General features: G+C 43.9%; 2 protein-coding genes across 9 annotated transcripts in view; one reads left to right on the forward strand and one right to left on the reverse strand.

Moving 5' to 3' along the window:
• The window catches only part of LOC124034504 (cAMP-specific 3',5'-cyclic phosphodiesterase 4D-like), a 337,787-nt gene extending 336,349 nt beyond the window's left edge, over positions 1–1,438 (forward strand). For 4 of the 6 annotated variants that reach the window (XM_046347784.1, XM_046347781.1, XM_046347783.1 and 1 more), the window contains one exon: positions 1–1,437. This exon is cut by the window's left edge and continues 410 nt beyond it. In XM_046347784.1, the coding sequence (XP_046203740.1) occupies positions 1–70 (70 nt within the window). In that variant the 3' untranslated portion in view covers positions 71–1,437. The other 2 variants (XM_046347779.1, XM_046347780.1) reach the window with 1 other exon arrangement.
• Positions 1,439–14,505: 13,067 nt separating this feature from the next.
• LOC124033381 (leucine zipper putative tumor suppressor 1-like) lies at positions 14,506–40,466 on the reverse strand. 3 transcript variants are annotated; one of them, XM_046345406.1, is made up of 5 exons: positions 39,978–40,466; positions 23,683–24,155; positions 17,639–18,481; positions 17,215–17,409; positions 14,506–16,995 (listed from the first exon to the last, which is right to left on the reverse strand). In XM_046345406.1, the coding sequence occupies exons 2-5, from the start codon at positions 24,031–24,033 to the stop codon at positions 16,498–16,500; spliced, it is 1,887 nt and encodes a 628-aa protein (XP_046201362.1). In that variant the 5' UTR covers positions 24,034–24,155; positions 39,978–40,466; the 3' UTR covers positions 14,506–16,497. The 3 variants fall into 3 exon arrangements, with proteins under 3 accessions (XP_046201362.1, XP_046201363.1, XP_046201364.1); XM_046345407.1 differs by lacking the exon at positions 39,978–40,466 and adding an exon at positions 25,338–25,430; XM_046345408.1 differs by lacking the exon at positions 23,683–24,155.
• Positions 40,467–72,089: the final 31,623 nt, after the last annotated feature.

Genomic DNA, 72,089 nt, shown 5'->3' on the forward strand with positions numbered 1-72,089 from the left:
TGTAGTGGAGGAGGAAGAGGAGGGGGAGGAAGGGGAAGAGAAGGGCGAGGAGAAACCAGCCGATACATAGCAGTGTATGCACTGCAACTAAACTTTTCTTCTTAGTAACCAGAGATGATTATTTCTAGAGTATTTTGGGGGATTTATGGACTATGTCTGTTATTTTTAAAATATATTTATGTTTAGGGTTCCAAAGCGCACGCTGTTCACCCCTTGGCCACTCCTCCCTCCTCATCCTTGGTCAGCTTCTCAGACACACCCATTGGTACTTCTACAACTTTTTTGCACTCAGGAAAACTCTTTTCCATTCCCGTTTGTACCGGAGTAGTCTGTGTGTTATTTCACTTCAAAACCTAGTCCTAGTGTGTTGAAGTTACATTAAGGATTATGATTAGAGATTAGAGTGTGTTTCATGCTGTTCATATACAGTATATCTCTACTCCTTTCAGCCTTGGCTGACCAATGGCGGTGTTTCTGTGTGTTATTAAGTGCCCATTCTTCAGAAGTCACTATAGTGTCTGTTTTTCTTAGTTGTTTGTATTTATCAGCAAAGCAACACGCTACGTTGTTGTGTGGTCTGGATGAATGAAATCCCAACAGGACACGTCACGATGGAGAGAGGCGCTGCAGCACATTGAGAGAAAAATGCATTGTGGGAATTTATCAAGACACTTTTCTGAAGTTGAAGTCTTCCTTGAAAACCTGACTAAAAAGGCTAAGATCTTACAGCTCTAATGCTCGGTTTAACCTCGATAGAGTTTTTGTATCGTACCATACATAACATGGAGATCTATTGTAGATTCTACTTTTGTTAACCAAGAAAAAAAAAAGTGACTTTTGAAAACATTTGAAAGGCACTTGAAAACTGTTGATGAGAAATGCCTCATCTGCCACTGCTTTTCTGTGTGTAAAAGGGTAACTTTTTATTGTTTTGGGGGAGTATTGGGGAGTATTCTCAGACTTCCAAATCAAGCCCTTGCCCCTACCCTCCACGCAGTAGATCTGAGAGGATTGGATAGATATTAGCGGATCCAATCCTCTCAGATCTACAGGAGTGCCTAAAGGGTAGGTGCTAGGGCTTGATTTGGGATCGCACGTTTATCAAAAAGCATTTACACTATTACTCCCATACCACTGTCCCCATGTTCGGTTGTCATAATCGTGCAACAATCATTTCAAGGATCGTTTTCCCTGAAGAAAAACATGACACATGTTGACACATACTTGACTTTACGTTGAATGAAATCATTTTGTCTGACTGACCAGAAAGAATCCTTGAAGTTCTACTTATTGTTGCCTGCAGTAAATATGAGCGCATGTCATCTTACAATGCAATGCTCGTTAGAAGCATTGGAGTGCTGCATTGGAGTGCTGCAAGTTTACAGAGGTGATGTCACCACACTCTGCTGTACTGTGGAAGTCTATGGGGGGGGGGGGGGGGGGTTGATACCTATAGCAATGTTATAATAGAATTTTGGTAATTTGGTGGGTTGCGACACTTTTTGTGCTACGCACATGGTGACCTTATTTCCTATTACTTGTCAATCATGTCTCCATTTCCTGATTGTTGTGTAGGGAGGTGGTCAATTCGATTTCATATTCGGGACGCAATTTATTGAATAATAGTTCAATAATAATAAACACAGAGATTAACTTTCAAATCCCTCAGATAAAGTAATAGCTTTGTGAGATGTCTGAAATATGTACAGTCATTATTACAGCAACATTTGTGAGTGCTAATAAGAAACAAATCAATTCCGGTTCAATAATTGAAAGTTCCTCATTGAAAATAAATAGCTCTTTTCAAGTCTTGAATAGGAATAGGAATATCCTGAATTTACTTCAAATGGAATTGTCCACAGCCCTTACTGCAGGTCACTAATATTTTACAATGCACTTCATGGTTGATGTTTTCACACATTAGCGGTCACAGCCATTCTGATTCCCATGTAAAATAGCCTTTTGAGTGGCTAAGATATCACTCATAATATTTGGGGGGGGGTAGAAATGTTCAACAACAAACAAATAACTACCAGGAAGTTTTAAGGTGAGGAGCTAATATTCATGAGCTTGCCTTGATTGACAGCTCTTAGAAAGGCCTCTGTCATGAAACTTGAATGCAGTGAGCAGTGTTGCAGTAAAATCATCTCAAGCAGATTTGGTGAAACACAAGCAACTCAAACAACATTGAAATTACATCAATGATGTACATATTTTAATCTCCCATTCGGCATGTCTCTTGTGATGCGGTTCACAGCAGCACTGACAGATGTGTTGACATGACAACTGAGTCATAGTTTTGTTCGACCCTCCCCCGTTTTGTTCCATGCTGTCTGAAGACCTAGCTAGCGACTAGCTAACACCTGACACAGATGAAGACCTAGCTAGCGACTAGCTAACACCTGACACAGATGAAGACCTAGCTAGCGACTAGCTAACACCAGACACAGATGAAGACCTAGCTAGCGACTAGCTAACACCAGACACAGATGAAGACCTAGCTAGCCACTAGCTAACACCAGACACAGATGAAGACCTAGCTAGCCACTAGCTAACACCAGACACAGATGAAGACCTAGCTAGCCACTAGCTAACACCAGACACAGATGAAGACCTAGCTAGCGACTAGCTAACACCAGACACAGATGAAGACCTAGCTAGCCACTAGCTAACACCAGACACAGATGAAGACCTAGCTAGCCACTAGCTAACACCAGACACAGATGAAGACCTAGCTAGCGACTAGCTAACACCAGACACAGATGAAGACCTAGCTAGCGACTAGCTAACACCAGACACAGATGAAGACCTAGCTAGCCACTAGCTAACACCAGACACAGATGAAGACCTAGCTAGCCACTAGCTAACACCAGACACAGATGAAATGGGAGACATGGGAGTATCTTTGCCATAGATGAATAGTGTAGACTTTTAATTATATTTGCTGACACCCTACAGTCTAAATTTGGCAACAGTAGAGTAGCTATATAAACCAAACCCCTCCGCAAACACTCTTTCTAAAATGTTCGTAACAAGGCGGTACTTACTTAAATTAGGTAAGAGAATATCATGTTACCGTTGGTGTGTTAAAATTAGTTAGGGTGATGTCACCCTATCCCTTTAATAATCATGAATCCAAGTGTTTGACATGGGGGAGGGGACCCAAACCTTTTCAATGTAGAAGCAACAGTAATTTTTCATACTTCTGATCATTGTATTTTGATTTGGTTTCATCCAAATATCATCCAGTTTGATTTAAAACGTAATTTGGACTGTTCATGACCCTCTGTCATTGTCCTCACACTAACCTTGAATTTGTTTGTTTTGACCAAGAACACAAGACAATCAGCACCATGGTACAGTGGTCTCATAAGAAGACAAGTCGGCTATAGATAATGCCTTGATGTTTTCATATCTCACTACTTCACTTATTTTTATTTTTTTAACTCGCCAAAACTCACGTGCTCATTGGGCTTGAACAAGACTCTTTACACTTCAGCCAAGAGACTTTCTTTTACACATTTCTATTGTTGTTGGTATTACAATTGATGCTATTATTTATTGATATATTTTTGTATTAGTTGTGTCTTTCTTGCCATATAAAGGCGGTACACTCAAGCTCTCGCTGTAGCATAGACCGCTGTACAGGCTTTCCAGTTACTATACCCAAATAGGCTTTTTTTCTCTAAATATGTACATACAGTATACAAAATTCAAGAATTGTTAGAGTGCTTATTTGAGAAGAAATGTGTAATTTGAAATGTTTTATTTCATTCTTATGTTCTTGTGCCAAGTTGTTTTTCTCCATCCTCACTCGATGACCTTACCATAATACCGCTTATCTGGTTGTATCTCTGTTTACAAACATATATTTATTGTGTTGTATATACTATAATTATTATTATTCTCATCATGATGCTGTTTGTTGTAAATGATTTACTCTTATCATCCCTTATGGTGATGGTGTGGCTGTATTGCGTACCTCTTGTTGAGAGAATGTTTATTACACATGCTTATTCAGTGTAAAATGATCCATTGGTATTGGCTAACTGAGAAGCTTGCTCAGAGCGAAGGAGGACAGGGGAAAGCCAAATAGTTTTTTAGAAGAAGCTGTTCCTTGGCCCATGGGCTGTGCCTTAAATTCAACATGCCATGTTTTAGTCTCTGTTATTTTTCTTCTCCTCGTTTGCTGCATTAGGTAGTCTTGTGGTTTGAGCTGACCTGACCCAGACAATGGCCTCGAGTTGTGAAAGGAATTCATGAAATAATGTTGCCTTTTTCCATATCAGAAATATTATGTGAACATGGAAAAAAAGGCAGCACGTGCTTGCTACACATTCTGTTGTCAAGTTTGAAAATGGAGGTCATGGATGTGGAGTTCCAGTTCCGACTCAGGCCAGGCTGGATCTGTGGGGACGGTGGATCCTATAGGGTTGTGACACATCCACGTGTTCAGTCACTGCTGCATTTATTTAGGCTGAAACACTCACGATGTGCTACTCAGCCATGCTTGGCAAGCACGTTCACTCATACCACATGCAATATCCAAAACCACTGTCATCTTTCTGCTTAAAGAGGAGAAGGCTAGTAATTATGGAGTGAGGTGGGGTGGGGGTAAAGGGGGGTGTCATCTTTCTGCTTAAAGAGGAGAAGGCTAGTAATTATGGAGTGAGGTGGGGTGGGGGTAAGGGGGGGGATGTCATCCTAAAAACACATCCTTCGATGGGGACTCTTATTTTGACACGCATACTGTAGATTCTAAACAGCCCTGGACCAATGGAAGCGGTGGGTTCTTTTCTCATTTTGTGTTCTTATGGGATGAAAGAAATACACAAACTGTAACACACAAACTGTAACTTCAAAAAGGTCTTCAGGACAATTATTTTTGGGTTATGTCTTTAGAATGCCAACTTGTCTGGAAGTTTCACAAGACAGTATAAAGTTATTTTAATGGATTCCTTGTTAATTGCAGTCTATTGGATAGCACTGTAGATCATAAACTTTCAGTAAAAAAAAAGAAAACTGAAGAAAAAATGTTTTTTTATGCAACAGATTAAATAAAAGCATGGGTTGATTCTGCCTACCAGTTGGTCTGTGTCATTATATAGGAACATTTACAGTTGATTTAGTAAAGATAAGCCTGTCTGTGATGATGATGATGATGATGATTCTAACAATATTTAAGTGAAGTTGGCTTGGAGCAGGGATGATGACTGGTTAGTCATTATGACAGATTCAGAAATACACTGAACAAAAATATAAAGGCAACATGTAAAGTGTTGGTGCCATGTTTTGTGAGCTGAAATAAAATATCCCAGAAATGTTCCATACGCACAAAAAGCTTATTTCTCTCAAATTTTGTGCACAAATTTGTTTACATCCCTGTTCGTGAGTATTTCTCCTTTGCCAAGATAATCCATCCACCTGACAAGTGTGGCATATCAAGAAGCTGATTCAACACCATTATCATTACACAGGTGCACCTTGTGCTGGGGGTAATAAAAGACCACTCTAAAATGTGCAGTTTTGTCACAGAACACAATGCCACAGATGTCTCAAGTTTTGTGTGAGCTTGCAATTGGCATGCTGACTGCAGAAATGTTCACCAGAGTTGTTGCCAGAGAATTGAAAGTTAATTTCTCTACCATAAGCTGCCTCCAACGTCGTTTTAGAACATTTGGTAGTACGTCCAAACGGCCTTACAACCGCAGACCACGTGAATGGTTTAGTGTGGGTGAGCGGTTTGCCCCATGGTGGCGGTGGGGTAATGGTATGGGCAGGCATAAGCTACAGACAATGAAAACAATTTCATTTTATTGATTGCAATTTGAATGCACAAAGATCCTGAGGCCCATTGTCGTGCCATTCACCCGCTGCCATCACCTCATGTTTCAGCATGATAATGCACAGCCTCATGACGCAAGGATCTGTACACAATTCCTTGAAGCTGAAAATGTCCCAGTTCTTCCGTGGCCTGCATTATCACCAGACATGTCACCCATTGACCATGTTTTGGATGCTTGATGTGAACAACAGTGTGTTCCAGTTCCTGCCAAAATCCAGCAACTTCGCAAAACCTTTGAAGAGGAGTGGGACAACATTCCACAGGCCACAATCAACAGCTTGATCAACTCTATGCAAAGGAAATGCCGCGCTACATGAGGCAAATGGTGGTCACACCAGATACAGACAGTTTTTTTTTAAAAGACAGATTCCATTCATATGAGCAGTGACATTTTCTGTTTGCTCAGGGTATAAGTCACAGGCTGCAAGTGGCACCTTATTTGGGGAGGACGGGCTCATAGTTATCATTGGAACGGAATAAATAGAATTGTATCAAACATGATTTCCATGTGTTTGATACCATTCCATTCACTCAATTCTAGCCGTTCTCCCCTCAGAAGCTTCCTGTGGTATATATAGGGTAAGCAGGGATCTGGAGAGTGCTACTGTATAATCAAAATACATGTACATATGAACTTTTCAGACAAGTAGACCTTTGTTGGCTTAGTAGTGCCATCTTCTGTTTGCTCAGGGTATATATTGTAGTCGGCAGTGCAGCTGTAGAATGAATGCTTATTAAATGTTTACTATACTTTAAAAAATGTTTTATCTACCTACCCAGGGACTACAACTACCTAGCTGGTTAAATCTAGCATATTTACAGAAATGTTGATCAATGTGCATTGAAAATAAAGGAGAGCATCACACTCTTAAGAACTCAGATGCAAAGATGTAACGTTTTTGCATCTGAGCTCTTAGAGTGTGCGGCTCTCCTTTATTTTCAAATTTTCCACTTCGCTAGCCAGCACCTTGCCTAATTAGGTGTGCGTTTCTTTTCCCTCTAGATTGCATTGTCCATGTCAAGTAATATGTCAAATTGATCCCCATCAAAAATGACCTTTTCAGAGAAGAGGATCTTTGTTGCAGGAATATTGTAGGCTACATAAAACTATTTTGTTGATACAGCCTCTAACATAATATCAAATCAAACATTTTCTAGTAACTGCAATACCACCTATGTCATCTACAGACTGGGATGTCCACTGTGAACATGTCCACATCTCCAGGATTGTTTAATTAGAAAAGCTGACCAGCTTACCAACTGAACCATAGGGAAAGCTTTTTATTTTTTTTATTTTAAAGTTGAGAACATGTTCTCATTTACAACTGCGACCTGGCCAAGATAAAGCAAAGTAGTGCGACAAAAACAACAACACAGAGTTACACATGGAATAAACAAACGTACAGTCAATAACACAATAGAAAAAATGATATATATACAGTGTGTGCAAATGTAGTCAGATTAGGGAGGTAAGGCAATGAAAAGGCCGTAGTGGTGAAATAATTACAATTTAGCACTGGAGTGATAGATGTCCAGATGATGATGTGCAAGTATTGATACTGGGGTGCAAAAGAGAAAAAACATAACAATATGGGGATGAGTTAGTTGGGTGGACTATTTACAGATGGGATGTGTACAGGTGCAGTGATTGGTAAGCTGCTCTGACAGCTGATGCTTATAGTTAATGAGGGAGATATGAGTCTCCAGCCTCAGTGAATTTTTCAATTCATTCCAGTCATTGGCAGCAGAAACTAGAAGGAAAGGTGGCCAAATGAGGTGTTAGCTTTGGGGATGACCAGTGAAATATACCTGCTGGAGTGTGTGCTACAGGTGGGTGTTGCTATGGTGACCTGTGAGCTGAGATAAGGCAGGGCTTTACCTAGCAAATACTTATAGATGACCTGGAGCCAGTGGGTCTGGCGACGGATATATAGCGAGGGCCAGCCAAAGAGAGCATACAGGTCACAGTGGTGGGTAGTATATGGGGCTTTAGTGACAAAACGGATGGCACTGTGATAGACTACATCCAGTTTGCTGAGTAGAGTGTTGGGGGCTATTTTGTCAAAGTCGAGGATTGGTAGGATAGTCAGTTTTAGGGTATGTTTGGCAGCATGAGTGAAGGAGGCTTTGTTGCGAAATAGGAAGCCAATTCTAGATTTAATCTTGGATTGGAGATGGTTAATGTGAGTCTGGAAAGAGAGTTTACAGTCTCTCCAGACACCTAGGCATTTGTAGTTGTCCACATATTCTAAGTCAGAACCGTCCAGAGTAGTGATGCTAGTCAGGCGGGCGGGTGCGGGCAGCAATCGATTGAAGAGCATGCATTTAGTTTTACTAGCATTTAAGAGCAGTTGGAGGCCATGGAAGGAGTGTTGTATGGCACTGAAGCTCGTTTGGAGGTTTGTTAACACAGTGTCCAAAGAAGGGCCAGATGTATACAGAATGGTGTCGTCTGCGTAGAGGTGGATCAGAGATTCACCAGCAGTAAGAGCGACATCATTGATATATACAGAGAAAAGAGTCGGCCCGAGAATTGAACCCTGTGGCACCCCCATAGAGACTGCCAGAGGTCAGGACAACAGGCCCTCCATTTTGACACACTGAACTCTATCTGAGAAGTATTTGGTGACCCAAATGAGCTAGTCATTTGGGGGTGGGGGGCTTGAGCAAGTTGCTGCGGGGGATGCAGAGCTGTTGGCCGGGGTAGGGTTAGCATGGCCAGCCGTAGAAAAATGCTTATTGAATTTCTAGATTATCGTAGATTTATTGGTGATGACAGTGTTTCCTTGCCTTTCCTAGTGCAGTGGGCAGCTGGGAGGAGGTGCTCTTATTCTCCATGGACTATACAGTGTCCCAAAACATTTTGGAATTAGAGCTACAGGATGCAAATTTCTGTTTGAAAAGCTAGCCTTTCCTAACTGACTATGTATATTGGCTCCTGACTTCCCTGAAAAGTTGCATATCGCGTGGGCTATTTGATGCTAATGCAGTATGCCACAGGATGTTGTTTTGCTGGTCAAGGGCAGCCAAGTGAGGAGTGAACCAAGGGCTATATCTGTTCTTAGTTCTACATTTTTTGAATGGGGCATGCTTATTTAAGATGGCGAGGAAAGCACTTTTAAACAACATCCAAGCATCCTCTACTAATGGGATGAAGTCAATATCCTTCCAGGATACCCGGGCCAGGTCGATTAAAAAGGCCTGCTCGCTGAAGTGTTTTAGGGAGTGTTTGACAATGATGACGGGTGGTTGTTTGATCGCGGACCCATTACGGACACAGGCAATGAGGCAGTGATTGCTGAGATCCTGGTTGAAGACAGCAGAGGTGTATTTGTAGGGCAAGTTGGCCAGGATGATATCTTTGAGGGTGCCCATGTTTACAGATTTAGGATTGTACCTGGTAGGTTCCTTGATAATTTGTGTGAGATCGAGGCAAAATGGTGCTTGCTTTGGGACAGAGGCATTATCCAACAGTAGCCACTCGGTTTCAGCTAGAAGCTGCGATGTGATGGTCCGGAGCTAGCTGTGATGGTCCGGAGCTAGCGGCAGGAATCCGGTGATGTGGTAGAGAAAAGCAGTCCGATATCCTCTGGGTTGATATCGCGCTGTGTAGACTGGCAGGTAATTGTCCGAGCTAAAGCTTGCTGGTGTCCGAGCTAAAGGTGAGGACTGCAAGCAGTGGCTAACAATGACTATTAGTTATTTTGCTGGCTAGCTTCTGATGGAGGTTCCAGTTATAAGGTATAAACAAAATAGCAGATCCGTACCAGATTGGGCGATGCAGGTTGCAGGAAAGTATATTTCGTTTGTAGGTGGAAAGTGAGATTAAAATATGATTGAAAAAAATACGGAAAAAAAAGTTTTTTTACAGACTATTAACATGGGACAAGACAAACACACGTCCAACTTCTACGCCATCTTGGAATCTGGATTTACAAACTACACTAAGTACACAGGGTTTAAAATCCCTAAAGGTGATGTCCACACCACCGCAGAAATCGAATTAGCATAATAAAAAAAATTGGTCTTATCACGGAAACTATAAGGGCACAATGTGCAACCCAAATGCAGACACAGGAGGCAGATGGTTGAGCTCTGATATTAGCAAAAGGGGGAGGCAAAAGGCAGGTTGAGGACATGCGAGCATTCATAAACCAGGTCAGATTCCAAACAGTACCAAGTGATAGGCAGGCTCGATGTCAGGACAGACAAGGGTCAAAACCAGGAGGGCTAGGGAAAAACAGAGACTGGGAAAGATGGGAGCTAGGAAAAACGCTGGTTGACATGGCAAAACAAGACAAACTGGCACAGAGAGACATGAAACACAGGGATAAATACACCAGGGATAAACACACTAGGGATAAAAAGAGACACCTGGAGGTGGGTGGAGACAAGCACAAGGACAGGTGAAACAGATCAGGGCGTGACAGAAATGGCTGTGGTGTCCACAAAGTTTGGCCTACAAACTAATATGACCCCTCTATGGAACATGTACATGTTGGTTGTTTTGCTCTAGGACACCCACAAGCCTCGCAAGACTCATCTGAAGGTAGCCCTGTACCAGTTAAAAATGAATGGAAGTACTGTATTGGCTGTATAGATGTAGTTTAGTGCCAAAATGGGTTTAAAAAATGGGTTAAAAAAACATAGAAATAAAAATCCTGATCCTTCTTATGTCTCTCAGATATGTGACAAACACATAAATCAAACTTCCTTTTGATTTATTTTTGACTATGTATGAATCTGTTATTCAATGCGTTTCTATGGGCTACTAGCAGTAAGGCCAATTTCAATGTTTCATAAAAAAATGTTGGAAAAAAACTAAAAGGGGTCCTAAAATTAAAAATCAAATATCTAAATGATCCGTTGTATTACCATCTTAAAACAATTTCATACGTTAGTTTAGTTTAGACCCAGTGGCCCCCAATTACAGTGTTTACTATTGCGTTACAGATTATACATATTGCAGCAAGCTAATAAAATGTGCAAGCTGGGCAAGCTTGAAATGAAATGAAAATACAACATACTACCTTAATTATTATTCAGATATTGTCAGTGTAGAACAACATTTTACCTCAGCAAAACTTCACTTCACTCAAAATATCATAACAATATCAATATTGTTGTGAAAATGATACTGTAATTTAGATTTTACGATGTCAGTGGAAAACAACTATATAGTTAGTTTCAAAATATATTTAGTAAATACAGAATATAAAATTGACAACATACAGTATCAACAATTCCCACTGTAGAATTATGGAAAATATACAGTACCAGCCAAAGGTTTGGACACACCTACTCATTCCAGGGTCTTTCTTTATTTCTACTATTTTCTACATTGTAGAATAATAGTGAAGACATCAAAACGATGAAATAACACATATGGAATCATGTAGTAACACAAAAAGTGTTAAACAAATTCTTCCAAGTAGACACCCTTTGTCTTGATGAAAGTTTTGCACACTCCTGGTATTTTCACAACCAGTTTCACCTCGAATGCTTTTACAACAGTCTTGAAGGAGTTCCCATATATGCTGAGCACTTGTTGGCTGCTTCTCCTTCACTCCAATTCATTCCAAACCATCTCAATTGGGTTGATGTTGGGTGATTGTGGAGGCCAGGTCATCTGATGCAGCACTCCATCACTCTCCTTCTTGGTCAAATAGCCCTTACACAGCCTGGAGGTGTGTTGGGTTATTGCCCAGTTGAAAAACCAATGATAGTCCCACTAAGCTCAAACCAGGTGGGACAGCGTATCGCTGCAGAAAGCTGTTGCCCTTGAATTCTAAATAAATCCCTGACAGTGTCACCAGCAAAGCACCCCCACACCATCACACCTCCTCCTCCATGCTTCATGGTGGGAACCACACATGCGGAGATCATCCATTCACCTATTCTGCGTCTAAAATAGACAGTGGTTAGAACCAAACATCTCACATTTGGACAGAATCCACTGGTCTAATGTCCATTGCTCATGTTTCATGGCCCAAGCAAGTTCCCTCTTCTTATTGGTGTCCTTTTAGTAGTGGTTTCTTTGCAGCAATTCAACCATGAAGGCCTGATTCATGCAGTCTCCTCTGAACTATTGATGTTGAGACGTGTCTGTTAATTGAACTCTGTGAAACAGTTATTTAGGCTGCAATTTCTGAGGCTGGTAACTCTAATGAACTTATCCTCAGCAGCAGAGGTAACTCTGGGTCGTCCTTTCCTGTGGCGGTACTCATGAAAGCCTTTATAATCATAGCGCTTGATGGTTCAAACGCAAGTTCTTGAAATGTTTTGTCTTCATTTATTGATAGATGGTCATTTCTCTTTGCTCATTTTGTCAGGATTTGGCCAGGTTTGTTCCGGTTTTTGGTCACTAGATGTCCCCATTGTGCCTTTTGACCTTTTGTTTTCCCTTGATCCCCATTATTATTTAACTAACTTTTAACAAGGCACTCCTGTTAATTGAAATTAATTCCAGGTGACTACCTCATGAAGCTGGTTGAGACAATGCCAAGAGTGTGCTAAGCTGTCATCAAGGCAAAGGGTGGCTATTTGTTTAACACTTTTTTGGGTACTCCCTGATTCCATTATTTCATAGTTTTGATGTCTTCACTATTATTCTACAACGTGCTGTAGAAGATAGTAACAATTAAGAAAAACCCTAGAATGAGTAGGTGTGTCCAAACTTTTGACTGGTACTGTATATTTTTTTTAATAAAACATGTTTTACTAGCACTGACTTTTCTGATAACTACTTTGTTGAAGGAAAATGTACTTGTTACAATTGTGGTATGTTGTTGTCTCACCTAACTATCTTAAAATGAATGCCCTAAATTAAGTCACTCTGGATAAGAGTGTTTGCTAAATTACTCAAATGTAAATATGTAAATGTACAACATTTGGTGAATCCAGATTGTTATGATATTCAGTCCATTTTACACTTCAACACCCCACCCCTAGATGTCATCAGCAACCAGGTCACATGCTGAGTTCTGCCAGCAAGTTAAGGCGATAAATGAGATGATTGCTCACACACAACATTGACTTGAAATTTAAATCACACTGTAACACTAAACTTCCGCGATACAGATTAAATAGAGCCCACAAACGTCAATGAACAAACGGTTTGGTCTGGACGACTAGAATCAAGACTGAGCTAGCCGTGGACCTGTCCAATTTCACTTGGTTATTATACATCTGTAAAACAGCTAGTTGTTCTATGACCAGTGCCTTTCTTTTGTATGTTGCACATGTGCCTCTGCCTGCTAATTTATTCAAACCTCTTTGTGCTTGAATGTTAGCCAGCCATCCAGCTGTCCAATTACTGACAAAGGCTGGAATGCCTCTATAGGTCTGAGAAAAGCTACGTTCCCATTTTCTAACCTTCATGGTGTCATGTTGGAAAAAAGGATTGAAAACCTCCATGTGATAGCAGAAGATGCCAGAAGGGCAATGCAAACACAAACGGCTGGGATTAAACAATACGAGGAAGAGAAAATGTTTAATATATCAAGTAGCCAAATCATTTTACAGTGATAGAGATGTTATGAAAAGCCACACTGTTGATTTTGTAGTGTACATCTATTTATATACATATATCTATCTATACATCTATATTTATTGTCAGATTTGAAAAACATGTCTCTGTGTATATATCATAAATATACCAATAGATAGAATTTGTTTTCAAGTGATCAGCTCCAAAGCTAAGTTTTACATCTTTGAGATATCATTACCAGTGTGACTTTCTCAGTGTACAGTCGTGGACAAAAGTTGAGTATGACACAAATATACATTTTCACAAAGTCTGCTGCCTCAGTTTGTATGATGGCAATTTGCATATACTCCAGAATGTTATGAAGAGTGATCAGATGAATTGCAATTAATTGCAAAGACCGTCTTTGCCATGCAAAAGGAACCGAATCCCCAAAAAGCATTTCCACTACATTTCAGCCCTGCCACAAAAGGACCAGCTGACATCATGTCATTGATTCTCTCTTTAACACAGGTGTGAGTGTTGACGAGGACACGGCTGGAGATCACTCTGTCATGATGATTGAGTTCAAATAACAGACTGGAAGCTTCAAAAGGAGGGTGGTGCTTGGAATCATTGTTCTTCCTCTGTCAGCCATGGTTACCTGCAAGGAAACACGTGTCATCATTGTTTTGCACAAAAAGGGGTTCACAGGCAAGGATATTGCTGCCAGTAAGATTGCACCTAAAATCAACCATTTATCGGATCATCAAGAACTTGAACGAGAGCGGTTCAATTGTTGTGAAGAAGGCTTCAGGGTACCCAAGAAAGTCCAGCAAGCACCAGGACCGTCTCCTGAAGTTGATTCAGCTGCGGGATCGGGGCACCACCAGTACAGACTACAGTACAGACTAGCTTGCTTAGGAATGGCAGCAGGCTGGTGTGAGTGCATCTGTACGCAGTGAGGCGAAGACTTTTGGAGGATGGCCTGGTGTGAAGAAGGGCAGCTGAGAAGCCACTCCTCTCCAGGAAAAACATCAGGGACAGACTGATATTCTGCAAAAGGTACAGGGATTGGACTGCTGAGGACTGGGGTAAAGTCATTTTCTCTGATGAATCCCCTTTCCGATTGTTTGGAGCATCCAGAAAAAAGCTTGTCCGGAGAAGACAAGGGGAGCGCTACCAACAGTCCTGTGTCATGCCAACAGTAAAGCATCCCGAGACCATTCATGTGTGGGGTTGCTTCTCAGCCAAGGGAGTGGGCTCACTCATAATCTTGCTTAAGAACACAGCCATGAGTAAAGAATGGTACCAACACGTCCTCCTAGAGCAACTTCTCTCAACCATCCAGGAACAGTTTGGTGACGAACAATGCCTTTTCCAGCATGATGGAGCACCTTTCCATAAGGCAAAAGTGATAACTAAGTGGCTCGGGGAACAAAACATTGATATTTTGGGTCCATGGCCAGGAAACTCCCCAGACCTTAATCCCGTTGAGAACTTGTGGTCAATCCTGAAGAGGCGGGTGAACAAATAAAAACCCACAAATTCTGACAAACTCCAAGCATTTATTATGTAAGAATGGTCTGCCATCCTTCAGGATGTGGCCCAGAAGTTAACTGACAGCATGCCAGGACGGATTGCAGAGGGCTTGAAAAAGAAGGGTCAACACTACAAATATTGACTCTTTGCATCAACTTCATGCAATTGTCAATAAAAGCCTTTGACACTTATGAAATGTTTGTAATTATACTTCAGTATTCCATAGTAACATTTGACAAAAATATCTAAAGACACTGAAGCAGCAAACTTTGTGAAAATTAATATTTGTGTCATTCTCAAAACTTTTGGCCACGACTGTAGTGTGGGATGCACTTTGACAATCATGTTCTAACCCCTCTTAAAATGGAAGTGTATAGTTCCTTTCAACACTAATCACTACCACTTTTGTATCCTTTATATCAATAAATAATATGAATGATTATTCACAAAATATACAGTACATCCAGTGCTTTGACACTTAAAAGGTAGACGCGGCTACAGTATATGTTTACCACAAAGAGCAAGCGACTTCCAACAAAAACAAAGACTGTGTGAAGCGAGAGGCTGCACGCCTCCGCATTTGTTGCCATGCAGCTACTGTATTATGTTACAGGACAGATATGTGAACTCCCATACACATGTGCAGATGCCAGTATCTGTGTTGGTGCTGACGAGGGCAGCCTCTTGCCTCATTGTCTCTGCAATATCTCTGGCCATAGTGGTGATCGTGATCAAAAAGGTTAAATAAAAACACATCACATCATATTGCTGTGTCTCAGTGGTTGTTGTGGAGCTTACAACATCTTATGTAGGACTTGACACATACAGAAAGAATGCCCCAACTCACTACAATGCTAGGAAACTTCTCAAGAGGAATAACCATTTCATAGGCTTTTTAGACTACTGTCAATTGAACATTATAAGGTGGTTTCATTATGGGGTGGTTTCCTGGAAATAGATTACGCCTAGTCCTGGAATAAAAAGCAGGCTCAATGGAGAATGTTCATCAAAAAATATTTTAAATCTGTTTCCGGGAAACCACACTTATGGATAACAAAAGCTTAAAGGACCATCTGGAGTTGCTACATCCATTTTCGGACTAAATTGATGATATAGCCATTGAATTTGAAATTATATAACTCATAAATGCTTAAAGAGCTTAGTTCAACTCTCTTACCTCAGTATAACCTATAATGTTTGTATACAAAGACAATGTAAACAAACACTGTATAGCTTCAAAACACAGTTAAATCTATAATTTTGATCTCATGGATGATCAGCCATTGCATCCATAGCTCTGTCTATGAATTTGAGTGTAGTTATAGTTCTCAAGCCCCAACCCATTAGCTGTTTTGTTATTTGTTATTGTTTGAACTCCGGATGTGCCCTTTATAGCCTGCTTTACACAGTCACAGAAAATGAAGGATTTTTATTAAAGAAGATCCAAACCTGACCGCAATTCTATCCTATCCTGCAGCAGTATGTTAGCCAACTTGATTATCACGAAAATGCTGTCCCTGCCAAGGGAGCAATAGCTAATCTGTGTTTTGGCCAGATATAACAAATTATGTGTTTCATATGACTGTTTAATAACCCTGTTAGAACATTTGAGCATCGTTATTACTATTCTCTGTGGGTTTCTCCCTCACATTTCTGTGGCGATAATATCCTCATAGTGTAACCCTGAGCTGTGGATGTCCACGTCAAACTCCGATCGACTCTCCAACTCTGCTGTGAGCTCCTGCAGGATCCTCTTCAGGTCTTGGTTCTTCTTGTGCATCTGCAGATAGTTGAGCTGAAGCTGCTTCTGGTACTTGATAACTCTGTCCTTCTCCCTGTTCCACGTCTGTCTCTCGTGCTCAAAGCTGTTCGACAGCCTCTCCTGAGTCTCTCTCTCTTCCCTGAGCTCCACTTTCAGTTTCTTCACCTCTCTCTGGAGGGAGTCAGTGCTCATGCTCCCTCCAGTGCCCCCACTCTGGTCTGACCTCTCCTGGGTCTCCAGTTTGGCCTTTTGCTGCTGCCTATGTTCTTTTGCCAGGGCCAGGTCCTTTTTCATTTCATTGATGTCTGTCTCCAGTATGTCCACCTTTGCTCTTAGTAGATCAGCCTCGTTCTTCTTGCGCTGGAGCTCATTTTGGCATACCTGGGGTGGAATATATGAATTGTGTCATTATCAAATGCATTTTTCTATTGAACATGGAGGTCAAGTAGATAAGGGCCTAGGTTTAGCATTGTCACTCACTCTTAAATGCAATTTACATTGGCTCACCACTAGTGTAGCGGCTAAAAATCAGTAAAGAAATATATTCTGTTTGCATATCATACTTCCTCTGATTTTCTTTTAAGAAAAATGATGTTGTACCTCCACATCCACACTGCGAGAGCGTATCTTTTCCTCTTGCAATTTGTTCTGCTTTTCCAGTGCCTCCATTTTGGACCGGGTCTCCTTCAGCGAGGCCTTGAGGCTGACGATGTCATTCAGCTTGTGAGTGACACAAGCCTGAGAGTCCCTGAGTTGTTGCTTCAGCAGTGAGATCTCCCCAGCCTTTTGGCATACCTAATAATAAATGGAAAGGGTAAAAACTGTGTTGAACTAGTGGTTGCTTTTGTCCAATACATTTTTGAAATGACATAGACCCGGGTGTTCAGTAGCTATAACTCGTTTATCCTAGTGACCTGACCAGAAAATACAATGAGCCCTAGTCATAGTCTACAATTAGCCCTGGTAAGACCATATGGACCATATGGTCAAAACTCCTGGCTCATGACACCTGCTGGCCACATACCTCCCACTGTGTCTCCTCTAAGGTGGGGTCTAGTTGGTTCTTCTCCATCTCAAACGACATCAGTTTGACCTCTATCAGGTCCTTCTCCTGGGTCATCTGGACCAGCTCGTCCTGGAGCCTCTGGTTGTCCTGCTGCAGCTGGCTGACCTTCAGCTGCAAGGCCTGGTGGTTCTTCACGGCCCTCTGGGAGACCTGCCTGAGCTTGGTGGAGCACCTCTGCTTCAGGCCCTCCATCTCCTCAACACAATACCTCTGCTTCTCCTCAAACAGCTGGCACGTGTCCACCTCTTTCTCCTCAAAGCTCACCTGTAGCTCCTGCAGCTCTGTCTCACTCTCCAGCAGCCTCTGCTCCAGCAGCTCAATTAGGGACTCATCTGTGGAGATGGGTGAGCGATTACAGCCCCCCATCTCCTCCAAGAGAGGGCTGGGCTGCTGAGGTGAGGGGAGGGAGATGGTGTCCCTGTTAGCCTTCGCTGCCCCTCCATTGCTTAGACCTGCGACCCTGGCACTGGCACTTATTCCATTCCCGTTGGTCCATGTAGAGAGGGGGGGCTGCTGGGGATGGGTCATGCCATGGGCTGTGCCTCCTGCACACTGAGTCAGTGGGCCTGTGGAAGCACTGTGGCTCCCACTGGTGCTGTGAGTTGGCAGGCTGGACATGGAATCCTGCCCAGAGTCTGAGAGGGTCCCTGAAAATGTGTCCTGTTGGGGCTCCTGGGAGTCTCTGGTTCTCTCTGGGGGACTAAGGAGGTGGGTGAGGTTGTTGTGAGTCTCTGTGGAAGAGGTGCTCCTGGGGATGACTGGCTTGAAGGCTGTGGGCCGGATCAAAGCCTTGTCCATATTCTAGAGGTAGAGGAAGGAGATGGAACAAATTAAGTCGATTAGATAACATGTTGGTCTGGAGAACCAATGGAGATGTTCATGTAAGCAAATAATACTGCCAATGACTAATCCATCATTTAGTGCCTGGGGGGAACATATTATATCCACCCAGAAATGTGAGATTTGTACATGTAAACATGCAATGTATAAATATACAGAATACATGAAACTGTCATGAAAGATATGTAACATAAGATATTTCTGTACTGTCTGTACTGTCTGGAAACACCACTAGTTATACCCAACCTCCTCCTCCACCTTGTTGTACTGCCTGAGAAAATATGAAAAGCCCTACTCTGTGATAATAATCACTTAGAGTCGATTGGTGCTTCAATTTAAGTAACATAATTTTAAAAAATCCCCATAACATAGAGATATCTGTTTGTTGGCTTTGGATGCATCTCAATCCACCGCATCCGCCTGTCGCACTTCCGCATCCATGGTGAAAGTTGACAAAGTTAGAGCGCTGTTTGTCAGAACAAAAGACATCTTCTCACAAAAACGTCTGTAGCGTAGGAACGGTTTGACCTACAAAACTATGATGACCCCTCCATGGAAAGGGGAGACTCTCACAAACATGAGTGTCACAGGACTCATCTGAAGGTAACCGGTACCGGGTTTAAAAATGAATGGAGGTATGAAGTTAGTTTTGTGCCAACCCCAAAAAAGGGTTTAAATATATGTTAAAAAAATACAAAAAATATTATCTGATCTTTCTTCTATCTCCTAGATATAGGACAGACACATTTCAAAACCTGAAATGATTATGATTTATTTTTGAACTGTTTATGTGTTTATGACAATTTATGAATGTGTTATACAATGTGTTTCTCTGGGCTGTAATAGTAAAGGCCAAATTCAATATTTAATATTTTTTTTATACTTAAAGGGGTCCTAAAATAAAAAATAATGTAGTTAAATGATCCATACTATGACCACCTTAATACAATTCCATATGTCATCTTAGAACGCTAAGATTTACAGGGGTTAATAATGTGTGGCACTTTTAAAGTGTGAGAGGTAGGCTTGTGGAATCCTGTCCAGCTTTGGGAGACTAGTCAAGTATCATATCACCTCCACCCTACCTGATACCCTAGACCCACTCCAAATTGGTCCACTGATGATGGAATCGCCATCACACTGCACACTGCCCTATCCCATCTGGACAAGAGGAATACCTATGTAAGAATGCTGTTCATTGACTACAGCTCAGCATTTAACACCATAGTACCCTCCAAACTCATTATTAAGCTCGTTACCCTGGGTCTCGACCCCGCCCTGTGCAACTGGGTCCTGGACTTCCTGATGGGCCGCCCCCCATCTCCACCCCGCTGATCCTCAACACTGGAACCCCACAAGGGTGCGTTCTCAGCCCTCTCCTGTACTCCCTGGTCACCCATGACTGTGTGGCCATGCACGCATCCAACTCAATCATCAAGTTTGCAGACGACACTACAGCGGTAGGCTTGATTACCAACAACGACGAGACTGCCTACAGGGAGGAGGTGAGGGCCCTCGGAGTGTGGGATCAGGAAAATAACCTCTCACTCAACATCAAAAAAACAAAAGGAGATGATCGTGGACTTCAGGAAACAGCAGAGGGAGCACCACCCCATCCACATCGACGGGACAGTACTGCAAAAGATGGAAAGATTTAAGTTCCTCGGTGTACACTTCACGGACAAACTGAAATGGTCCACACACACAGACAGTGTGTTGAAAAAGGCGCAGCAGCGCCTCTTCAACCCCAGGTAGCTGAAGAAATTTGGCTTGTCACCTAAAACCCAAACAAACTTTTACAGATGCACAATCAAGAGCATCCTGTTGGGCTATATCACTGCCTGGTATGGCAACTGCACCGCCCTCAACCGCAAGGCTCTCCAGTGGGTAGTGCGGACTGCACAATGCTTCACCGGGGGCAAACTGCCTGCCCACCAGGACACCTACAGCACCTGATGTCACAGGAAGACCAAAAAGATCATCAAGCTCAACAACCACCCGAGCCACTGCCTGTTCACCCCGCTATCATCCAGAAGGCGAGGTCAGTACAGATGCATCAAGCTGGGACCAAGAGACTGAAAAACAGCTTCTATCTCAAGACCATCAGACTGTTAAACAGCCACCACTAACAATAACGCCACTTTAATAATGTTTACGTATCCTACATTACTCATCTCATATGTACAGTGGGGAGAACAAGTATTTGATACACTGCCAATTTTGCAGGTTTTTCTACTTGCAAAGCATGTAGAGGTCTGTAATTTTTTAAATCATAGGTACACTTTAACTGTGAGAGACGGAATCTAAAACAAAAATGTGGAAAATCACATTGTAGGATTTTTAAGTAATTCATTTGCATTTTATTGCATGACATAAGTATTTGATACAGAAAAGCAGAACTTAATATTTGGTACAGAAACCTTTGTTTGCAATTACAGAGATCATACGTTTCCTGTAGTTCTTGACCAGGCTTGCACACACTGCAGCAGGAATTTTGGCCCACTCCTCCATACAGACCTTCTCCAGATCCTTCAGCTTTCGGGGCTGTCACTGGGCAATACGGACTTTCAGCTCCCTCCAAATATGTTCTATTGGGTTCAGGCCTGGAGACTGGCTAGGCCACTCCAGGACCTTGAGATGCTTCTTACGGAGCCACTCCCTAGTTGCCTTGGCTGTGTGTTTCAGGTCGTTGTCATGCTGGAAGACCCAGCCACGACCCATTTTCAGTGCTCTTACTGAGGGAAGGAGGTTGTTTGCCAAGATCTCGCGAAACATGGCCCCATCCATCCTCCCCTCATTACGGTGCAGTCGTCCTGTCCCCTTTGCAGAAAAGCATCCCCACCTCCATACTTGACGGTTGGGATGGTGTTCTTGGGGTTGTACTCATCCTTCTTCTGCCTCCAAACACGGCGAGTGGAGTTTAAACCAAAAAGCTCTATTTTTGTCTCATCAGACCACATGACCTTCTCCCATTCCTCCTCTGGATCATCCAGATGGTCATTGGCAAACTTCAGACAGGCCTGGACATGCGCTGGCTTGAGCAGGGGGACCTTGCGTGCGCTGCAGGATTTCAATCCATGACGGCGTAGTGTGTTACTAATGGTTTTCTTTGAGACTGTAGCCTCCCACGAGGTGAGATCTTGCATGGAGCCCCAGACCGAGGGTGATTGACCGTCATCTGGAGCGTCTTCCATTTTCTAATAATTGTGCCAAAAGCTGTTGCCTTCTCACCAAGCTGCTTGCCTATTGTCCTGTAGCCCATCCCAGCCTTGTGCAGGTCTACAATTTTATCCCTGATGTCTTTACACGGCTCTCTGGTCTTGGCCATTGTGGAGAGGTTGGAGTCTGTTTGATTGAGTATGTGGACAGGTGTCCTTTATACAGGAAACAAGTTCAAACAGGTGCAGTTAATACAGGTAAAGAGTGGAGAACAGGAGGGTTTCTTAAAGAAAAACTAACAGGTCTGTGAGAGACGGAATTCGTATTGGTTTGTAGGTGACCAAATACTTATGTCATGCAATAAAATGCAAATTAATTACTTAAAAATCATACGTGATTTTCTGGATTTTTTTTATTAGATTCCGTCTCTCACAGTTGAAGTGTACCTATGATAAAAATTGCAGACCTCTACATGCTTTGTAAGTAGGAAAACCTGCAAAATCGGCAGTGTATCAAATACTTGTTCTCCCCACTGTATATACTGTATTCTATACCATCTACTGCATCTTGCCTATGGCGCACGGCCATCGCTGATCTATATATTTATATGTACAAATTCTTATTCATCCTTTTACAGTTGTGTGTATAAGGTAGTTTTTGTGAATTTGTTAGATTTCTTGTTAGATATTACTGCATTTTCGGAACTAGAAGCACAAGCATTTTGTAACACTCACATTAACATTTAGTACCCATGTGTATGTGACCAATAAAATGTGATTTGATTTATTCAGAGAACAGGGTTTGCATAAGAACATCACTGATGACATCTTACAAAATATCAAGCCATTGCAATATTTACTGTGATTTTCATTAATAGAATATAGCCTACCCATTCGTTCTTGAAGAATATAACTTATAATGCCTTCTTGAGCGCACAATCATAAGGCTATATAAGGTTATTTTACACAATTGCTTGTTTTTGCTGTCATTTTAGTCTTTGTTAACAAATACGGTATAGTTTCAAAATGTTTACAATTGTTATTTCAATCTCTTGGACTTTCAGTCCTTTTACCTAGCTATGTCTATGGCTTTGAGTGTGGTTACGTGCTGCTGCAGTTAGGCTAAAAAAACTAACTCAGAATTGGGGCTTTAGTCATCAACCCTGGAGATGGTTCAAAACAGACTGGACAACACAAGGCTTGGTGCTTCAACAGAGGTAATGTGGTTGTTTGCTATAGTACCTACTGTGCTTTTCTGATCTTGTGTTTGACGTTGTCTTACTGGTTATTAATTATACCCACTGGCTCCAGGTCATCTACAAGTCCATGCTAGGTAAAGCTCCGACTTATCTCAGTTCACTGGTCACGATGGCAACACCCATCCGTAGCACGCGCTCCAGCAGGTGTATCTCACTGATCATCCCTAAAGCCAACATCTCATTTGGCCGCCTTTCGTTCCAGTTCTCTGCTGCACGTGACTGGAACGAATTGCAAAAATCGCTGAAGTTGGAGATTTTTATCTCCCTCACCAACTTCAAACATCTGCTATCTGAGCAGTTAACCGATCGCTGCAGCTGTACATAGTCTATCGGCAAATAGCCCACCCATTTTTACCTACCTCATCCCCATACTGTTTTTATTTATTTACTTTTCTGCTCTTTTGCACACCAATATCTCTACCTGTACATGACCATCTGATCATTTATCACTCCAGTGTTAATCTGCAAAATTGTAATTATTCGCCTACCTCATGCCTTTTGCACACAATGTATATAGACTCCACTTTTTTTTCTTCCTATTGTGTTATTGACTTGTTAATTGTTTACTCCATGTGTAACTCTGTGTTGTCTGCTTACACTGCTATTGCTTTATCTTGGCCAGGTCGCAGTTGCAAATGAGAACCTGTTCTCAACTAGCCTACCTGGTTAAATAAAGGTGAAATAATTTTTTTTAAAATACAACACAGGCATATTCAAAATGATGTTGAGCAAGTCAGAGTCTCACCTTCTCCAGTTTTCCAGACATAGGCAGCAGTTTAGGTGTCTCTCTACCGTCTGGTTCCATATCAGTAGAATGTCCCTCTCCTACACGATCTTCTGTTGGGACGCCTCTGCGGTGAGTCATCCGCGACTTCTGGCTCACCTTTAAGTAAAATAAGTCCTCACTTCTGCCTGCCTGAGAGATGTCTTTAGTGGTGTGGTTGGAAGACCCCTGAGCAAAGCTGTACTTCAGTAGGCCATCCAGGCTCCGGCCCGTTTTCCGGGGATGGCCTGCCTTCTTTAGTTTGTACTCCGTGGCCTGACGGTGCTTGCTGTGGAGACTGGGACCTGAGATGAAGCTGCTGACACTTCCCATGGTCTCTGGGCATAGGTGAGGGCAGAAGAGATGTCCTGGCAGCTTTAACGTAAGCTATTGAAGAGGTACTGGGAATGGGTGTTATACTCTTGACCCCAGGTCGGTATTGTCAATGTTTCCATCTGCAGGGAAGACATTTTGATTTCAGATGTTTTGTTAATGTTGTATTTTGTGAATGTAACTTTATTCTATAAAGGGATTTATTTTCTGCAACAACCATACTGTAGACCGTCGGTAGGCCACCCTGTTCCTGGAGTGCCACTGGTACTGCAGGAATTTGTTCCAACAAGGCACCACACCTAACAAATTGAGCTAATTGATCAGTTCAATGATTGCCTAAATTCAACACACCTGGTCTTCCAGGTCGGTTAAATCAAAAACATAAAGTACCTGCTGCCCTCCAGGACCAGGGTGGCCTACCCCTGCTATAGACGTACCCTCTCTTCCTCACCCCTGCCCTGGGAGATACAAGGTCCCAGATGTTGCCAACCATGGTCTCTAATCCTCTAGGGAACAGACCTATAGTGTATTTTCAGTTCACACTAGTTACTAATAAGCAGAGGTCTCCGAAGTGAATGATATTGCCTTTGGGCTCCCCAACCACCTGGTGTCCTTTCTTTAAGCATAATGTCCACAGGAACAAAAGCATGGTTTCAAAGGGCCAACTATAATAGTCCCATTAAGTAGTACGTAGCTGACGGCTAATCTGTTGCAAATCATTATTTCCACAGTGTGGCTGGCCTGAAAGACATGCATAGCTGTCACTGTTAATGCTCTTCATGATCAGAGTATTGTGCAAGTGCAGTTGTTTTGATTGAATAAGGAGCGTTAGTTTTGCACTGTTTGTCGCTCAGGAGGACATGAAAAGATTGACAAAACATGCGCCTCTTTTGCTCATCTTATGTTTTCATAGAAAATGCAATAATAGCTATGTGGACCAGGACTAGAATCACAATGGACAGAGAATACAGCCACTTGGCCACTATCCAGTACAGCATGTAAGAAAGAAACATATATTTAGCTTAATTCAGGATGAGGATACATTCTACATGATTGTACTGTTTGGCATTGTTCCCTTACAATGCACAAATAATAGCTAATCATAATCTAGATGTATACCTGTTCAAGTACAGAACAAATGCCAGATGCCACATGTAAACAATCTTTGACATCGTTCTTCTCCCCTCCCCCCTGCTGTCTGTCTGGTTGATGTATCTCAACTAATTCTCTCACAATCCCTTTCAAATTCTAGAATTCGCCACCAGAATTCATCACAAGACTAGAAAATATTCACATTGACTTACTGCCACGGAAAAGCATCCATCTAGCAGACTAACGCGCTGCAATCGTCCAGTCCTGGAAATACCACGTAGCTGTGTTTGTGTGTCTGAGTGTGTCTGAATGAACCAATCATGCAGTGAACACATCACCACGCCAAGAGGGTACCATTCTGAGGGGGTGGGTCTTCCTTTACTGACATGTAAATTCAGCAAGGCAGGAGATGGGACCTTGGAAGCCCCCCCAGGGGATGGGGTGTACAACATGTGCTCCTTTTACACCGGCACACGCCGCTCAAGTGATTAACTCCTTTCCTCACAATGGATTCTTTGCACTCCCAAACTCGCTCTGCCCCTTTTCTCCATCAACTGACTGTGTAATAACCTCCCCTCCCCTCTCTGTTCCTCCCCTCCACTCTCTGTTCCTCCCCTCCCTTCTGCCCTGCACCCACTCTGAACAAACACCTCTCTGGCTGAAGAGAAAGATCCCTCTCTTTCTTTGTCTCCTGAAGTGTGCCAGTCTTTGTGTGGACTCTTGTCTGGTAGTTGATGTACTCCTATTAAACAGACAACACCATATTTGAGTGTAAAATATATGACTACACTTTAGAATAAATGGCAAATGGTGCAGTGGGAAAAAGTGGGAAAAGTACCCAATTGTCATACTTGAGTAAAATTAAAGATACCTTAATAGAAAATGACTCAAGTAAAAGTCACCCAGAAAAATACTACTTGAGTAAAAGTCAAATAAAAGTATTTGGTTTTAAGTATAGTTAAGTATCAAACGTAAATGTAATTGTTAAAATATACTTACGTTTTAAAAGTAAAAGTATAAGTAATTTTTAATTCCTTATATTAAGCAAACCAGACGGCACGGTTTTCATGTTTTTTTAAATTTAAGAATAGCCAGGGGCTATCTTCAACACTCAGACATCCTTTACAAATGAAACATGTGTGTTTAGTGAGTCCACCAGATCAGAGGCAGTAGGGATGACCAGGGATGTTCTCTTGATAAGTGCGGGAATTTGAGTATTTGACTGTCCTGCTATGTACTTTTGGATGTCAGGGAAAATGTATGAAGTAAAAAGTACATTATTTTCAATACTTTACACCACTGGTGCTGCTGCTGAGGACTTTAAGCGGCTTTGAGTCGCATTCAGTGCTGCTATATCAGTTTAAGCTCGCCCACATTCTCAGCCTCTGTAGAAGTAAGCCCTTGTTTTAGACAAGCAGTCTAAATTGTTTCCACCTTTTAACATAAAAACCTAACATAAAAACCTACAATGTTCACAGATGGACCCTTATTGATTTAAGGATATCCATTCCAAGTGCTCTGCATTAGCAGTAGGGCAATATTTCCTTAAATATGTGGTTAATTGCACTCATTTTACATTGACTATCATAGTTATTTAAGATAATGTATGTGCACTGTCTCCACTAAACCTATCAGAGGCTCTTCTTGTATTTAGGAAAATGTTGTAATTTCATCAAGATTAAGCCTACATCATCGAAATGTATATAGATTATAAACATCCATCTGACCTTCAAGCCTTCTAGGATCACCATGATTAAGGTTTTCAGTCACTGGAGAACGATTGGGGTGGGTGGGGGTTTTGTGGCGACACTGAGAGTGGGGTTTGAAGGGAGTGATCTCTTTGAGTGAGTGTGTGTAGTGGGAAGAAGGGTTGCTGCTGGTTCCCCCAATCCCCAGCTGACCTGCCTGACACAAAGCCCTGCCACACAGAGGACCAGCTGGCACTCAGACACCCACAGTGACACACGTAGCCAATCCATTACCTCATAGAGGCTAGAGCAGGGTCATAAAGGACAGGATTTATACCTAAAATAAAATAAAATGTTATGTGTCACATGCGCCGAATACAACAGGTGAAATGCTTACTGACAAGCCCTTAACCAGCAATGCAGTTCAAGAAACAGAGTCAAGAAAATATTTGCTAAATAAACTAAAGTAAAAAATAGAAAGCAACACAATAAAATAACAATAACGAGGCTATATACAGGGTTAGTCGAGGTCATTTGTACATGTAGGTAAAGTGACCATGCATAGATAATAAACAGCGAGTAGCATCAATGCAAAAACAAAATTGTGTGTGGGGGGGTTTCCTGAGGGGGAAAAGGCGTTGTCGTGCCCTCTTCACGACTGTCTTGATATATTTTGACCATGATAGTTTTCCAATACAGCCCCGTTGATGTGAATGGGGGTGTGTTTGGCCCTCCTTTTCCTGTGGTCCACAATCAGCTCCTTTGTCTTGCTCATGTTGAGGGAGAGGTTGTTGTCCTGGCACCACACCACCAGGTCTCTGACCTCCTCCTCTCATCGTTGTTGCTGATCAGGTCTACCAACGTTGTGTCGTCAGCAAACTTAATGATGGTGTTGAAGTGTATGCTTGGTCACGCAGTCATGGGTGAAAAGGGAATAGAGGAGGGGACTAAGCGCACACCCCTGAGGGGATCAGCGTGGCATATGTGTTGTTGCCTACCCTTACCACCTAGGGACAGCCCGTTAGGAAGTCCAGGATCCAGTTGCAGAGGGAGGTTTTTAGTCCCAGGGTCCTTAGCTTAGTGATAAACTGAGCTAAGCACCACCGTGCTTTGTGGACACTATGATGTTGAACGCTGAGCTGTATGTAGTTAATGAACAGCATTCTCACATAGGTGTTCCTTTTGTCCAGGTGGCAAAGGACAGTGTGGAGTGCAATGGAGATTCCGTCATCTGTAGATCTGTTGGGGCGGTATTTTATTTATTATTTTTTTATTTCACCTTTATTTAACCAGGTAGGAAAGTTGAGAACAAATTCTCATTTACAATTGCGACCTGGCCAAGATAAGGCAAAGCAGTTCGACAGATACAACGACACAGAGTTACACATGGAGTAAAACAAACATGCAGTCAATAATACAGTATAAACAAGTCTATATACAATGTGAGCAAATTAGGTGAGAAGGGAGGTAAAGGCAAAAAAAGGCCATGGTGGCAAAGTAAATACAATATAGCAAGTAAAACACTGGAATGGTAGTTTTGCAATGGAAGAATGTGCAAAGTAGAAGTAAAAATAATGGGGTGCAAAGGAGCAAAATAAATAAATAAATTAAATACAGTTGGGAAAGAGGTAGTTGTTTGGGCTAAATTATAGGTGGGCTATGTACAGGTGCAGTAATCTGTAAGATGCTCTGACAGTTGGTGCTTAAAGCTAGTGAGGGAGATAAGTGTTTCCAGTTTCAGAGATTTTTGTAGTTCGTTCCAGTCATTGGCAGCAGAGAACTGGAAGGTGGAGCGGCCAAAGAAAGAATTGGTTTTGGGGGTGACTAGAGAGATATACCTGCTGGAGCGTGTGCTACAGGTGGGAGATGCTATGGTGACCAGCGAGCTGAGATAAGGGGGGACTTTACCTAGCAGGGTCTTGTAGATGACATGGAGCCAGTGGGTTTGGCGACGAGTATGAAGCGAGGGCCAGCCAACGAGAGCATACAGGTCGCAATGGTGGGTAGTATATGGGGCTTTGGTGACAAAACAGATTGCACTGTGATAGACTGCATCCAATTTGTTGAGTAGGGTATTGGAGGCTATTTTGTAAATGACATCGCCAAAGTCGAGGATTGGTAGGATGGTCAGTTTTACAAGGGTATGTTTGGCAGCATGAGTGAAGGAGTAGTGATGTTGGACAGGCGGGTAGGTGCAGGTAGCGATCGGTTGAAGAGCATGCATTTAGTTTTACTTGTATTTAAGAGCAATTGGATGCAACGGAAGGAGAGTTGTATGGCATTGAAGCTTGCCTGGAGGGTAGTTAACACAGTGTCCAAAGAAGGGCCGGAAGTATACAGAATGGTGTCGTCTGCGTAGAGGTGGATCAGGGACTCACCAGCAGCAAGAGCGACCTCATTGATGTATACAGAGAAGAGAGTCGGTCCAAGAATTGAACCCTGTGGCACCCCCATAGAGACTGCCAGAGGTCCGGACAGCAGACCCTCCGATTTGACACACTGAACTCTATTAGAGAAGTAGTTGGTGAACCAGGCGAGGCAATCATTTGAGAAACCAAGGCTGTCGAGTCTGCCGATGAGGATGTGGTGGTTGACAGATTCGAAAGCCTTGGCCAGATCAATGAATACGGCTGCACAGTAATGTTTCTTATCGATGGCGGTTAGGATATCGTTTAGGACCTTGAGCGTGGCTGAGGTGCACCCATGACCAGCTCTGAAACCAGATTGCATAGCAGAGAAGGTATGGTGAGATTCGAAATGGCGGTAATCTGTTTGTTGACTTGGCTTTCGAAGACCTTAGAAAGGCATGGTAGGATAGATATAGGTCTGTAGCAATTTGGGTCAAGAGTGTCCCCCCCTTTGAAGAGGGGGATGACCGCAGCTGCTTTCCAATCTTTGGGAATCTCAGACGACACGAAAGAGAGGTTGAACAGGCTAGTAATAGGGGTGGCAACAATTTCGGCAGATAATTTTAGAAAGAAAGGGTCCAGATCGTCTAGCCCGGCTGATTTGTAGGGGTCCAGATTTTTCAGCTCTTTCAGAACATCAGCTGAATGGATTTGGGAGAAGGAGAAATGGGGAAGGCTTGGGTGAGTTGCTGTTGGGGGTGCAGTGCTGTTGACCGGGGTAGGAGTAGCCAGGTGGAAAGCATGGCCAGCCGTAGAAAAATGCTTTATTGAAATTCTCAATTATGGTGGATTTATCAGTGGTGACAGTGTTTCCTATCTTCAGTGCAGTGGGCAGCTGGGAGGAGGTGTTCTTATTCTCCATGGACTTTACAGTATCCCAGAACTTTTTTGAGTTAGTGTTGCAGGAAGCAAATTTCTGCTTGAAAAACTAGCCTTGGCTTTTCTAACTGCCTGTGTATAACGGTTTCAAGCTTCCCGGAACAGCTGCATATCACGGGGGCTGTTCGATGCTAATGCAGAACGCCATAGGATGTTTTTGTGTTGGTTAAGGGCAGTCAGGTCTGGGGAGAACCAAGGGCTATATCTGTTCCTGGTTCTAAATTTCTTGAATGGGGCATGTTTATTTAAGATGGTTAGGAAGGCATTTAAAAAAAAAATCCAGGCATCCTCTACTGACGAGATGAGATCAATATCCTTCCAGGATACCCCGGCCAGGTCGATTAGAAAGGCCTGCTCGCTGAAGTGTTTCAGGGAGCGTTTTACAGTGATGAGTGGAGGTCGTTTGACCGCTGACCCATTACGGATGCAGGCAATGAGGCAGTGATCGCTGAGATCTTGGTTGAAGACAGCAGAGGTGTATTTAGAGGGGAAGTTGGTTAGGATGATATCTATGAGGGTGCCCGTGTTTAAGGCTTTGGGGGGGGGTACCTGGTAGGTTCATTGATAATTTGAGTGAGATTGATGGCATCAAGTTTAGATTGTAGGATGGCTGTGGTGTTAAGCATGTTCCAGTTTAGGTCGCCTAGCAGCACGAGCTCTGAAGATAGATGGGGGGCAATCAGTTCACATATGGTGTCCAGAGCACAGCTGGGGGCAGAGGGTGGTCTATAGCAGGCGGCAACGGTGAGAGACTTGTTTTTAGAGAGGTGGATTTTTAAAAGTAGAAGTTCAAATTGTTTGGGTACAGACCTGGATAGTAGGACAGAACTCTGCGGGCTATCTTTGCAGTAGATTGCAACACTGCCCCCTTTGGCAGTTCTATCTTGTCTGAAAATGTTGTAATTTGGAATTAAAATTTCAGAATTTTTGGTGGTCTTCCTAAGCCAGGATTCAGACACAGCTAGAACATCCGGGTTGGCAGAGTGTGCTAAAGCAGTGAATAGAACAAACTTAGGGGGGAGGCTTCTAATGTTAACATGCATGAAACCAAGGCTATTACGGTTACAGAAGTCATCAAAAGAGAGTGCCTGGGGAATAGGAGTGGAGCTAGGCACTGCAGGGCCTGGATTCACCTCTACATCGCCAGAGGAACATAGGAAGAGAAGAATAAGGGTACGGCTAAAAGCAATAAGAATTGGTCGTCTAGAACATCTGGAACAGAGAGTAAAAGGAGGTTTCTGGGGGCGATAAAATAGCATCAAGGTATAATGTACAGACAAAGGTATGATAGGATGTGAATACAGTGGAGGTAAACCTAGGTATTGAGTGATGAAGAGAGAGATATTGTCTCTAGAAACATCATTGAAACCAGGAGATGTCATTGCATGTGTGGGTGGTGGAACTAATAAATTGGATAAGGTATAGTGAGCAGGACTAAAGGCTCTACAGTGAAATAAGCCAATAAACACTAACCAGAACAGCAATGGACAAGACATATTGACATTAAGGAGAGGCATCCTTAGTCGAGTGATCAAAAGAGTCCAGTGAGTGGAGTGGTTGGTTTGGGGGGTCACGGCGATTTAGACAGCTAGCCAGGACATCGGTAGCAAGCTAGCATAGGATGGAGGTCTGTTGTTAGCCACCTCTTGCGTTCCGTCAGTAGATTAGTGGGGTTCCGTGTGGTAGAGGGGATTAGTCCAAATCACACAACAACAACAACAACAACAAAAAAAACAATAGATATAGTTATAGAGGCCCAAGAAGAAACATAATAATAATAAAAATAAATAAATTGTCCGATTGTCTATTCTGAGAGCAGCCGGTAAGACAGCTAACGGTTAGCAGGCCGCAGATGGGCGTTCAGGTAACGTCGCGACGGAGGAGCCAGTCGGATCTCCTTCGGGTAGATAACGTCGGCAGTCCAGTTGTGAAGGCCCGGTGGGGCTCCGCGTAGGCAGTAAAAACAGGTCCGGATAGGTGACTCCAGCCCAGGAGTGATTGACGGAGCTCAGGAGTGATTGACAGAGCTGGCTAGCTCCGGAGTAATTGATGTTTGCTCCGGAATCGACGAGAGCAGATAGACACACGGATAGCAGCTAGCTAGCTGTGAGATCCGGGAATGAATGTCCAGAGAGCAGTTGAAATCCAAGGACATGGAGAGAAAAATTGGTCCGGCATGTTCCGTTCCGAGCCGCGCTGCGCCGTACAAAACTGGCGATAGATTTTCGAGCTAAAGGATAGCTGATGACCACAAACCGTGGTTAGCTGAATACTAACGATTTGCCAGTAAAGAAGCTAACTAGCTTCTGAACTAGCTTCTGATTAGCTTCCAGCTAGCTCCTGGCTAGCTTCTGGTTAGTTTCTTGCTAGCTTCTTGGAGTTTCTGGCTAGCTTCTGGCTAGCTTCTTGGAGGATTGCAGATTTGAGGTAAATAATACTTATTTATAAATATATATATATATGTATGCGAATTGGAGTGGGTCTTGGGTTTCCGGGATGACGGTGTTGATATGAGCCATGACCAGCCTTTCAAAGCACTTCATGGCTATTGACGTGAATGCTATGGGGAGGTCTCACAAGGAACGTGCTGCTGGGCTCTACTGTACCTCAATAGCCACAGGGCCAGATGGCACTTCTTAGAAGTACCATCTCGATATGGTCAATATTTAAAGAGTTACATGTGTTTTCTATTGGGGTCGCAATGTGCACATGCACATGTCTAGATACAACTAGGTAAAAATGTCTATTTCATGATAACATCAAGAAGTTTTGTCAAGTTTCGTCATACAGTTGAAGTCGGAAGTTTACATACACCTTAGCCAAATACATTTAAACTCAGATTTTCACAGTTCCTGACATTTAATCCGAGTAAAAGTTCCCTGTCTTAGGCCAGTTAGAATCAAAACTTTATTTTAAGAATGTGAAATGTCAGAATAATAGTAGAGAGAATGATTTATTTCAGCTTTATTTATTTCATCACATTCCCAGTGGGTCAGAAGTTTACATACACTCAATTAGTATTTGGTAGCATTGCCTTTAAAACTTTGGTCAAACGTCTCAGGTAGCCTTCCACAAGCTTCCCACAATAAGTTGGGTGAATTTTGGCCCATTCCTCCTGACAGAGCGGGTGTAACTGAGTCAGGTTTGTAGGCCTCCATGCTCGCACACACTTTTTCAGGTCTGCCCACAAATTTTCCATAGGATTGAGTTCAGGGCTTTGTGATGTGCCACTCCAATACCTTGACTTTGTTGTCCTTAAGCCATTTTGCCACAACTTTGGAAGTATGCTTGGGGTCATTGTCCATTTGGAAGACCAATTTGCTTTAACTTCCTGACTGACATCTAGAGATGTTGCTTCAATATATCCACATAATTTTCCTACCCCATGATGCCATCTATTTTGTGAAGTGCACCAGTCCCTCCTGCAGCAAAGCACCCCCACAACATGATGCTGCCACCCACGTGTTTCACGGTTGGGTATGGTGTTCTTTGGCTTGCAAGCCTCCCCCTTTTTCCTCCAAACATAACGATGGTCATTATGACCAAACAGTTCTATTTTTGTTTCATCAGACCAGAGGACATTTCTCCAAAATGTACAATCCTTGTCCCCATTTGCAGTTGCAAACCGTAGTCTGTCTTTTTTTATGGAGGTTTTGGAGCAGTGGCTTCTTCCTTGCTGGTTATGTTGATACTGTGGATATAGATCCTGTTGTACCTGTTTCCTCCAGCATCTTCACAAGGTCCTTTGCTGTTGTTCTGGGATTGATTTGCACCTTTCGCACCAAAGTATGTTCATCTCCAGGAGACAGAACGTGTCTCCGTCCTAAGTGGTATGACGGCTTTGTGGTCCCATGGTGTTTATACTTGCGTACTATTGTTTGTACAGATGAATGTGGTACCTTCAGGTGTTTGGAAATTGCTCCCAAGTATGAGCCAGACTTGTATAGGTCTACAATTTTTTTCTGAGGTCTTGGCTGATTTCTTTTGATTTTCCCATGATGTCAAGCAAAGAGGCACCAAGTTTAACGGTAGACCTTGCAATAAATCCACAGGTACACCTACAATTCACTCAAATTATGTCAATTAGCCTATCAGAAGCTTCTAAAGCCATGACATCATTTTCTGGACATTTCCAAGCTGTTTAAAGGCACAGTCAACTTAGTGCATGTAAACTTCTGACCCACTGGAATTGTGATGCAGTGAATTGTAAGTGAAATCATCTGTCTGTAAATAATTATTGGAATTTTTTTTTGTGTCATGCACAAAGTAGATGTCCTAACCGACTTGCCAAAACTATAGTTTGTTAACAAGAAATTTGTGGAGTGGTTGAAAAATGAACTTTAAACCTGTTTGGGATAGAGGGCAGCATTTTCATGTTTGGATGTAAAGCATGTCCAGGGTAAACTGCCTGCTACTCAGGTCCAGTTGCTAATATATGCATATTATTAGTAGATCTTGATGTAAAACACTCTGAAGTTTCTAAAACTGTTTGAATGATGTCTGTGAGTATAACTAAACTCATATGGCAGGCAAAACCTGAGAAAAATCCAACCAGGAAATGGGAAATCTGAGGTTTGTAGTTTTTCAACTCATTGCCCATCGAATATACAGTGTCTATCGGGTCAAATTGCACTTCCCAATGCTTCCACTAGATGTCAACAGTCTTTAGAGTTTGGATTTGTGAACTGAACGCGCTAACAAAAGGAGGCATTTGGACATAAATTATGGACTTTATCGAACAAATCAAACATTTATTGTGGAACTGGGATTCCTGGGAGTGCATTCTGATAAAGATCATCAAAGGTATGTGAATATTTATAACGCTATTTATGACTTCTGTTGACTCCAACATGGCGGATATCTGTATGGCTTGATTTGTCTGAGCGTCGTACTCAGATTATTACATGGTTTGCTTTTTCCGTAAAGTTTTTTTGAAATCGGACACAGCGGTTGCATTAAGGAGAAGTATACCTCTAATTCTTTGCAAAGCACTTGTATCTTATATTAAAGTTTATGATGACTATTTCTGTAAATTGATGTGGCTCTCTGCAAAATCACCGAATATTTTGGAAGCAAAACATTATTGAACATAACGTGCCAATGTAAACTGAGATTTTTGGATATAAATATGCACTTTATCAAACAAAACATACATGCATTGTGTTACATGAAGTCCTACGAGTGTCATCTGATGAAGATCATCAAAGGTTAGTGATTAATTTTATCTCTATTTCTGCTTTTTGTGACTCCTCTCTTTGGCTGGAAAAATGGCTGTGTGTGTTTTTGTGACATGGCTCTGACCTAACATAATCATATGTTGTGCTTTCGCTGTAAAGCCTTTTTGAAATCAGACACGATGAGTAGATTAACAAGAAGTTAAGCTTTAATTTGGTGTATTGCACTTGTGAATGTATAAAAGTTACATATAAAAAAAAAATTGGAATATCGCGCACTGCCTTTTCAGTGGAATGTTGTCGAGACCATAAGAAGTTTTAATGACTTCAACCTTAGTGTATGTAAACTTCCGACTTCAACTGTATTTTTGTTATTAATAACTTATATCATGTATTGAAAACACCAGTCTGACTTGCTGTCCCCTCGTGGCACGTAGACTGTGAATTGGGAGAGGAGACAAGATGATCAACATTTTTAGCCTAAGGTCCTCTCAGTCATGACAAAGCCATTATGCTTAGCTCACATAAAGGGTGAGTGTGTGTGTGTGTGTGTGTGTGTGTGTGTGTGTGTGTGTGTGTGTGTGTGTGTGTGTGTGTGTGTGTGTGTGTGTGTGTGTGTGTGTGTGTGTGTGTGTGTGTGTGTGTGTGTGTGTGTGTGTGTGTGTGTGTGTGTGTGTGTGTGTGTGTGTGTGTGTGTGTGTGTGTGTGTGTGTGTGTGTGAGCCATCGAAAAGGGTAGTACATGACAGAAAAAGCATTTCCAGTGTGTGATGAGGTGAATAATTGAACATGAAGGACCCGTCTCTCTCGCTGTGTAGCCTGTCAAGGATCCCCTGACATCGCTTGACATCGTCAGGGGTGGCAGGTAGCCTAGTGGTTAGAGCATTTGGCCAGTAGCCAAAATGTTGCTGGATTGAATCCCTGAGCTGACAAGGTGAAAATCCGTTGTTCTATCCCTGAACAAGGCAGTTAACCCACTGTTTCCCGGTAGACTGTCAATGTAAATATGAATTTGTTCTTAACTGACTTGTCTAGATATACAAAATAATCTGTTATTCATCGTGTAGAAAGTATGAGTAATCTTCTGTAAAATTAGACTGTACTTAGAATGATGTGGGAGGCAAGCATCTATCTTTCACTCTCCCTCGTTTTCCCCTGCTATCCGTCCATCCAGGTTCTGCATGCACTAGTGTGATGTCTCCTCCTTAGAGCATACAATGGGATCTAATTGGATGATCCACTTAGTATATTACTGAGGAGGCTGTGAGTAAATGACCCCTTAGCACTGAAGAGTGAATCGCACATACTTACTGCCACTGAGGGAAGAGTGAGTGTCTGTGTGTGTGACATCAATCAAAATGTCAACTTTATGTTTGAATATGAGGTTGCATGATTTAGCTGCTGGTGGGTATTTTGTAGGCTACCCTAAGTGTCTTTCAATCAATCATTTTGAGTGGTTGAGGAAAGGGCTTTGTGTGGATGGGGGGCAAGGTTAAATGAGTGTTGTGATGAAGTGAGCACACACTATACTCATTAATTCAGCACTATTGTTTTTCATTGAGACAAGAATAGCCAGGCCCATTTTAATGGAGACCTATCTCTGAAATTAGAATGCTTCCCTGAAATGATTTCGACACTCTGAAATTAGACATTAGACTGACAAACAATCAACTTTTAGAGAGGGGGATGTCCATTCTATTCATTGTATTTCTGGGCTGCCTGCTATTTACATTATTAAAGGCATTTGCATAAGCCTAGCAGCTTGGCTCCAAGCAAGGACAAACATGTCTTTAATTGAGTTCAAATGGTACCCTTTACCCTTTAATGACCATGCCGCCAAACGACAAGTGCTAAAGGCTTTATGTTTTTTTTATATACATTTCCTTATTGAGCCACGTCATCCACATTCTACATTGATGATTGTTCTCTGATGGCTGAACACTTAATGTTAATGGAAGTGCCTGGAATCTATCCAAAAATCGTTTTAGAGAGTTGTGTGTGTCGTCCGTTAGATGCTACAGATCAGTAGCCACTCCGTAATCATGAAATATTTACTTCTTAGGCTTTTATCTCTGAGTTGGACTAAAAATGAAATGACAGTGAAAATGTATGGCAGCAAATATTATTATTTTTAGAATTTGCATCATGCCCATGGGCCATGGCCAATTTGAGCTTCAATCTTTTTTTGATTTGTTTTTTTCAGACTAACCTGCATCTAAAACTGAAACTGCAGTGACCCGTTCCACTTGCGACAGAAAACAAAAAAGGAAGTAGGATTTTAAAGTAAGTAAAAGTATCTCTAGGTATCTCTCTCTTTCAATAATGTAGAACCACAGACTGAAAGCTTGTGAACCCAAAACAAGCTGAGGCCCCTTTTAAGACAAGAAGTGACAGGAGTGTCTACTGAGATGCATTAGAGGAGGAGTACATTTAGCTCCAAACTTTAAAGAGCATTGGCCATGCTAGGTAGAAAGTTCTATATTGTTGGGGATGGTGTTACACTGGCTTAAACTCAAAGCCTTGAATCAGGGGGCAGAATACCCTGTGACAGAGCTGTTAGGTTTGAAGTAGAGCCAGGCCTCTTATCTGGACCAGCCATTAGTTACACAGAAGCCGTGGTTTCACCTTGCGTTAACAGGTGGTTGTCCTCATCTGATTAAGATGATCCGATCATTATCTGATCGGGATTTGTTGCATCTACACATTACTTAAAATGTGTTTCTTATCTGCCCACTGCGTCCGCATTGTGACCAAATTCCCTGGTCCCTCCCTGTATGCAAATGATTCCAACCTGTCTTAGACCTCTTGGTATGACACAAGCTGTTTAAATCAACAGAAAATAGCACACTTGTATAGTCAATAGTTTTATACTCTCATCATTACAGCCTACTTTTGTTATCAAACTATTTAAGACTGGGTGTATATAGTCCCGATAACCTTGACCGTGACCTAATTCGCTATGATAATTCAATAATTCGGAACCTCAAAATGATAAACACTGGTGTAACATGAAGCCCAGAGCTTTGGGAGCCAACTCTCCCCCAGATGTTGGACTCCCCATACAGCATGTTAAGAAGTTAACATTTTTTCTGGACAATTCTATAACATACCATTTACATCTGAAATACAATAAGTTGTCCTTTAAAAAGGTCCAATAAGTTGTCCTTTAAAAAGGTCCAATCCAGCCATTTGTATACCAATATCAAATCATTTCTGGGTAACAATTAAGTACCCTACTGTGATTTTTAAAATTAAAATGGCTTCTTTCAACAAAAATAGTTTCTCACCAAATAGCAATTTCTCAAGCAATAATTTTGTTAGGACTGTGGGGAGGGGGAAAGCTGTGGTTTGATATTCTTATTGACCAAAAATCCATCCCACAAAACATGTTGAAATTTCAGGAGGACTTTTCAAACAGCTCTTACACTAAAATGGAACTATCATTATTTTCACAGTATGGAATTATATTTAAAATACAGGTAAATCACAGTTTTACTGCACTGGGACTTCAACTAGTGTTCAAGGTTAACATTGGCTGTTGCTTGTGCAGCCGACATTTGAGGACTTAATGTACTTTCTGTTCTGACTTTTAAAGAAATAAATATATGCATATTTGGGGGTGGGGCATCAATGTTGTGTTTTCATTCGCTGTGCTAAAACTATAGCAATAGCAATAGCATCCCTACATTAGCATTGCTGAATCACGCCTTATATACACATGCTGTATTTGGGTATCTGGGCCAGTTATTTTGAGAGCTTCATTAGCAGATTTTAATGGTTAGTATGAAGACACTGCAGATGGAATATAAGAAAAGACTGTGCTGCTTTCCAAAGCCTGTCATCTCCAGTTTCTCTACACCCACACATCTTACTGTATCCATTTTTATTCCCAGCATAAAGCTGCACGATAATGCATGGCTGAACATGTCTGTGCAGGTGCCCTGTTTATCCAATATCTAATCTTGCCACCAGACCCTGGATTTAAACCTGGCTGCAGGTTTCAACAAGTAATGTTCCCAGATGTCACAATGGTTTGACGTTATGGCAGTGTACACTAATCTCCTTGTTTGATGTACACTGGGGTGGTAGGTTGTCGGTTAAGAGAATAAGGATCCATTTCTGTGTCATGAATTGTGTCTAATGAATAAGTGATTTGATTTATTTTAATTTTATTGTCTTGCATTTTCCAGATAGAAATACAGTTTATAGATTTAGTACAGCAAACACAGATGCCCCCTGCTGTAAACTGTGTCATTTGCTGATTCTTCTATTCACTATCAAAAGCTGTAGTATGTAACATTTTATTGCTACATATTATATTGATAGTTGTGGTTTCAACAACAGGACTTGATAGTGTTTAGAGGCAGTAGAAAGCTGACACCTCAGTCATGACCAAGGTGCATGTACTCCAGAGAGTTGTTCTTTAGAAAACAAGCTAAACACCTGCACTAAAAGGATCAACTTTTCAACTCTTTAATTGTTAAAATACATGTTCTTCTTCAATCATGGACTGCAAAACATCTCCTCTGCTTACAGTAAAGAATTGCCGAATCAGAACACATCCAAATGCTCGACTTCTTTCCAATGCCTTTCTATGACTTCCTAGCATGTTTGCCCTGGGCTAGTCAATATGATCTACTTGTAGCCCATCACATCCAGTTTAGCAGCCATAACATGTTGAGCCTGAGCCCTAAGGGGACCTACCTCCATTACTGAGTGCTGTGCTGCTTTCCTGGGTCTGACTCTTCCCTGTAGAGGATGGCTAGCGCTGGTGTGGTGGGAAACACAGGCGCAATGTTTCCTTTGGTGTTTATGTTTCTTTGTCCTCTCAGCCTGTATTAGTCTCTCCGTACTGTGTGTTCACTTCATCCCATCGACCAGGAAGTGAACACTGTCATCCTCCTACAGAAACACACTATTTTGCTTTCTCCCTTTTTTCCTTCTCGTTTACCTTGTTTTCTCCCACTCTCTCACTACCACTCACTCTACCTCTTTCTTGCTCCCTCCTCCTTTCTTTTCCTCTCACTCTCCTTTCATCCTATCTCTGGAGCGATATGTCTCCCACTCTGCTTTCTTTACCTACCTACCTACCTACCTCTCCCTCTCTCTCTCTCCTATCTCTCTCTCTCTCCTTCTCTCTCCTTCTCACACTCTCTCTCTCTCTCTCTCCTTCTCTCTCTCTCTCCTCTCTCTCTCGCTCTCTCTCTCTCTCCTCTGTCTCTCTCTCTCCTTCTCTCTCTCTCTCCTCTCTCTCTCCTTCTCTCTCTCTTACTCTCTCTCTCTCCTTCTTTCTCTCTCTGTCTCTCCTCTCTAATTGGCACTTAGACCGACTCAGCCTAGAGGTTCTGTTATTCTATACAAACATATCATCAGCCCACTGTTCTTATTGGATGAGCCCACTCTTCTTATTGGATGAGCCCACTGTTCTTATTGGATGAGCCCACTGTTCTTATTGGATCAGCCCACTGTTCTTATTGGATGAGCCCACTGTTCTTATTGGATGAGCCCACTGCTCTTATTGGATGAGCCCACTGCTCTTATTGGATGAGCCCACTGCTCTTATCGGATGAGACCACTGTTCTTATTGGATGAGCCACTGTTCTTATTGGATGAGCCCACAGTTCTTTTTGGATGAGCCCACAGTTCTTATTGGATGAGCCACTGTTCTTATTGGATGAGCCACTGTTCTTATTGGATGAGCCCAATGTTCTTATTGGATGAGCCCACAGTTCTTTTTGGATAAGCCCACTGTTCTTTTTGGATGAGCCCACTGTTCTTTTTGGATGAGTCCACTGCTCTTATTGGATGAGCCCACTGCTCTTCTTGGATGAGCCCACTACTCTTATCGGATGAGCCCACTGTTCTTATTGGATGAGCCACTGTTCTTATTGGATGAGCCCAATGTTCTTATTGGATGAGCCCACTGTTCTTTTTGGATGAGCCCACAGTTCTTTTTGGATGGGCCCATTGTTCTTATTAGATGAGCCCACTGTTCTTGTTGAATGCCTCCACACTCTTCTAAAGCTATTCATAGGCACGGTGTGCATGTAATTCTACCCACAGTGGCTTCAAAATGTCCAATCGCTGTTGTATTACTTTATGTTTATAATAGGAGCAGACAAATCAATCATGATTTAATAACAACTTATTATGTGACAGCCTACACAATGTCTCTACTCATTGTACAGTTTGTGAGTATTAGGTAGACTTGTTTGATGAAAACGGGGTTGGTTATATATGAAATATAAATTCTGACAATGCTCTGGAGCTGATGCTATGACTCATCCTCTGTGTCTCCTGGTCTTAGCACTCAGTGTTCAACTCCTGAGGATTAAACCTGCTTCACTGTGTCTCCCTGGTCTTAAAGCTCAGTGTTCAGCTCCTGAGGATTAAACCTGCTTCACTGTGTCTCCCTGGTCTTAAAGCTCAGTGTTCAGCTCCTGAGGATTAAACCTGCTTCACTGTGTCTCCCTGGTCTTAAAGCTCAGTGTTCAGCTCCTGAGGATTAACCCTGCTTCACTGTGTCTCCCTGGTCTTAAAGCTCAGTGTTCAGCTCCTGAGGATTAAACCTGCTTCACTGGTTTCTCCAGCCCTCTTCAATAATTCACACAGAGAAATTGTGAGAGAGCTGGCAGACGCTCTAACACTTAAAAGGCTTCGTAAACAGACTGCGAAATTAACTGTTTAAAACAAGTAAAAAGTTACAAAACTGATGGCTAAACTGTGGCTCACCTTACACACACAAGGATCTCTCAAATTATGACACACCTGCTGTTCAACTAACCAAACGGATACAGAACCAATTAGGGAAGAGGTGCAATTGACATTGCAGCTATCGTATTGCATGGAATAGAGAATGGTTCAAATGAAAAGGAATCTGAATATATCATGTTTAATCAAATTAAAAAGCAATAAACACATTCCTTATTCCTTCCACTTTCCTTCCTATACAGATAAACTCAGTTTATTAGGTACACCCATCTAGTACCAGGTCGGCCTCCCTACAGTCTGAATTCTTCGGGGCATTCTACGAGGTGTCTGAAACGTTCCACAGGGATGTTGGTCCATGCTGACGTGATGGCATCATGCAGTTGCTGCAGATTGGACGGTGGTACATTCATGCTGTGAACAGCCTGTTCCATCTCATCCCAAAGATGCTCTATTGGGTTGTGGTCTGGGGACTGTGCAGACTGTGCAAATAAACTGAACTCGCGGTCATATTCCAGGCGAGGTTTTTCCACTCCTCAATTGTCCAGTGTTGGAGATTGTGTGCCCGCCAATTACGGCCAAGACCATTTTCACGTGTAAATTTGGATAGTCACACTTGCTTCGCCTTCATGTTGTTGCTAGTAAGCAGGCTAGGTAGTGCTAGGTATCAACAGCAAATCCAGTAGGGGCAGGAAACTATAGTGAGCTTCGATTGGTCAATAGCAACGCGTTGTCGCAAGAGTATTTGCATAAAGTTAAGTTTTACCCAACTTTGGTCCCGCCCTGTTCAGCTCCCTCGCCCATTCTCGCATCGCCCAACGGTCCCCCGCCCACTTTGCTTCTTTCATTGAAAATGAATGACCTTCCGTTGTTTCATCGCCCCCAATGTGCTATGTGGATCTCTTATGTGAGCTTACACAATTCTTGCCATTCTTCTCCTACCTCTCTCATCAACGAGCTGTTTTCGCCCACAGGACTACTGTTGCACGTGAAAATCCCAGGAGGCCGTTTCTGAGATACGGGATCTGGCGCACCGATGATCATACTGCGCTCAAAATCGCTTAGGTCACTGGTTTCTTACATTCAACCGAACAGTAACTGAATGCTTCAATGCCTGTTTGCCTGCTTTATGTAGCAAGCCACTCCCATGTGACTCACTGTAAGAGCGATCCAGTTTTGTACCTAATAAACTGTCTGGTGAGTGTATATTCTTGTTCATAACAATTATATAAAAGGTGAATTAATGATCCGCGTGATGCAGGTTAGAACTCCCACTGTGGTGTTGGTTGGTTGCTGGAAGACATATTCCAAACCTCTTATAATAGCTCTGACAAGATGTGCTGCAATAAAAGTGACTACTTTGTAACAATTGATGTTCCAGTATAGTTTGCAAGTGCTTTCTCAGTTAAAAAAGAACACACAAAAAAAAACATTTTGTTTGTCTGAGCACGTTTGAAAATGACTGTTCCAGACTCCAATACCTCTAGTGTGCCAAATTGTATTCAATGAATTCTGACTTTTCTTCTTTCTCATAATTATCTGTAATTAAAATCCAGGAAAAAAGCCAATAACACTATTCCATGCTCAATGGTGTAAAAGTATATCTATGTCCTGTCTACGCCAGATGTGGGGCAGCTCTCCAATCTCTCTGCCGAGACTAACGTGAGGTGATGATTTCATTATGTGGTTCGCTGTGGAGGGTGAGGGATAATGATTGGGGTACTAGCTTCTTGTTTACTCAACGTCATTGTAGTTAGTAATGTCATCTTACGCACTGTGCCACCTGGCTCTGCTGTCTCTAGAGGTTTTACAGGTGTGTGTGTGTGTGTGTGTGTGTGTGTGTGTGTGTGTGTGTGTGTGTGTGTGTGTGTGTGCGTGCGTGCGTGCGTGCGTGCGTGCGTGCGTGCGTGCGTGCGTGCGTGCGTGCGTGCGTGTGTGTGATTTCTATTTCAGACAAAGTCAGGGTATTATATTCCCACACCTGTTTTATTATTCAGCTCTCTGTGGGTGTGAACGTCTGTTCAGGAGTTGTCTCTGCCGAATCCCTAACAACCAGATGTTCCGGTTTTCAGGGGAAATGGAAAGAGAGCCTCTGACATGACTTCTGCTTTTGGACCTAAACAAGGCGACACTCCATCTTACCTCCTCTCTACATTTACTGGATTGGTTGAATAGTGCAGAATACTTTTTGTTGTTGTTGTTCTAGTCAATACCAGGGGATCTAGTTTCAGGTGTTTCTATTACACCTCCTTTGTTACGTTCGTTTAGGAGTAGCTGTTTGTGCACTTTAGCTCAAAGACGTCCTTTGAGGGGCTCTGGGTGTTAAAGTAATGGAAGAGTTACTCCTGACATGTTCTAGCTTGCTCCTGTAGTAGGATGTATGTTGAGGAGGTGCTTAGTAATATATGTGTAACAGTATAACTTTAGACCGTCCCCTCGCTCATACACGGGTGCGAACCAGGGACCCTCTGCACACATCAACAACTGACACCCACGAAGCATCGTTACCCATCGCTCCACAAACCACTACTTCAAGGTCTCAGAGCAAGTGACGTCACTGATTGAAACACTATTTAGCGCGCTCCACCACTAACTAAGCTAGCGTTTCACATCCGTTACATATGCCATTTAGCAGATGCTTTTATTCAAAGAAATTTACATGCATACATTTTACACATGGGTGGCCCCAGGAGTCAAACCAACAATCGCGGTATTGAAAGCACCATGCTCTATCAACTGAGCCATTAAATGAGATCATTTTTTTATTAGCGTGATTTTGATCATTGTCCTGCAAGAGCATGTTGCTGATGAGATGAGTGTTATGTTGTCCTGTCCGTATTGAAAGGTGGCATACTAGGCAGCATAGAATGGGTAAAAGTCACTGACATACCAGCAAATCAGTTGTAGCCTTGTGTGTCTATTGTGGCCTTATGGTTCAATAGTATTTTCCCCGAATGTTTATGACCACATTAAACACACACGCGCGCGCAAACACACACACACACACACACACACACACACACACACACACACACACACACACACACACACACACACACACACACACACACACACACACACACACACACACACACACACACACACACACACACACACACACACACACACACACACACACACACACACACACACACACACGCACACACACGCACACACACACACACCAATAATCTTTGTGATGTGCAGAGAAAGCCCTAGCATAATGTGCTTAACCCTGCTGGCAGAGGAGCCCTCCGGTGGGTTTTTGTGGGGCTTGTAGTCCAGGCCTGGCCAGTCAAAGCTGACCAGTCAACCAGAGAAGCCAGACCTCAGATCTTACATCTGGATGCCTCCAATCCAAAATCTGCGGTCACATACAGGGCTGTTATCTGTTTGGACATATGCCTTTTGGCAGCCTGGAGGCAAGCAGCTGCAGAAGCTTCCATCCACAAACCCAAGACAAAGTAGTAACAGATAGTGATATCACATCAGTTCCCTCCATCAGTATAGAATGATGTGTTTGCTCATAACAATTCCCCCAATCAAATAGAGATTATAAACTGGGTCGTTCGAGCCCTGAATGCTGAATGGCTGACAGCCGTGGTATGTCAAACCGTATACCTCGGGTACGACAAAACATTGAACTCTTCTAGTTATGTTGGTAACTAGTTTATAATAGCAATAAGGCACCTCAGGGGTTTGTGAAATATATGGTCAATACACCACGGCTAAGGGCTGTATCCAGGCACTCCGTGTTGCGCGAAAAAAAAGCCCTTAGCCATTGTATATTAGCCATATACCACACCCCCTAGGGCCTTATTTTTGTTCAATGTAACCGTTCTTTAACTAGACAAGTCAGTTAAGAACAAATTGTTATTTACAATGATGGCCAACCGCCGCCAAACCTGGACAATGATTGGACAATTGTGTGCCGCCCTATGGGACTCCCAATCATGGCCAGATGTGCTACACCCTAGATTCAAACCAGAGACTGTAGTGATGCCTTTTACACTGAGATGCAATGCCTAAAACAACTGCGCCACTCAGAAGCTCTTATATCTTAATTGAACAAGTGTTTCCATAACATAAAAACGTTATGGGATAACTTCATATTGATATATTCTTGATTTAATGTGCAATTACATTATTGTAATGAATGCAGGAATATTCTGTGCTTCACATGAAATGGCTTCCGTGTTGGGCGGTAGACAGCTATGATGACAATGACAACTCGGTTTAATTACAGTAAACTGCTCCCTGTCGTTCCCTCTATCTTTACCAAAGTCATTTACATGGAGACTAAAAGGGTTTGTGTGTAGTACCGAAAGGCTCTATATCATGTAAACGGTCTTTTTGGAAAGAATCCTCTCCTAAAGTGCTAGGCTAGAATATCCAGACAGACGTCTGATGTAGACAGAAGTTGACAGAAGTTGTATTTGGAGAAAGAGAACACTGGAAGAACAGGAGGGGAGAAGAGAAAGAGAACACTGGAAGAACAGGAGGGGAGAAGAGAAAGAGAACACTGGAAGAACAGGAGGGGAGAAGAGAAAGAGAACACTGGAAGAACAGGAGGGGAGAAGAGAAAGAGAACACTGGAAGAACAGGAGGGGAGAAGAGAAAGAGAACACTGGAAGAACAGGAGGGGAGAAGAGAAAGAGAACACTGGAAGAACAGGAGGGGAGAAGAGAAAGAGAACACTGGAAGAACAGGAGGGGAGAAGAGAAAGAGAACACTGGAAGAAAAATAAGGAAGAAAGAACTGCGAGGTTAGCAGTGTGTGTAGAATTAGGACTTGACCATCTGGGCCCAGGCTTTATTGACTCTCTGGGCCCAGGCTTTATTGATTAACATGGCTTTGTCTCTCTGGGCCCAGAGGACACAGCTGTAGGATGATGTATGGCTGTTCTATTTCAACAGCTACAGGAAGGGACAAAAGTCAGATTCATAGACTACATGGACCTTGTGTTTCACACCCTACTACACCATGACCCTGGAGACAACAGAGACATGTCAGGATCACCCCCCTACTACACCATGACCCTGGAGAGAACAGAGACATGTCAGGATCACCCCCCTACTACACCATGACCCTGGAGAGAACAGAGACATGTCAGGATATCCCCCCTACTACACCATGACCCTGGAGAGAACAGAGACATGTCAGGATCACCTCCTACTACACCATGACCCTGGAGAGAACAGAGACATGTCAGGATCACCTCCTACTACACCATGACCCTGGAGAGAACAGAGACATGTCAGGATCACCTCCTACTACACCATGACCCTGGAGAGAACAGAGACATGTCAGGATCACCTCCTACTACACCATGACCCTGGAGAGAACAGAGACATGTCAGGATCACCTCCTACTACACCATGACCCTGGAGAGAACAGAGACATGTCAGGATCACCTCCTACTACACCATGACCCTGGAGAGAACAGAGACATGTCAGGATCACCTCCTACTACACCATGACCCTGGAGAGAACAGAGACATGTCAGGATCACCCCCCTACTACACCATGACCCTGGAGAGAACAGAGACATGTCAGGATCACCTCCTACTACACCATGACCCTGGAGAGAACAGAGACATGTCAGGATCACCCCCCTACTACACCATGACCCTGGAGAGAACAGAGACATGTCAGGATCACCCCCCTACTACACCATGACCCTGGAGAGAACAGAGACATGTCAGGATCACCTCCTACTACACCATGACCCTGGAGAGAACAGAGACATGTCAGGATATCCCCCCTACTACACCATGACCCTGGAGAGAACAGATACATGTCAGGATCACCTCCTACTACACCATGACCCTGGAGAGAACAGAGACATGTCAGGATCACCTCCTACTACACCATGACCCTGGAGAGAACAGAGACATGTCAGGATCACCTCCTACTACACCATGACCCTGGAGAGAACAGAGACATGTCAGGATCACCTCCTACTACACCATGACCCTGGAGAGAACAGAGACATGTCAGGATCACCTCCTACTACACCATGACCCTGGAGAGAACAGAGACATGTCAGGATCACCTCCTACTACACCATGACCCTGGAGAGAACAGAGACATGTCAGGATCCCCCTCCTACTACACCATGACCCTGGAGAGAACAGAGACATGTCAGGATCACCCCCCCTACTACACCATGACCCTGGAGAGAACAGAGACATGTCAGGATCACCTCCTACTACACCATGACCCTGGAGAGAACAGAGACATGTCAGGATCACCTCCTACTACACCATGACCCTGGAGAGAACAGAGACATGTCAGGATCACCTCCTACTACACCATGACCCTAGAGAAGATGGCTGGGACATGCTAGGATTTGTTTTCATTTCACAAAATTGGATCTGAAAAAGGGCCAAGACGTCACAGACAGCTACACTCTGTGGTGACAAATTGACACTTACTTCCAGACAAGGACAACAGAAAAAAATAGAGAGTCTTGTGCCTGGATTTAGTCACGATGTGCTAGATGCCAAGAGTGAGTGCCTATACTAACGCATAAAAGCAGTGTGACCGCCGCCTCTCTCTGTGTAAAGAGGCAATTTGCTCTCCCCTAAAACTCCTTCCTCTGGCAGTGTATACTGTATGGCTCTGGGTATTTGTCTGACACTGGCCCCCACTGGTGATAACAGGTTCCGTTTCTTTGTTTTGATCCCTGCTGGTCTATACCAACATGGGTGCTCTGAGAAATACAACTCTTGAGAGCTGTACTTTTGCTCCTCTGACTTTCACAACTAAAGCAATTTGTAAGTCGCTCTGGATAAGAGCGTCTGCTAAATGACTTAAATGTAATGTAATGTAAAGCCATTTCTCATGTCTCACTGTTTAAATATCAAATTACAGTGAATTATGTGAAGGAGACTTAAGCAGCTGTTAATGGCTATTAGATATAGATATAGAGTGAAATGGAGCTAAAAACGCAAGGCCTGTATGTTCATTTAGCACGAAAGGAGTACAACCATGTCAAAGCTAGGTAGCGTGACAACTGGCTTCAGGATTTAGCTGTCAACTGGACGAGGAGCCACTTTAGTCCACAGGGGGGCACTGTTGTCCTTTGCTCCTCAAGCAGAAATCTTTTGCTACATTTTCATGATTTTTCCCCCAGATAATATTTGACACAAAATGACAATATGTTTATTCCTATTCCTTGGTTGAATTTAGCACCATGGTATGGGGAATCATTTATTGTCTCTGTGTGTGTTTTAGCGCATAATGGTCTGTTAATTTCATAGCTCAGTGGTAAGGCATTCATTATCTGAGAATGGGCATCTACAATGGTTCATTCTCCAGGGAAGGATTTCAAACAGAGGAGAAAATAATACTGTGGGCAAAATGCACCAAAACACAAACAGCAGTTAGACACTGCTACTACATGTTCTGTCATCTTTCCAAACCAGCAGTTAGACACTGCTACTACATGTTCTGTCATCTTTCCAAACCAGCAGTTAGACACTGCTACTACATGTTCTGTCATCTTTCCAAAACAGCAGTTAGACACTGCTACTACATGTTCTGTCATCTTTCCAAAACAGCAGTTAGACACTGCTACTACATGTTCTGTCATCTTTCCAAAACAGCAGTTAGACACTGCTACTACATGTTCTGTCAGAGGTGGATGAACGCAGTGCCCTTGTTTGGGTGTAGGGCCTGATCAGAGCCTGGAGGTACTGAGGTGCCGTTCCCCTCACAGCTCCGTAGGCAAGCACCATGGTCTTGTAGCGGATGCGAGCTTCAACTGGAAGCCAGTGGAGAGAACGGAGGAGCGGGGTGACGTGAGAGAACTTGGGAAGGTTGAACACCAGACGGGCTGCGGCGTTCTGGATGAGTTGAAGGGGTTTAATGGCACAGGCAGGGAGCCCAGCCAACAGCGAGTTGCAGTAATCCAGACGGGAGATGACAAGTGCCTGGATTAGGACCTGCGCCGCTTCCTGTGTGAGGCAGGGTCGTACTCTGCGGATGTTGTAGAGCATGAACCTACAGGAACGGGCCACCGCCTTGATGTTAGTTGAGAACGACAGGGTGTTGTCCAGGATCACGCCAAGGTTCTTGGCGCTCTGGGAGGAGGACACAATGGAGTTGTCAACCGTGATGGCGAGATCATGGAACGGGCAGTCCTTCCCCGGGAGGAAGAGCAGCTCCGTCTTGCCGAGGTTCAGCTTGAGGTGGTGATCCGTCATCCACACTGATATGTCTGCCAGACATGCAGAGATGCGATTCGCCACCTGGTCATCAGAAGGGGGAAAGGAGAAGATTAGAAGATTACTACATGTTCTGTCATCTTTCCAAAACAGCAGTTAGACACTGTTATTACATGTTCTGTCATCTTTCCAAAACAGCAGTTAGACACTGTTATTACATGTTCTGTCATCTTTCCAAAACAGCAGTTAGACACTGTTATTACATGTTCTGTCATCTTTCCAAAACGGCAGTTAGACACTGTTATTACATGTTCTGTCATCTTTCCAAAACAGCAGTTTGACACTGTTATTACATGTTCTGTCATCTTTCCAAAACAGCAGTTAGACACTGCTACTACATGTTCTGTCATCTTTCCAAAACAGCAGTTAGACACTGCTACTACATGTTCTGTCATCTTTCCAAAACAGCAGTTAGACACTATTACATGTTCTGTCATCTTTCCAAAACAGCAGTTAGACACTGTTATTACATGTTCTGTCATCTTTCCAAAACAGCAGTTAGACACTGTTATTACATGTTCTGTCATCTTTCCAAAACAGCAGTTAGACACTGTTATTACATGTTCTGTCATCTTTCCAAAACAGCAGTTAGACACTGCTACTACATGTTCTGTCATCTTTCCAAAACAGCAGTTAGACACTGCTACTACATGTTCTGTCATCTTTCCAAAACAGCAGTTAGACACTGCTACTACATGTTCTGTCATCTTTCCAAAACAGCAGTTAGACACTGTTATTACATGTTCTGTCATTTTTCCAAAACAGCAGTTAGACACTGCTACTACATGTTCTGTCATCTTTCCAAAACAGCAGTTAGACACTGTTATTACATGTTCTGTCATCTTTCCAAAACAGCAGTTAGACACTGTTATTACATGTTCTGTCATCTTTCCAAAACAGCAGTTAGACACTGTTTATACATGTTCTGTCATCTTTCCAAAACAGCAGTTAGACACTGTTATTACATGTTCTGTCATCTTTCCAAAACAGCAGTTAGACACTGCTACTACATGTTCTGTCATCTTTCCAAAACAGCAGTTAGACACTGTTATTACATGTTCTGTCATCTTTCCAAAACAGCAGTTAGACACTGTTATTACATGTTCTGTCATCTTTCCAAAACAGCAGTTAGACACTGCTACTACATGTTCTGTCATCTTTCCAAAACAGCAGTTAGACACTGTTATTACATGTTCTGTCATCTTTCCAAAACAGCAGTTAGACACTGTTATTACATGTTCTGTCATCTTTCCAAAACAGCAGTTAAACACTGCTACTACATGTTCTGTCATCTTTCCAAAACAGCAGTTAGACACTGCTACTACACGTTCTGTCATCTTTCCAAACCAGCAGTGGTGATTTTGGTTCCCTCCAAAAAACAATTCAAATTCAACTTGATCGTTTTTTGGGGTTTGCCATACTGGTTAAAAATGAGATTGCTGAACAGAGCAATTACATGGAAAATCCTTTGTGAGGCTAATACTTGGCTAAATGCAATGAGAATATCTGACTGCAGTCAGAGTGTGATGGCTGGTAGTCACAATTAATTATTGTTGGTAATTACTACTTTGGTTTCAAAGCAGCTTATGGCAAAGTAGTCTGTAGTGAAGATAAAGTCATCTGCAACATCAAAGGAAGAAAATAAGGGGATTTCAGTGCAGGAAATGTGACGTTTTTGACTAAGAAACAGAGAGATCAGTGTCTTCGGAAAGTATTCAGACCCCTTCCCCTTTTCCACATTTTGTAACATTACAGCCTTATTCTAAAATGTATTAATTTAAAAAAGGATTTTGAACAACAACAAAAAAGTAGTGCCTAATTTACATAAGTATTCAGACCCTTTGCTCTGAGACTCGAAATTGAGCTCAGGTGCATCCTGTTTTGATTGATCATCATTGAGATGTTTCTACAACTTGATTTGAATCCACCTGTGGTTAATTCAATTGATTGGACAAGATATATAAGGTTCCACAGTTGACAGCGCGTGTCAGAGCAAAAACCAAGCCATGAGGTCGAAGGAATCATCCGTAGAGCTCCGAGACTGGATTGTGTTGAGGCACAGATCTGGGGAAGGGTACCAAACAATTTATGCAGCATTGAAGGTCCCCAAGAACACAGTGGCCTCCATCATTCTTAAATGGAAGAAGTTTGGAACCACCAAGACTCTTCCTAGACCAGGCCGCTCGGCCAAATTGAACAATCTGGGGAGAAGGGCCTTTGTCAGGGAGGTGACCAAGAACCCAATATCAGACTGAGAAAACTCCAGAGTTCCTTTGTGAAGATATGAGAACCTTCATGGTATAGTGACCAGACGGAAGCCAATACAACGTAAAAGGCACATGACAGCCCGCTTGGAGTTTGCCAAAAGGCACCTAAAGGACTCTCAGACCATGAGAAACAAGATTCTCTGGTCTGATAAAACCAAGATTAAACTCATGTCTGGAGGAAACCTGGCACCATCCCTACGGTGAAGCATGGTGGTGACAGCATTATGCTGTGGGGATGTTTTTCAGCGACAGGGACTAGGAGACTAGTCAGGATCGAGGGAAAGATGAATGGAGAAAAGTACAGAGAGATCCTTGATGAAAACATGCTTCAGCGCGCTCAGGACCTCGGACTGGGGCGAATGTTCACCTTCCAACAGGACCACGACCCTAAGCATACAGCCAAGGCAACCAGGAATGACTTTGGACATGTCTCTGAATGTCGTTGAGTGGCCCAGCCAGAGCCCGGACTTGAACCCGATCTAACATCTCTGGAGAGAACTGAAAATAACTGTGCAGCAACGCTCCCATCCAACCGGACAGCGCTTGACAGGATCTACAGAGAAGAATGGAAGAAACTCCCCAAATACAGGTGTGCCAAGCTTGTAGCTTCATACCCAAGAAGACTCGAGGCTGTAATTGGGGCTTCAACAAAGTACTGACTAAAGTGTCTGAATACTTATGTAAATGTGATATTTCATTATTATTATTTTTTTAACAAATTTGCAAAAATGTCTAAAAACCTGTTTTTGCTTTGTCCTTATGGGGTATTGTGTGTAGATGAATGAGGGGGGAATAAACAATTTAATACATTTTAGAATAAGGCTGTGATGTAACAAAATGTTGAAAAGTCCAGGGGTTTGAATACTTTCCGAACGCACTGTATGGTTATTAAGATCGTCTTCCGCTGCCAAGCTTTGATTCATCATACCATAGAGAGACTCACTGTAACTTAAATGTGTCAACCTCTCTCTGTGAGGCTCAGAAGGCTAATATCCCCTCTGCCCTTCCATCAAAACCGGCCCTCTACTCCAGCATGACTCAGGTCTAAGGCAGCGACCTAACTGCATGGTGCTGCAGAGAGCAAGACCATTGGAATATGAACCGGTGGCAATGTGGCACTGCTGTAACCATATAATTGCCTATACTGTCTGGAAATGTAGATGATAAGTAGATCTGCCTGGTGCCTGGTCCAAGCTAATGATTATGAAGTTACGTCAGAAATTGGCCTCCCCTTTGCCTGAATTCATCAGACCTGAGTGGAGAGGAATGCAGCTGTACCCCATGTCACAGTCTCTCAAAGCTGCTCCTCAGGAATGGCTGATTATGCTAAACCCACCTCCAGCTGTAACTATTCACCATATCAACATCTTTAATACAATTTAATGGTTTAGATCAGTAGAAAAGGGAGGTGAAGGCTTCATGCCATGGCCTTGGATGAAGTATTTATGTGATTCAAAATATGGACATTCAGCTCCACAGAGAGAGACATCAACAGAGGAGAAAGATGTCAACAGAGGAGAGAAGTCTATCAAAGGAGAACATATATTTTCAAACAGGAAAACAGTCAGGAAAAAGTTGGAGGAGGCAATTCAATAAAAACAAATGCCTTCTATGAGCCTTGTGTTTGGCCATTATTGCTTCTGACAGTTACCATCATCCTCCATTAACGGCAAACATCAAAAGGCATCATTTTTCTCAGTGATACACACTTCACCTTGTCAATCCATTTTCTTCCTCCTACAGGAACGCATTATATATAAATAAATATATATATTAGAATTTTATAGAACCCCCCCCACAGTCCCCTCCGAGGACCTCCTACTCCATCCCTCCCTCCTCTCCAAACCCACACCCCCCCATTCTCCACCCCCTCCGAGGACCTCCTACTCCATCCCTCCCTCCTCTCCAAACCCACACCCCCCCATTCTCCACCCCCTCCGAGGACCTCCTACTCCATCCCTCCCTCCTCTCCAAACCCACACCCCCCATTCTCCACCCCCTCCGAGGACCTCCTACTCCATCCCTCCCTCCTCTCCAAACCCACACCCCCCCATTCTCCACCCCCTCCGAGGACCTCCTACTCCATCCCTCCCTCCTCTCCAAACCCACACCCCCATTCTCCACCCCCTCCGAGGACCTCCTACTCCATCCCTCCCTCCTCTCCAAACCCACACCCCCCATTCTCCACCCCCTCCGAGGACCTCCTACTCCATCCCTCCCTCCTCTCCAAACCCACACCCCCCATTCTCCACCCCCTCTGAGGACCTCCTACTCCATCCCTCCCTCCTCTCCAAACCCACCCCCCATTCTCCACCCCCTCCGAGCCACCATCCCCATCCCTCCCTCCTCTCCAAACCCACCCCCCCATTCTCCACCCCTCCGAGCCACCATCCCCATCCCTCCCTCCTCTCCAAACCCACCCCCCCCCATTCTCCACCCCTCCGAGCCACCATCCCCATCCCTCCCTCCTCTCCAAACCCACCCCCATTCTCCACCCCCTCCAAGCCACCATCCCCATCCCTCCCTCCTCTCCAAACCCACCCCCCATTCTCCACCCCCTCCGAGCCACCATCCCCATCCCTCCCTCCTCTCCAAACCCACCCCCCCATTCTCCACCCCCTCCGAGCCACCATCCCCATCCCTCCCTCCTCTCCAAACCCACCCCCCCATTCTCCACCCCTCCGAGCCACCATCCCCATCCCTCCCTCCTCTCCAAACCCACCCCCCCCATTCTCCACCCCCTCCGAGCCACCATCCCCATCCCTCCCTCCTCTCCAAACCCACACCCCCCATTCTCCACCCCCTCCGAGCCACCATCCCCATCCCTCCCTCCTCTCCAAACCCACCCCCCCATTCTCCACCCCCTCCGAGCCACCATTCATCCCCATCCCTCCCTCCTCTCCAAACCCACCCCCCCATTCTCCACCCCCTCCGAGCCACCATCCCATCCCTCCCTCCTCTCCAAACCCACCCCCCATTCTCCACCCCCTCCGAGCCACCATCCCCATCCCTCCCATCTCTCCAAACCCACACCCCCCATTCTCCACCCCCTCCGAGCCACCATCCCCATCCCTCCCTCCTCTCCAAACCCACCCCCCCCATTCTCCACCCCCTCCGAGCCACCATCCCCATCCCTCCCTCCTCTCCAAACCCACCCCCCCATTCTCCATCCCCTCCGAGGACCATCCCCATCCCTCCCTCCTCTCCAAACCCACCCCCCCATTCTCCACCCCCTCCGAGCCACCATCCCCATCCCTCCCTCCTCTCCAAACCCACACCCCCCATTCTCCACCCCCTCCGAGCCACCATCCCCATCCCTCCCTCCTCTCCAAACCCCCCCCCCCCATTCTCCACCCTCCGAGGACCTCCTACTCCATCCCCCTCCCTCCTCTCCAAACCCCCCCCATTCTCCACCCCCTCCGAGGACCTCCTACCCATCCCTCCCTCCTCTCCAAACCCACACCCCCCCATTCTCCACCCCCTCCGAGCCACCATCCCCATCCCTCCCTCCTCTCCAAACCCCCCCCCCATTCTCCACCCCCTCCGAGGACCTCCTACTCCATCCCTCCCTCCTCTCCAAACCCCCCCCCCATTCTCCACCCCCTCCGAGGACCTCCTCCCCATCCCTCCCTCCTCTCCAAACCCACACCCCCCATTCTCCATCCCCATCCAACCTAACAAACAACCACCCATCCGACCAACAGAAAATGTCAAACTGAGAAAAAGAGACAAGAACAAGTAAAAACAACAACAAACAAAACAACAATGTAAAACAAAAGGTTTCATAATAAAAACAGCATTTTGGGTTACCAATGCCAAACCATTCAGGTGAAAATGTCATGACATTTGCAATTTGATTTCCAGACTGCATAGTATGTGAACAGCACTTTTCAGAAAATGGGACATAGAATGGTTCAACTTTATCTCGATAAATCAGCAAACCCCTGGCTGAGTTCGAGAAGGGGCGGTTGGTGTTACTTTGATGTGACATTTTGTTTGTCGGGCATGTCCACCTCTGTGCTGGAGACCTCTTCTGGGGTTGAAGTTGTTGATAGTGGAGCTGTGTTTGAATACAAACCTGGAGTTCAGCTTTGGAAGGGCCTGCCCCCCACTCGGCCGCTCCTCTATACCTCCATATGCCGGAGTGCATACATGGGCTGAGGGGAGAGCGAGTGCCCCGGGCAACAACTCACTTTGAGTTATTAAAACAGTATATAACCTGCTGATACTGTTAAATATCATTTTATTATGATAATACATTATCGATATGCCTGTCACCTCTCAGAACGTCATGGCTCACCCACTCTTCTGAATCAGTAGTCAATGTCTGTCAGTCAGTAAGTCAGTCAATGTCAGTCAGTAGTCAATGTTAGTCAGTCAATGTCAGTCAATGTCAGTCAAAATTCAATTTCAGTCAAAATGTCAGTCAATAGTCAATGTCAGTCAGTCAGTCAGAAGTTAATGTCAGTCATCCCTCCAATGACAGTCAATGTCAGTCAATGTCAGTCAATGATAGTCAATCAGTCAGTCAATGTCAGTCAATGTCTCTGTCAATCAGTCAGTCAGTCAGTCAATGACAGTGAGTCAGTCTGTCAGTCAGTCAGTAGTCAATGTCAGTCCCTCAATGTCTCAATCTGTCAGTCAGTAGTCAATGTCCGGTCAGTCAGTAGTCAACGCCAGTGAGTCAGTCAATGTCAGTCAGTCATCCAATGTCTCCCTCATTCAGTCAATGTCAGTCCAAGTCAACCCAGTCAGTCAGTCAATGTCAGTCAGTCAGTCAGTAAATGTCAGTCAGTCAATGTTCATCAATGTCAGTCAGTCAATCTGTCTGTAGGTCAGTCAATGTCAATGTCATTCAGTCAATCAATGTCAGGCAATATCAGTTAGTCAGTCAACATCAATCAGTCAGTCAGTGAGTCTGTCAGTCAGTCAGTCAGTCAATGTCAATCAGTCAATGTTTGTCAATGTCAGTCTCATTCAAATGTCAGTCCCAGTAGTCAACGTCAGTCAGTCAGTCAATGTCAGTCAGTCAGTCCGAAATGTCAGTCAGTCAATGTTCATCAATGTCAGTCAGTCAATCTGTCTGTAGGTCAGTCCCTCCAATGTCAGTCAAATCAATGTCAGGCAATATCAGTTAGTCAGTCAACATCAATCCCTCAGTCAGTGAGTCAGTGAGTCAGTCAGTCAGTCAATGTCCTGTCAGTCAGTCATTCAGTCAATGTCAATCAGTCAATGTTTGTCAATGTCAGTCTGTCAGTCTGTCATTAGGTCAGTCAATGTCAATGTCAATGTCAGTCAGTCAATGTCATGATGTTAATGATAGTAAAGACACTACATTTATGGTGCCCCCTCCAGGAATCTAAAATAGAATTAGACTTTGCTGTGGAATTCTATATATCAATTGTGCAAACAGAATTGTACAAACAGACTGCTTTGTGTACAAACAAATTGGTTGTATGTGTGTGTTCCCATTGGAACAGGGTATTTTGATAGCGCCTCCGGTCCTGTGTCGATAGCAATGAGTGACAAATTCCAGATTTAGTCCGTTAGGCCAAACGGTACTACTTCTGTCAGTCAATATTAATTCATAGAGCCAGTAAGGTTCGGAATTACAGGATAGATCTTCTGCGTTCGAGCTGAAGTATTTTGTCCGCCTACCCTAAATCAGTGTAGACTGACTACAGGTATATCTGTATTTATGTACCGTATCGCTCCGGTCAACATAACGCTAGCAAAGTATGCCGAATGGTTTAATGTGAGACCACTAGTAAATCCACCCTATCCAGGGTAAAAGGGACCCTATTTTGTGCTTGGAAGTGATATTTCTGAACAACGTAGGATTTGCTTGCACGGGATGCTAAGCTAACAGAGAGGGAACATTTTTCACTTCCTGTGTTCCGTTTAAATTCCTCCGTCTTGCGCAACGGAAGTCCCGCCCTTTGTACTTCCGTTTGATTTCAGCATTCTGCATCACTGGTGGTGAAGAATCACAAGTACATCTCTTAACCTGTTCAACCTATGGGGGCGCTATGTCATTATTGGATAAAAAGACGTGCCCCAATATCCTGTCATGAAAAGATGCTCGACTATGCATGGAATTGACAGCCTTGAAAAGACAAAACTCTGACGTCTCCAAAACTGCAAAGATATTATCTGTGAGTGCCCCAAAACTAATGCAACAGGCGAAACCAAGATGAAGTTTCATACAGGAAATGCCCCAGATTCTGAAGGCGCTGTGTTCCAATGTCTCCTTATATGGCTGTGAATGCGCCAGGAATGAGCCTGCGGTTTCTGTCTATTCCCGAGGTGTCTGCAGCATTGTGACGTGTGCGTAGGCATATCATTGGAAGATTGACCATAAGAGACTACATTTACCTGGTGTCCCGCCCGGTGTCCTGTGTGCGTAATCTGTAGGTCCATGCACGTTCCATTTCTTCAGAAGAGAAAGTAAAATGCCACGATGGATTTTATCGTCGATAGATATGTGAAAAACACCTTGAGGATTGATTCTAAACATCGGTTTGCCATGTTTCTGTCAATATTATGGAGTTAATTTGGAAAAAAGTTCCCGTTTTAATGACTTAATATATATATATATATTTTTTCCCCTCCCCAAATGTGATGAACAAAATGGAGCGATTAGTCGACACAAATAATATTTTTTGTAAAAACGGAACATTTGCTATCTAACAGAGTCTCCTCATTGAAAACATCTGAAGTTCTTCAAAGGTAAATGATTTTATTTGAATTCTTTTCTGGTTTTTGTGGAAAATGTTGCATGCTGAATGCTAACGCTAAATGGTATGTTAGCCATCAATACTGTTACACAAATGCTTGTTTTGCAATGGTTGAGAAGCATATTTTGAAAATCTGAGATGACAGTGTTGTTAACAAAAGGCTAAGCTTGAGAGCAAATAGGTTCATTTCATTTCATTTGCGATTTTCATGAATAGTTAACGTTGTGTTATGCTAATGAGCTTGCGGGTAGATTTACACAATCCTGGATACAGGTTTTTTTCCGTAGCTAAACGTGACGCAGAAAACGGAGCGATTTGTCCGAAACAAATAATCTTTCAGGAAAAAATGAACATTTGCTTTCTGAGAGTCTCCTCATTGAAAACATCTGACGTTCTTCAAAGGTAAATTATTTTATTTGAATGCTTTTCTGTTTTTTTGTGTAAATGTTGCCTGCTGAATGCTAATGCTAAATGCTACGCTAAATGCTACGTTAGCTATCAATACTGTTACACAAATGCTTGTTTTGCAATGGTTGAGAAGCATATTTTGAAAATCTGAGATGACATTGTTGTTAACAAAAGGTTAATGTCATGTTTTGTCATTTATTATCTTGTCTTGTCCCTGTGCTTCCCATTCTATTCGTTTCCCTCTGCTGGTCTTATTAGGTTCTTTCCCTCTTTCTATCCCTCTCTCTCCCCCTCCCTCTCTCACTCTCTCGCTCTCTCTTCTCTCTATCGTTCCGTTCCTGCTCCCAGCTGTTCCTATTCCCCTAATCAATCATTTAGTCTTCCCACACCTGTTCCCGATCCTTTCCCCTGATTAGAGTCCCTATTTCTTCCTTTGTGTTCCGTTCCTGTCCTGTCGGTTCCTTGTCTAGAATTCACCGTGCTGTGTTTGTGTATCGCCCTGTCGTGTCGTGTTTTCCTCAGATGCTGCGTGGTGAGCAGGTGTCTGAGTCTGTCTGGTTCAAGTGCCTTCCCGAGGCAACCTGCTGTTCACCTGCTGTTCAAGATCGAGTCTCCAGTTTGTCCTCGTCATTTCGAGTGAAAGTTGTGTTTTTTGTTTGTATTTACTTTACTGGATTAAAGACTCTGTTTTCGCCAAGTCGCTTTTGGGTCCTCTTTCACCTGCATGACAGAAGGAACCGACCAAGGAATGGACCCAGCGATTCAGACGCTCGTTACACTGCCGTCGAGATCCAAGGAGCCATGCTCGGCAGACACGAGCAGGAATTGTCTGCTGCTCGCCATGCCGTGGAGAACCTGGCCGCTCAGGTTTCCGACCTCTCTGGACAGTTCCAGAGTCTACGTCTCGTGCCACCTGTTACTTCCTGGCCTGCCGAGCCTCCAGAACCTAGGGTTAATAACCCACCTTGCTACTCCGGGCAGCCCACTGAGTGCCGCTCCTTTCTCACGCAGTGTGAGATTGTGTTCTCTCTCCAACCCAACACATACTCTAGAGAGAGAGCTCGGGTTGCTTACGTCATTTCACTCCTTACTGGCCGGGCTCGAGAATGGGGCACAGCTATCTGGGAGGCAAGGGCTGATTGCTCTAACAAGTTCCAGAACTTTAAAGAGGAGATGATTCGGGTTTTTGACCGTTCAGTTTTTGGTAGGGAGGCTTCTAGGGCCCTGGCTTCCTTATGCCAAGGTGAACGGTCCATAACGGATTATTCTATTGAGTTTCGCACTCTTGCTGCCTCTAGTGAGTGGAACCCGGCGCTGCTTCGTTTTCTGGAGGGACTCCACGCAGTGGTTAAGGATGAGATTCTCTCCCGGGAGGTTCCTTCAGATGTGGACTCTTTGATTGCTCTCGCCATCCGCAAGAACCGGGTAGATCTTCGTCACCGGGCTCGTGGAAGAGAGCTCGCATCAACGGTGTTTCCCTGCTCCGCATCGCAACCATCTCCCTCCTCTGGCTCAGAGTCTGAGCCCATGCAGCTGGGAGGATTCGCATCTCGACTAAGGAGAGGGAACGGAGGATCACCAACCGCCTGTGCCTCTATTGCGGAGTTGCTGGACATTTGTTAATTCATGTCCAGTAAAAGCCAGAGCTCATCTGTAAGCGGAGGGCTACAGGTGAGCGCAACTACTCAAGTCTCTCCATCAAGATCCTGTACTACTTTGTCGGTCCATCTACGCTGGACCGGTTCGGGTGCTACATGTAGTGCCTTGATAGACTCTGGGGCTGAGGGTTGTTTCATGGACGAAGCATGGGTTCGGAAACATGACATTCCTTTCAGAGAGTTAGAGAAGCCTACGCCCATGTTCGCCTTAGATGGTAGTCATCTTCCCAGTATCAGATTTGAGACACTACCTTTAACCCTCACAGTATCTGGTAACCACAGTGAGACTATTTCTTTTTTGATTTTTCGTTCACCGTTTACACCTGTTGTTTTGGGTCATCCCTGGCTAGTATGTCATAATCCTTCTATTAATTGGTCTAGTAATTCTATCCTATCCTGGAACGTTTCTTGTCATGTGAAGTGTTTAATGTCTGCCATCCCTCCCGTTTCTTCTGTCCCTACTTCTCAGGAGGAACCTGGCGATTTGACAGTGCCGGAGGAATATCATGATCTGCGCACGGTCTTCAGTCGGTCCCGAGCCAACTCCCTTCCTCCTCACCGGTCGTATGATTGTAGTATTGATCTCCTTCCGGGGACCACTCCTCCTCGGGGTAGACTATACTCTCTGTCGGCTCCCGAACGTAAGGCTCTCGAGGATTATTTGTCTGTGTCTCTTGACGCCGGTACCATAGTGCCTTCTTCCTCTCCGGCCGGGGCGGGGTTCTTTTTGTTAAGAAGAAGGACGGTACTCTGCGCCCCTGCGTGGATTATCGAGGGCTGAATGACATAACGGTTAAGAATCGTTATCCGCTTCCCTTATGTCATCAGCCTTCGAGATTCTGCAGGGAGCCAGGTGCTTTACTAAGTTGGACCTTCGTAACGCTTACCATCTCGTGCGCATCAGAGAGGGGGACGAGTGGAAAACGGCGTTTAACACTCCGTTAGGGCATTTTGAGTACCGGGTTCTGCCGTTTGGTCTCGCCAATGCGCCAGCTGTTTTTCAGGCATTAGTTAATGATGTTCTGAGAGACATGCTGAACATCTTTGTTTTTGTCTATCTTGACGATATCCTGATTTTTTCTCCGTCACTCGAGATTCATGTTCAGCACGTTCGACGTGTTCTACAGCGCCTTTAGAGAATTGTCTCTACGTAAAGTCTGAGAAGTGCTCTTTTCATGTCTCCTCCGTTACTTTTCTCGGTTCCGTTATTTCCGCTGAAGGCATTCAGATGGATTCCGCTAAGGTCCAAGCTGTCAGTGATTGGCCCGTTCCAAGGTCACGTGTCGAGTTGCAGCGCTTTTTTAGGTTTCGCTAATTTCTATCGGCGTTTCATTCGTAATTTCGGTCAAGTTGCTGCCCCTCTCACAGCTCTTACTTCTGTCAAGACGTGTTTTAAGTGGTCCGGTTCCGCCCAGGGAGCTTTTGATCTTCTAAAAGAACGTTTTACGTCCGCTCCTATCCTCGTTACTCCTGACGTCACTAGACAATTCATTGTCGAGGTTGACGCTTCAGAGGTAGGCGTGGGAGCCATTCTATCCCAGCTTCCAGTCTGACGATAAGGTTCATCCTTGCGCTTATTTTCTCATCGCCTGTCGCCATCTGAGCGCAACTATGATGTGGGTAACCGTGAACTGCTCGCCATCCGCTTAGCCCTAGGCGAATGGCGACAGTGGTTGGAGGGGGCGACAGTTCCTTTTGTCGTTTGGACAGACCATAAGAACCTTGAGTACATCCGTTCTGCCAAACGACTTAATGCCCGTCAAGCTCGTTGGGCGTTGTTTTTCGCTCGTTTCGAGTTTGTGATTTCTTACCGTCCGGGTAGCAAGAACACCAAGCCTGATGCCTTATCCCGTCTGTTTAGTTCTTCTGTGGCTTCTACTGATCCCGAGGGGATTCTTCCTTATGGGCGTGTTGTCGGGTTAACAGTCTGGGGAATTGAAAGACAGGTTAAGCAAGCACTCACGCACACTGCGTCGCCGCGCGCTTGTCCTAGTAACCTCCTTTTCGTTCCTGTTTCCACTCGTCTGGCTGTTCTTCAGTGGGCTCACTCTGCCAAGTTAGCTGGTCATCCCGGTGTTCGAGGCACTCTTGCGTCTATTCGCCAGCGCTTTTGGTGGCCGACTCAGGAGCGTGACACGCGCCGTTCGTGGCTGCTTGTTCGGACTGCGCGCAGACTAAGTCGGGTAACTCTCCTCCTGCCGGTCGTCTCAGACCGCTCCCCATTCCTTCTCGACCATGGTCTCACATCGCCCTAGACTTCATTACCGGTCTGCCTTTGTCTGCGGGGAAGACTGTGATTCTACGGTTGTCGATAGGTTCTCTAAGGCGGCACATTTCATTCCCCTCGCTAAACTTCCTTCCGCTAAGGAGAGACGGCACAAATCATTATCGAGAATGTATTCAGAATTCATGGCCTCCCGTTAGACGCCGTTTCAGACAGAGGCCCGCAATTCACGTCACAGTTTTGGAGGGAGTTCTGTCGTTTGATTGGTGCGTCCGTCAGTCTCTCTTCCGGGTTTCATCCCCAGTCTAACGGGCAAGCAGAGAGGGCCAATCAGACGATTGGTCGCATACTACGCAGCCTTTCTTTCAGAAACCCTGCGTCTTGGGCAGAACAGCTCCCTGGGCAGAATACGCTCACAATCGCTTCCTTCGTCTGCTACCGGGTTATCTCCGTTTCAGAGTAGTCTGGGTTACCAGCCTCCTCTGTTCTCATCCCAGCTTGCCGAGTCCAGCGTTCCCTCCGCTCATTTTGTCCAACGTTGTGAGCGCACCTGGAGGAGGGTGAGGTCTGCACTTTGCCGTTACAGGGCACAGACTGTGAGAGCCGCCAATAAACGCAGGATTAAGAGTCCAAGGTATTGTTGCGGCCAGAGAGTGTGGCTTTCCACTCGCAACCTTCCTCTTACGACAGCTTCTCGTAAGTTGACTCCGCGGTTCATTGGTCCGTTCCGTGTCTCCCAGGTCGTCAATCCTGTCGCTGTGCGACTAGCTTCTTCCGCGACATCTTCGTCGCGTCCATCCTGTCTTCCATGTCTCCTGTGTTAAGCCCTTTCTTCGCACCCCCGTTCGTCTTCCCTCCCCCCTCCCGTCCTTGTCGAGAGCGCACCTATTTACAAGGTACATAAGATCATGGACATGCGTTCTCGGGGACGGGGTCACCAATACTTAGTGGATTGGGAGGGTTACGGTCCTGAGGAGAGGAGTTGGGTTCCGTCTCGGGACGTGCTGGACCGTTCACTCATTGATGATTTCCTCCGTTGCCGCCAGGATTCCTCCTCGAGTGCGCCAGGAGGCGCCGGTGAGTGGGGGGTACTGTCATGTTTTGTCATTTATTATCTTGTCTTGTCCCTGTGCTTCCCATTCTATTCGTTTCCCTCTGCTGGTCTTATTAGGTTCTTTCCTCTTTCTATCCCTCTCTCTCCCCTCCCTCTCTCACTCTCTCGCTCTCTTTCTCTCTATCGTTCTGTTCCTGCTCCCAGCTGTTCCTATTCCCCTAATCAATCATTTAGTCTTCCCACACCTGTTCCCGATCCTTTCCCCTGATTAGAGTCCCTATTTACCTTTGTGTTCCGTTCCTGTCCTGTCGGTTCCTTGTCTAGAATTCACCGTGCTGTGTTTGTGTATCGCCCTGTCGTGTCGTGTTTTCCTCAGATGCTGCGTGGTGAGCAGGTGTCTGAGTCTGTCTGGTTCAAGTGCCTTCCCGAGGCAACCTGCTGTTCACCTGCTGTTCAAGATCGAGTCTCCAGTTTGTCCTCGTCATTTCGAATGAAAGTTGTGTTTTTTGTTTGTATTTACTTTACTGGATTAAAGACTCTGTTTTCGCCAAGTCGCTTTTGGGTCCTCTTTCACCTGCATGACAGTTAAGCTTGAGAGCAAATAGATTAATTTCATTTCATTTGCGATTTTCATGAATAGTTAACGTTGCGTTATGGTAATGAGCTTGAGGCTGTAGTCACGATACCGGATCCGGGATGGCTCGACGCAAGAAGTTAAGAGAAGTGTTGGAAATCCAAACGTGGATCACGTTAATATAATCCAGCAATCTCAATTGCTTGGGTCTCATTCAATTTATTTATTAAAATGGTCAGACATATCTTTCTAGATTCTTCCAATTAAATGAGAGACCTTAAACTTTGCAATAGTAACCTAGATGAACCAACTTCCCAGGTTAATTTAAAGTTTCATTCCCAGATAGCCTATTCAGGGTTTATTATTCATTAAATTTGATCAATCAGTAAAATCTGCTTCTGCAAAGCACAATCAATCAGTCCCATCTCCAGTGGGAATCCCATATGGCTTTGGCCTGAGGGGAAAGTGTATCATAGTGGTAAATGTACCTAACATTACCTTTATGATAATCCAGCAATCTCAATTGCTTGGGTACCATCGTCTCATTCAATTTATATATTTAATTTGTCGAACATACCTTTCTAGGTTCTTCCAGTTAAAAGAGACACCTTAAACTTTGCAATAGTAACCTAGATTAGCCAACTTTCCAGGTTAATTTAACGTGTAATTCCCAGATAGCCTATCCAGGTATGACTAATCATTATCATTGATTAATTCAATTTGCTTTTGCAAATTCATTTTCATTCATGTCAATTTTCCAGTGGACTGTCCAGTAACGTCTATAAATAGATTACAGCTCCCAATATATTCCAAAACCAAACTTTGGAAAATTAGGAAAAACATTTTCCCTTTCAAATGTTCTCAAATGTTCTAATAATGTGCAAGCTATCAGAGGAGGTAGTCCCCACTCGCCCTCTAATTAGTGACCTTTCACCCGCAAATGGATTTATCTCTGACCTGAGCAGCGATGCCAATCCTAATTATGTCATTAGTGGAAAAGCAGACAATAACGCTTTCCAAAATCAACCATTGGGCGCAGGCTTCGTAAAGGTTCTCTCCAGTCTAACCCTGATGTCTTACCACCCGAGATTGGCATCTGTCCAATACAGCACTGCACAGCTGAAGCATGACCAGGTAATGGTAGACATAAAGGGACAGGTGGAGAGAACCGGGAAACCAATGAAAAATGCAGAAAAGGGAAAGCTATGCTATGGAACTGCGCTTGAAAACTGAACAAATAAATGTAATTGCAAAACCGTATGACGATGAACAAGCACAAGCTCTTCAACAAAATCGTCTTCTACAGGAACAATATCATATGCTACAGGAACAACTCGATTTAGCAAAAACTAAATATGATGATGTCCACGCTAAACTAGATAAATCTGAAGCGTTATCTACAAACAGGAGTGCTCAACTTGATAACATGCATGCAGTTTCAGTACTCTAAACTCTCAAGTGGACTCTGCAATGCAGCAGAATACCACCCTTAGGTACCATCTGGAGGAAGTCCAGAATGGTCACACTCTACAGTGTGACTACCAATCCAAGCAACCGGAGCCCTATACTCACAGGAGTAAATACGTTAGGTTTCAGACCTTGTCTCCCTCATGTGTCCCTCAATCTTCTCCTCTTGGCCATTCGGCACTGAGTAATAATTCGCCTCTTGGCCAACAACAAGGCTTGGATTCTCCTCTTGGACTTTCGGCCCCAATCTCTCCACAGGATGAAGCCAACCCGCTCCGCCCGCTTGGCACGGAATACCTTGACAAACTCATCAAGAATTTCCCCACCTTTGATCCCATTCCAGGTCAGCCAAACGATACTGAGATGTTCCTATCTGACATAGAGGATGCGTTAGATGGCTACCCGAACGCTACGGGTTCTGACAGGGTTTACCTGTTGAAGCGAACATCGAACACTTGACAAGGTTCATTTGTCTACAACAGCAACACGTGCTAAATGACTACACTAAACCTGCCACAGCTTTGAAATGAGAATTCAGTGGTTCTGCAACTCGCAAACACGATAGCTCACTATCGTCAAACAAGCTCGGAACAAACACCCACAAGCTTACTATCATAGGTTTCGTTCAGCTTACTTTGGCCTACTCACTGAAACAGGCATGGAAGACCTGTTACCTTTTAAACAAATGTTCCTGTCGAACATGTATCCTACCTTCATTACCTACTTGAGCCCTGCCGCCCACGTTGGCTTGCCTATCTTACAACTCAGAGAGCTTGCGAGCACAGTTTTTGAGGAATCAAGAGTTCACAATGCTATGAGCCCTGACCACTCGGTTTTGAAGTTTGACCAGGAGCACTCACTCCAGTCAGAGGAGCATTATAAGGTATTGGAGCGTTAAGAGATGACGCACAACAACAGTTTCTAACATGAAACCATGATTCCAATAACCTCTGCGGTCGAAATGACTGTAAAGTACGTCGCCATCAACATGACTACCGCTACAATTGACCTGTTTGCTACGTCCCTGCAACCAACCCACAAAAAGTGTCAGAGCACAAGGGTAACAAAGGGTTGAAGGACGATCAAAACGTAGACCAATGTTCTCCAGAAGTTCCACTACGGGAAGAACTAAAGCGAGAACAATTTGAGAAAAGGGTAAAAGATAAGACAGGGAATTACCGGACACCAGGTCCGCAGGAATTAACACCCATAGCAAGGATGTTAAAGTTCTAATTTCTCCCGCTCTCATTCAAGACCCTATCCAGGGCCCACTTGATCAAGATACAAGCCCCGGGGCTTTGTCTATAGACTCTGATACAAAGATGGTGAAGAAAAAGGTCACACGCTTCGTTAAAGCCAAGACCACTCAAAATCGGAAAAGTCAATCTGCTTCCACCTTGAACAGAAATGGCACATCACGTCATTGCGAACGACCACTCCACTTTGTGGGGAATATGTCCACTAACCATGAAATCTAAACGGCCATACCTGGAAACAGACTGCTTAACTTGACATGCGCTAAATGATTCGGATGCGACAATATCAGTCATCTCTCAAAAATTATTTGATGATCTCAAAAGGGCTTTGGAAGCCAACTAAACGTTGGTTAAAAGTGGAACAATGCGACACTACACTTCGAGGGGTCACTCAGACTACCTCGCCTCTCACATTGAGAGTCATACTGTAACTACACTTCAAGGACGTATCGATCGTTCACCCTGTGTATGTTACCAGCCTCGAAACTGTAACCCTGCTACTTGGAGCAGACTTGATGGATCGGTTACTGCCATTGATGGATTGGAAAATCAACCAGGTATGGTCACAGGCCACAGTGCCTTCTCCACTGACCACACTGTCTTCCCCTAACGCTAGTTGCAACGCGGTCATTCACGAGGGTTATCTGTCAAAAGCACCCATTGGGAAAAAGATGTTTAAAAACCTCTTGGGGCAGAATGCGATCCAAGGAGATATATCGGTATCTTGACACATTCCATCAGCCAACCTGATTGACCATTCTTTTCATGATTTTGAGCCAGCTGTCTCTGTGAATACGCAACTTCCCTCCTCCTTGCAGTCATGCAATACGGTAGTTGAGATGAACTCCTGTTGCCCTTCTGACACTTCCACAAGCACTGCGGCCATCTCAGCAAGAAAAACATTGATGCGCAGAGTATACTCTGCTTCCGATGATACACCTTCCGCTTTGTTGGGGACTGTCACCCCTTACAATGACACTAATGGCATCAGTCCAGCAACTGACCCAATGACTCCCACTGTCGAAACACTTTGCGATATCACAGACCCGATATCGTCGTCTCAGTTCGCAGGTACTGAAGAGGTTGCCACACGCGGATGCGGTGGTGACTGACAGGCCTTGACAGCACTGAGGGTGTTGAAGCACAAACACCAGGAGATTTGGTTGAAAGGTTACAGCCATTCTCATAACAATGCGGCCGCTGACAACTCGTACATAGGGTCCGACCATTTCGTTTGCTCCTCAGACACCAACACCATCCGCTGGTGGGGGGGTCCCGAGACACAAAGGGGGGGAATAGTAACCCAGACCCATGATGAGCCTCATCGAGGCAGGTTGGGGGGGGTCGAGACTGCGGACAACACCGTACGAGGCCGCCAGAGCATAAATTAAATCTATTTGTAAACTCCCCTGTGAGAACAGTGAAGAGCAGACAAGCCCCTAGATGAGGATTACCTTAGAACACATCTAAGATAGTACTGAGGTGTACCACACTGGTCGTAAAGGAAGTCCAGTGGACTTGTCCACCTCCAACAACTACAATACAAGTAGTAAAATGCTCCAATCATGTGTTCCGGTAGTATTATATTTCAGAATAAATCGGTAGGATAACTGGTCCCTTTGAGTACCAGTACCAATACCAGCAACAGTCCGTCCAGCTACAATCAGTAAGAAGGTTAGAGACGTAACCAATCAAATTACCCTTGACAACAGCGACATCCGAGTCACTCAGAGTGCAACACGTGAAAGATAATCTCCAGTGCACTCTTCCAATGGTTAACACACATGTCACTAATAAATAGAATCCTCCATTCAGGAAGGAAATGATTAGAATCATTAACCATGATCACACCACGTACGACTGGTCCAATACTTAAAGAGGACTTCCATTGTGAGGTTAGCTTCTCCGTGGATAACATAGCTATGAAATAGACTTCATACCTATCGCCACTACAATAGTGGAAGACACAGTGACTTGTAGTAAAAACTACGGCATACTCCCTCGATACCAAAACGTATCATATAGTTATCAACTTAGGATAGTGCCTAAGCAACACACCAAGTAGGAAAACCCTAGATATGGCATTAGAGACAATGCCATGATAGTCATTTTGCCAGAACATTGGACGTATATAGAATACAGTCCGATTAGATGATTTTTGTGTGAGAACTATAATTTGGTATATCTTTTTTTATGCTTTCATTCCTTTTCGGTTCAATTCCTTAGACATTTAGGAAGAGATAGAGCCATAAACAGTCCCCATACAACCATCACTTACTGTCACAGCGCCGCTCATTGGGGAATGAATGTAATTATATATAGTTCATGAGTGTGTGTGCGTTGTTAACATCTGCCTAAGTTACTGGACGACGACCAGACGACGGGTCCGGAACGGCGACTCCAAATCCGGACACACACGGCCCATCCTTGTGAAGGAGAGCCTACCAAGGTAAACAACCAGAGGGCGGGGCCGCAACGGCGATCACCAACCAGGACATCCCCTGGCCCTTCCTGGGGTACTTTTCAGCTTCCAGGGAACCTACCAAGGTACATCACTAGAGGGGACCGCAACGGCGATCACCAACCGGACATCAACTGCCATCCTTGTTGTGGACTGCTCCGTTTTCAGAGAAGCCTACCAAGTTCAACCACCAGAGAGGACTGCATTGATGATCTACAAACAGGACATCATGTGTTCATGATTTTAGATCCAAACCAACCATCATGACGTTTCCCTCTTTGGGTACAGCAAGCCCCATCCCCCACTCCCTTCCTCCCCCTTGCTTCCTTCAGCTAGGCTGCTGTGTTCAGAGATATGTCGTAAATTCCTAGGGAAGACCCTGCCTCATGGCCAAACAGTATACCGACCGAGTGAATTTTCATAGAGAATAAAGGAATTTCTTCCAGCTCACTTGAGGTCCGAACAACATTTATGATTCGGAGAATGTATAAAAGATCGGTGAAGAAGCCAGCTACTTGTTACATTTTGGTGAGGCTCATGGGAGACGGTGCGGCCACATTACCATAGTGCTGTTTGTATAATAGCCTCAGATATGAGGTTAGTATCTAATTGTTGTATAAGATGAATGAGTGAGTATGATACTGTTTGAAAAATTGTGTAATGTAAGGTCTACATTTAATGATAGTAAAGACATGACAATGTCCATCAGTTAGTCATTCAGTAGTCAATATGAGTCAGTCAGTCAATGTCAGTCAGTCAATGTCAATGTCAGTCAATGTCAGTCAGTCAGTAGGCAATGTCAGTCAGTCAATGTCAGTCAGTCAATGTCAGTCAGTCAGTCAGTCAGTCAGTCAGTCAGTCAGTCAATGTCAGACTGTCAATATGTCAGTCAGTCAGTCATTGTCAGTCAATCTGTCAGTCAGGCAGTCAGTCAGTCAGTCAGTCAGTCAATCAGTCAATGCCAGTCAGTCAGTAGTCATTGTCAGTCAGTCAGTCAATGTCAGTCAGTCTGTCAATGTTCGTCAGCGTCAGTCAATGTCAGTCAGTCAGTCAATGTCAGTCAATCTGTCAATGTTCGTCAGCGTCAGTCAATGTCAGTCAATCTGTCAGTCAATGTTCAGTAGTCAATGTCAGTCAGTCAATCTGCCAGTCAGTCAGTCAGTCAGTCAGTCAATCTGTCAGTCAGTCAGTAGTCAATGTCAGTTAGTCAGTCAATGTCAGTCAGTCAATGCCCATCAATGTCAGTCTGTCAATCTGTCAGTCAGTCAGTCAATGTTTGCCAATGTCAGTCTGTCAGTCTGTCAGTAGGTCAGTCAATGTCAATGTCATTCAGTCAGTCAATGTCAATGTCAATGTCAGTCAGTCATTCAGTCAATGTCAGTCAATCTGTCAGTCAGTCAGTCAATGTCAGTCAATATCAGTCAGTTGTGAATGTCAGTCAGTCAGTCAGTCATTCAATGTCCGTCAGCGTCAGTCAATGACAGTCAATCAGTCAGTCGTTAATGTCAGTCAGTGAGGCAATGTCAGTCAGTCAGTCAATGTTCGCCAATGTCAGTCTGTCAATCTGTCAGTCAGTCAATGCCAGTCAATATCAGTCAGTAGTGAATGTCAGTCAGTCATTCAATGTCCGTCAGCGTCAGTCAATGACAGTCAATCAGTCAGTCGTTAATGTCAGTCAGTGAGGCAATGTCAGTCAGTCAGTCAATGTTCGCCAATGTCAGTCTGTCAATCTGTCAGTCAGTCAATGCCAGTCAATGTCAGTCAGTCAGTC

The sequence above is a fragment of the Oncorhynchus gorbuscha genome, linkage group LG04, assembly GCF_021184085.1.
Source record: "Oncorhynchus gorbuscha isolate QuinsamMale2020 ecotype Even-year linkage group LG04, OgorEven_v1.0, whole genome shotgun sequence".
Taxonomy (NCBI): Eukaryota; Metazoa; Chordata; class Actinopteri; order Salmoniformes; family Salmonidae; genus Oncorhynchus; species Oncorhynchus gorbuscha.

What these genes read in the sequence shown, in the direction of transcription:
- LOC124033381 (XM_046345406.1), bottom strand. Translation starts at nt 24,033, where the DNA reads ATGGGAAGTGTCAGCAGCTTCATCTCAGGTCCCAGTCTCCACAGCAAG. An exon ending in TGTCTGGAAAACTGGAGAAG is followed by an intron (nt 18,482 to 23,682) that starts GTGAGACTCTGA and finishes CTCTACCTCTAG; the next exon opens with AATATGGACAAGGCTTTGAT. An exon ending in TAGAGGAGACACAGTGGGAG is followed by an intron (nt 17,410 to 17,638) that starts GTATGTGGCCAG and finishes ATTTATTATTAG; the next exon opens with GTATGCCAAAAGGCTGGGGA.